General features: G+C 48.9%; 2 protein-coding genes across 5 annotated transcripts in view; both read right to left on the reverse strand.

Annotated features, from left to right (window-relative positions):
• Positions 1-3,889: 3,889 nt before the first annotated feature.
• Positions 3,890-19,306, reverse strand: MLEC (malectin). Of its 2 annotated transcripts, XM_003932177.4 has the most exons (5): positions 18,914-19,302; positions 11,473-11,651; positions 10,735-10,911; positions 10,583-10,640; positions 3,890-9,434 (listed from the first exon to the last, which is right to left on the reverse strand). In XM_003932177.4, exons 1-5 carry the CDS (start codon positions 19,134-19,136, stop codon positions 9,205-9,207), a joined length of 867 nt encoding a protein of 288 aa, XP_003932226.1. In that variant the 5' UTR covers positions 19,137-19,302; the 3' UTR covers positions 3,890-9,204. The 2 variants fall into 2 exon arrangements, with proteins under 2 accessions (XP_003932226.1, XP_074258253.1); XM_074402152.1 differs by lacking the exons at positions 10,583-10,640; positions 10,735-10,911 and having other exon boundaries at positions 18,914-19,306.
• An 18,918-nt stretch (positions 19,307-38,224) lies between these two features.
• The window catches only part of CABP1 (calcium binding protein 1), a 27,300-nt gene continuing 9,059 nt past the window's right edge, over positions 38,225-56,465 (reverse strand). Inside the window, exons 1-7 of one of the 3 annotated variants that reach the window (XM_003932179.4) lie at positions 55,411-56,465; positions 49,587-49,766; positions 46,023-46,053; positions 45,592-45,735; positions 45,093-45,202; positions 44,710-44,857; positions 38,225-38,673 (exon numbers count right to left, since the gene is read on the reverse strand). The exon at positions 55,411-56,465 is cut by the window's right edge and continues 8,242 nt beyond it. In XM_003932179.4, the coding sequence (XP_003932228.1) occupies positions 38,648-38,673; positions 44,710-44,857; positions 45,093-45,202; positions 45,592-45,735; positions 46,023-46,053; positions 49,587-49,766; positions 55,411-55,455 (684 nt within the window). In that variant the 5' untranslated portion in view covers positions 55,456-56,465 and the 3' untranslated portion in view covers positions 38,225-38,647. The remainder of the gene's footprint in view (positions 38,674-44,709; positions 44,858-45,092; positions 45,203-45,591; positions 45,736-46,022; positions 46,054-49,586; positions 49,767-55,410) is intronic. The other 2 variants (XM_010342806.3, XM_039472387.2) reach the window with 2 other exon arrangements.

The following is a 56,465-nucleotide window of genomic DNA, read 5'->3' on the forward strand; positions in this document are numbered from 1 at the left end:
GCCAGGGTGGAGTGCAATGGCATGATCTTGGCTCCCTGCAACCTCCACCTCCTGGGTTCAAGTGATTCTCCAGCCTCAGCCTCCTGAGTAGCTGGGATTAAGGCATGCACCACCATGCCTGGTTAATACTGTACTTTTAGCAGAGATGGGGTTTCACTATGTTTGGCCAGGCTGGTCTTGATCTCCTGACCTCAGGTGATCCACCCACTTCAGCCTTCCAAAGTGCTGGGATTACAGGTGTGAGCTACTGCACTCAGCCAGAGGGCTGTTTTTAAAAAGCATTATTTATTATTTATATCCCATTTGTTTCCAAAAAAGATTTCTGGCATATTCCAAAGTCACAGCACAAGGTTGGTGAGTAAAAATGCATATAGCCTTATGGAGGGCAGTACTCTCAAATTTTTTAATGTATATATTACTTGATCCAGTAATTCCTGAAACGAATTTCCTAAAGAAACACCTGACATATGCACAAAGATATATGTATATACATGTTCACTGCAGCAGTTTGTACTGGCAAAAAAATGAGCAGTATCTTATGGTCATCAACAGGGGATTGGTAAAATAATTAAAATCTAACCATAAAATATTGTGCAGCCATTGAGATTGAGGAAAATCTCTATGTACTGACCTACGTATATGAACAAACTCTCTAAGACATATTAAATAAAAAGGGCACAGAATGATGTGTATAGTGTATTCCCATTTGTTTAAAAAGAATGTGTATGTGTATATATGCGTGTATGTGTGTGTGTGTGTGTGTGTGTGTGTGTATATATATATACATATATATATGTAAAACCATTTAAAATGAAAGCTATACACCAGACTGTCCTCTGTATTATCCTTTAGGGATTAGAGGGATAGGGATGAAAATGATTTTTCAGGCCAGGTGCAGTGGCTCACACCTCTAATCCCAGCACTTTGGGAGGCCAAGGTGGGCAGATCACCTGAGCCCAAGAGATTGAGACCAGCTTGGGCAACATGGCAAAACCCTGTCTCTACAAAAAATGTAAAAATTAGCTGGGTGTGGTGGCTACACACCTGTAGTCCCAGCTACTCAGGAGGGTGGGGTGGGAGGACTGCTTGAGCCTGGGAGGTCAAGGCTGCAGTGAGCCAAGATCTTGCCACTGCACACTAGCCCGGGTGACAGAGCAAAACCCTGTCTCAAAAAAAAGAAAAGAAAATATTTCAAATTTTGCACTCCAAATACTTTTTAAAAAATTTATTTCTGCATATATTTATAGATCTTTACATCAGTCTTAAAAGTTATTTTTCAGCCGGGCGCGGTGGCTCAAGCCTGTAATCCCAGCACTTTGGGAGGCCGAGGCGGGTGGATCACGAGGTCAAGAGATCGAGACCATCCTGGTCAACATGGTGAAACCCCGTCTCTACTAAAAATACAAAAAATTAGCTGGGCGTGGTGGCGCGTGCCTGTAATCCCAGCTACTCAGGAGGCTGAGGCAGGAGAATTGCCTGAACCCAGGAGGCGGAGGTTGCGGTGAGCCGAGATCGCGCCATTGCACTCCAGCCTGGGTAACAAGAGCGAAACTCCGTCTCAAAAAAAAAAAAAAAAAAAAGTTATTTTTCAGAGAAATAATAAAATCTCCATGTAATCATAGATTCATCAGTTATCAATATTTAAAACGTTCCTCTTTAAAACTAGTATATCATGGCACTGAAAGCACAGATTTTGGGGTCACACAGCGTTGGGTTCCAGTCTTTGCTCTGCCACTTACCAGCTACGTGACTCTGGCCAGGTCGTTTCTCCCCCGAGGCCTTTGTGTCTTCATTTACAAGTCAGGCTAGTCACACGTCTTTCCTAGGATTGTTATGAAGAGGAGACGTAAAACGGCAACAAAAGCACTATGCTGGTGGCAGGAAGAGTGTCCCATGGATGGTCGATATGGCAATATATACAAGTGGCCTCTTTCTCCAGGACCCCTCTGTTGAGGGCAGGCACCCGGGGCAGGGAAAAGCCACAGAGCCAGGTGGGAGAGAGCAGGGACAAAGCAAGTGGGTTACTAACGTTAAGTGGTTAGGAACAAACAAAACTGAGACTCTTGGGCCAGAGCGCTGCAGCAAGGTGCCTGTGGCTTTAGGTTGCTGGAAAGCAGAGGCGAGCCTGCTCCAGGACCTCCATGCTCTGCTTCCTTTCTCCCTTGACCCCTCACCACTGCAATAGCAATGAGCTTTTCAGTAAGTACTGGAAAAACTCATCTCTCTTCCTTTATGGGGGATGGGGATACTAAGTATGGAGAAAGGTCTCACTGGCTCCAGCCAACCGGGAGCCTGATTTCCTTAGTAAGATTAAGATCTGGACCCACAGAGTGGTCCAACCCAACCCCCCGACCTTGGCCCAAGATCTTCTGTCAGACAATTTCCCTCCCTGCAACTCCCTAGAGCGGGAGTTCTTTAGGTCTCTTCCCCATTTGGCAGCTCACGCAAAGCTATGTGAAATAGTAACAGCTAAATCTGAATTAGGAAAGAACTTGTTACGGCTGCGCTCAGCCTAGGAAATTCTCTGTGGGCCTCCTGGCTCGTTTGGACTCTGAGAACAGACTCCATCAACACTGGCCTCACTTTTGGAGCTGCACACTGAATTCTGCCCTTCCAGGGATAACTGAGCGAAGTAGGCTAAACTCCTCTCCCTCCACCTCTACCTCACCCCACCCCTGCAAGTCAGCAGCCTCCATTCCCACTTGGAGAAACACAGCAGGTATGCTCTGGAGCCGTGCCACCCAGCACCATGAAGAAATGAATGGCGGTAGAGGGTCATGACTGAGCAAGACTCCTGGTTTCAAATCCCAGCTCTGCCTTTTGTTAGTTGTGCTACCTCGTGCAAGTCACTTCAAGGGTAACATCAACTGGTTTGCTGAAGATAAAAGAGAGATAACATCTGTAAAATGTTGGACATTGTGCTCAGCCCATTTCAAGGGCTCAATAATGGACAGCTGTAATTATCTTTACAGCTTTAAAGAGCTTGGGCTCTGATGGCAAATCGACTGGATTTGAACCCTGGCTTGACCATTTACTAGATTAGTCTGGGGTATGTTAATGAACTTTTCTGAGCTTCAGTGTTTCTTTGTGTGTGAGAGACAGGGTCTCTCTGTCACCCAGGCTGGAGTGCAGTGGTGAAATCTCAGCTCACTGGAGCTTTGATCTTCTGGGCTCAAGTGATTCTCCCACCTCAGCCTCCTGAGCTGCGACTACAGGTGTGCACCACCACGCCTGGCTAATTTTTGTATTTTTAGTAGAGATAGGGTTTTAGCATGTTGTCCAGGCTGGTCTTGAACTCCTGGGCTCAGGCAATCTGTTGGCCTCAGCCTCCCAAAGTGCTAGGATTACAGGCATGAAACACCACACCCGGCTCAACATTCCTCACCTGTAAAATGTGGCTTATAAATTATAAGAAAAAAATCCCTTCAGTGCTCCCCTCCTATCTCACAACTCTGCTCTTCCTAATGTATAGTCAACAATGACAGGGCACCAGAAAAGGAGCAAGCAGAGAAAAATCTCCCATGGCTTAGGTTAGCTTAGCGTGTCCATGCACTATCATAGAAGCTAAGGGAATGGTGAAAAGAGGCAGCAACAGGCCCAGTGTGCCTTAGGAGTGGGCCAGTTAGTGCTTAGCTGTTCCAGTGAAAGTGAAAACAAACTTTATCCTTAAACGAGCTGCCAGTTGAAATGACCAGGAAGGGTTTTACAGATTGATTCTCCTAAGCAAACATCCAGGAGAGAACAGCAAAAACCACACAGCTAAATGGATAACAGTTCCCAGCCTTGTCAGGAGAACTCTTTGGAGCCAAGTGAACCCCTGAGTCTCCTTTATCCCACCCCATCACTTCAACACTTTGTGATCAAGTTCAAACTCAGTCCCAACACAGAGTATCACTGCAAATTGTTTATTAAAACACAAAGCAATGGACAGTGAAAAACATCCTGATTTTGTACTTTTTGGTGGGAGTGGGGTGGGGCATGGAAGGCGTAGGGTCAGATGGAGACAGCCCAGAAGGAAAGCCAGCTCTATCCACCCCTACAGCTTCCCCGGGCAGCCAGGTTCAAAGCCCCTCAATTATATCTCACTGTGCCATCAATGCATATTGTGGCTACTGACGAAGAGTTGGTTTGGCCTCCACAGAGAGAGGACGGGAAACTAGAGTAGAAGCTATAAGGGCTAGAACTTGACACTTTTTCCTCCAGTACTTGGTACAGAATAGAGCAGCCAGGCCTAATGTATAAGGGTGGGGTTGGTTTCCTGACAAGCCAGATCAGGCCAATAATGGTTGAAGAGGCTGCCCTGAGCTCAGAATGGGCAGTTGGTCCTAGCCTGGGAGACCTTCGTGGAAGGAAAAGGTAACATTCCTTAAGTCCAAGGAGAGAACCAATCCAGGGTCAAATGTCTTTTCATTCCCTAGATCGTGACACACCAGGGAAGAGAGGAGTCAAGAATGTCTCTCCCTGCCAGTGCTCCCCTCCTACCTCGAAACTCGGCTCTCCCTTCCCGACAGTTGTCCTTTAAAAGGACGGAAAGCGCACTTCAGTTTGTTGTTGTTTTTCCTCATACTGAAATAAAGCACTGAAGCTCAAAATAGAGGTGAGAAGAGAGTTCTGCTTTCCCCAGTGCTGTGTGCCCCCATCTCACAAGACTGCCTGGATGCAAGAGGTGCCAAGGCCTCTCTGCCAACTCAAACAGACACTACTGTTTCCCTGGCTGCCAGCACAATCCTGGCTCCTTGTGTTTATACTCCTGGGAGAACCCGTCCCAAGAGATCCATCCTGCTTTTTTCCTGCCAACCCAGCTGGACCCCAAATCACCTGCTTTTGTCAAGATGATCTGGCCCCCCATCACAGGCTAGACAAAAGGCAGCTAGAAAGGACAGGCCAGACTGGAAGCAAGCCACACAGGTGCAAAGAAGAAGCCCGCCCTCACTTGGCAGCTGATCTACTGGTACCAATCTAGTCTCATAACAAAATGAGAAAACCTAGCCCTCTTGCCCCAGGGGAGGTCTAAATACAGAGAGTCTTAGCTTGGACTGAAAGAGAAAAATTGCTCTGATCTTCCTAAAGCTTGAACATTAAGGCTTCTTTGCAATTTTCTTGGAGCTCTTTAATCATTAATTATATCTTTCCATCAAAGAGAAGCAGATTTCTTCTGAGATTTCTGAACAGTTCCTGGGTGTTTCTGGTTCTGCTTCAGTGTACTATCTATCACTGTGCCTTGCCTCAGTCTCTCCTTCCTCCAGGGCTACAGGAGGAAGAGGCCCAAACCATACCTCCCCACCCTGCCCTTTAAAACAGACAAACAAAACAGATTCATCTCTCACTTCAGAAAGCTCACTTACTCTCCTACGTCCTTTTGGAGAGGCATGGAGGACAATATTCCATTTGATGCCATCAAGGATCCTCAAGGCAAGAAGACACTTGAATTATGTCAGAGTAAGCCAGCAAAGGGGAGGGAAGGGACAGGGAAGCAGCCCCATGGCAGGGACTATGGGACCTCTGCCCAGACCTGAATCTAGAGGGAATGCCCCACCCTGGCTCAGAGCAGGAGAGGAAAAGGCACTGTGCTGACCGGGGTGGCTCCTTCCCCAATCCCCAGGGAGGGCAGAGAACCTGCTGATTCTTTCCCTGGGTTTCCCAAGGTGAGCCAATTTCTAGGGAAGGGGATGTTAGCACTAGGAAAAGGAAAATACTGTTGCTGTTTTCTGAAGTTCTCAGTTAAGATTCTAGAATCCATAGCTAGGCCTTTCCAGAAGAGGCTAGAGGCAGGATAAGAAGGAAGAGAAATTCCTTAAAACAGAAGCTTCTCCCAAGAGATAAGGAAGTCAAAACCACAATTCTAAAGCTGGACCAAACAGTTCCCAGGCACAGAAAGGGGGAGGTAAACTTAACTCAAACTTTGCCCTCTCATCAAAGCCTAAGTGCCTGCTAATGTGATCCCAGTAGCTCTTAGGCAGTGAAAGCAAGAGAACACGAACATGCTCTTAAACCAACAGGTGGTCCTGTGGGCAAGGCTAGTCTTCCTGGGAGGCTAACACCATTGACAACTGAAGAAAACTATCTTCCCAGTCATGAGAACCTGGGGTGTCCACTAAGAGTAGCCTCTCCTCAACAATGGAGATTTTTCAGAAAAATGAATCTGGGTTAAGGGACATGAATCCCAGAGTTTCTTGGCATGATGTTTCAGTAAGCATGAGTGAGACCCAAAAAAAGTCTGATTAGAGACCAACTGGCCCCTGACCCAAGTCAGAGCTAGCCTGCAGAACTCTCAGCCCATCTCTGCAGCAGACGTCTGCATCATCCTCCCGGAAATTCAACTCAGGCCACACTTCTGGCAAAAAAAGTTTCACCCTGACTGTCTTTGTTTTCAGCCAGCTGGGCTCAGTGGGATCTAAAAACCTAGGACAGAGTACAGATTCAGTAGAAGAGCCTGGGCCTCTCTCCACCCACCCCCTCACTGACACCCCTCACTACCTCCCATGCATTCCCTATGGTGGAGCCTCTCAGTGCTAGCACTAAGCTCAAAATACAGATAGGGAACAAACAGTGCAAAAAGCAAAAGATGAACAACAGCGTAATTCTTGACACATACAATACAAAAACAAAAATAAAGAATCCCACCCTTTTAACCTAAACTTCATGTACCTATATCTTGGAGGAGCCACATACACACACACACACACACACACACACACACACACACACACACACTTTCAAGTTCAGCATCATGAGCCAGCTGTGGCCAGCCCTAGGCAGCTCTTGGTAGCTGGGTGGGCTTGGCTCCAGGGGAGTCGACCCCGCCCCCACCGTGCTTCTTCCTGCTTCCTCGTTTCCCCTTTAGTTGTTGTGAGCCATAGGAAGATGTTCCTTCCTTTTGGATACAACCAGAGAGGAAAGTGCCCATCCCTAACCCTGAGCTCAGGGGAAAGGGTGGGCTTGGAAACAGAGGCAGAAGCAAAGCTGCTTGGCTTACAGTACCATTAGGAAATGGCCCCAGGAGTCAGGGTTTCCTTCTGAGACTCTGAGTCACTGAAAGGGGATGTGTTGAGGTGGAGCTGGGACCCCCTCCTTCCTCAGAGAGACCCAGGCAAACTAACAAACAAGGCAAAACAGAGGCAGCAAGTCCTCCTTCTTCATCTTGTCTAATCCAATGGCAGGTCCCAGAACTTTGGGGAATTTCGATGGGACAGAAACCAAAGCTACTGCCAGAAGCCCATCTAGTTAGGATGTCCACTGCCCCAGGTAGGTGGTCCCCATGACTAAGGCTACAGTACCTCATCCTTTAGAAGCCGGGGAGCCTCATGAAGCACTATGGGAAGTGTTTCTCTGATTGCAGCCTCAGGCCACAGTCTTCCAGCTACCTGACTCAATACCCTAGCACTGAGACCCAAGTTAGCGAAAACAAAAGGCTACAATTCTCAAATGACTAAATGCTGGCCTAGAGTAATCATTAAAGAGCCAAAACCCAAGACATGAGCCCAAGAGCTACCTATTTTGTCACATAAAGAGCAGTTCAAATATATAGGGCTCTTAAAAAAACATATCTAATAAAGGAAACTCAAAATTAAACACATTCTAGAAAGACGGGCCTGGCCTGAGATCCTACACCGACTGCTCCAGCCGAAGCTGAAGCTAACCCTGCTGTCTCCCATCCACAAAATTCCCTCTAGCTTGGCTGGGTCCTCCTTTATTGTTGCCCTAACTGGGAAATGATGGTGACCAGAAAGGAGGGGACCAGGGAAGCTTTACTTCCTATACAAATTTTTCCAGGGAATTCAAGATAGACACTCAGATGCTAAGGTTAGCTTCAGAGCTGCTAAGGCTCTGGCTGACTGGAATTCCTTCAGTCCCATCACACCAAGAACATGACTGCTACTTGGATAGGGACATGAAAGGACAGGGAAGGGAGGGGCATACTATTAAGATCAATAAGCGTCACTGGGCCTATATAGCCAATTAGTCTAGTTCCTTGAAGCACTTCTAGGCATAAACCAAAACTGGCTGAACTGTGACACACAAGAACATGGGAATAAATGAACATCAGATACCAGACACTCTAAACAGTGGTCAGTCACTTAGTAGGGCTCAAGTCTCTGAGGTTGCTCTTAAGCTATGCTAACATCAGCCTTTTCTAATCCAAAGACCAGAAGAGACTTTTAAGGTCAAGTGTTCTGTTGCTGCAGGCTGGAAAGCATCCCTGCCCCCTGGCAGCAAGACCCTACAAAGGGGCCAGTAAAGAACTGCTGGGTCAGGTCCTCCTGGCTGCTGGCTCAGAGATCCAGGGCGGGAGGTACCAACAAGGTGAGGTGGTAAAGGAGAAAACATTCAAGCAGAGAACCCCAAATCCCCATGTCTCCTTCCCTTCTTGGCTATAACTTAGTGGGATGGTTAAGAGGGAGAAGAAATTTCAAATTAGCCAGATTAAGGGGTCCAAAAAAAAAAACTGAGAAGAAATCAAGTCTCCAACAGGCACTGAAATCAAAATGATTTGTTGTGGTAACAAGTCAGAGGCAGTTTGAGGACTTGACACAACCTAGTCGTCTTGAATACCAGACAGTCCTCTAACTGGCACGTCAGGGAGATAAGCAATGACAAAGCTCAAACACTAAAGGTGGGACCATCATTGGATTAATCCAGAAAGGCTTTCAAGTAAGGAAGCATTTTCTTTTCTTTTTTTTTTTTTAATCTCCCTACTTTCTTTATCTTTACCACACAAATTCTACCCCTTCACACACATTTTTTCAATCCCAGGACATCTAAAGTCTTATCTGGACATAACTTCAGACCATACCTAACTCCCAGTGCTGGTCGTCTCAGGTAATAAGATGGCATTTCCCTGTTGTTAATTTCTGACCTAAAAAACAGTGACTCCTCTGAGTTCAGAGTCCTTTCCACTAGGAATACAAATGAGGATCCTTGAGCAGGAAGGATCCAGTTTACCCTAAGTATCCTCAAGAGGAAAGAGACAGCTGGGGGCCAGCCACAAAGAGAGGCTGAGGACTGAAGCAGGTCTGGGACCAGGTGGTGAATGAGGGCTGCTCTCTACTTGCTCTGCCTCTTTTTATCTCCTTTAATGTGTGTGTGTTTTTTTTGTCTTTTTTTTTTCTTTCATTAATCATTGTGAAAAATATGGAAACCAAAACCAATATGGCTGGTTTCTTTCCCACACCCCTCCACCCTGTTCAGGATGGTCTTTTGTTCTCACAACCGGCAGAGGCAGAAGAGGGTTGGAATGAAGACTCCGAAGGCCACCAGGATGGGAAACATGAGGCTGCTGTTGTCTGAGGCATAGGGGTTGGGTGTGCGGGGGCCTGACTGCACCCGGTTCTTGTTGGTCTGTTTTTTGAGATTAGACCCTTCATCATATTCTTCCTCTTCTTCTTCCTCTTCTTTCTTCTCCAATCCCGGATGAGGCTGAAGCTTTGGTACATCTAACACAGGAAGAAAACACTATTAAGACCCACAGCATATAAGTAAGAAGACCCTTAAAAGCAGCAAATGAGCCACAATAGAGATTCCTGTGATTGAACCTGGGTCCAGAGGAAAGACCAGAAGTAACAGAAATAGCCTCTGGCCTATAGAACAGCAGAATGCTGCAAAAACTTTAGATTTAACTAGTAAGTAGAAAAAGCCCTGCTCAGAGAGGTTCACTATCTTACCTTCCTGTTCCACTTTTACAGAGCCCCAAGATGACCAGACTGTACAGGGACAATGACCCAATGCCTAAAATCTAACCTTTTCAAATCCCTCCTCCTCCCATAAGCCCACATTTCCTTTTGATTTCTATAGCAACTGAAGAAAAGCTGACCTGGAGAGTTCTGGGTTCCTAGCACACACTATCCCTCTCTGTCCTCCTTCCTCCTCAGAGACTTAAACACAGGTCTGTTTGGTAGTAAGACAATCATCCTCCAAGATGTCATAATATCAGCATTTGGGGAACATCAAGACAATAGGATGAAATCCTCAGTGCATTCAAGATGAGTTGGGAAAAGGTACAGAGGTAGAACGGGGGAGAAATGTCACAAAGACCCAGCTTTCTCCACAAAAATCAGTCTGAGATGCTGGCAGCCAGGAGAATCTAAGCCCTGAGGAAGAGACAGATATACTCTAAGGCTGGATCCCAAGAATAAGGAGACATAAAGAAGTGAAGTTTTGCCCCAGTGCAGTCCAGCAGTGCCGGCTTCTTTAAGAGCATACCAAAACCCTACAGGACCCCCTCTTTTACCTTTTTCCCCCTAAGAAACAGATGTCAAACAAACAGTATAAGGACAAGTTTTAGGTGATCCCAAATAACTACAAAGGTCAGGGCACACCAATAGGTGCCATTATTATTCCCAATTTATAGGGAAATTAAAAGCATCTGTCCAAGACAAACATCTGATTAAATGGCAGCAACAAGATATACACAGACCTGACTCCAAAGATTGTAGCTAGTACCATGTTATACTTCATCCCCATGCACTGACTCTGAAATCCCTACAATTTAGCTTTAAGTGTTTCCAAAATAGTGATCAGCTTAATTCTCTCCCAAGGGCCTCCTTCCACCTAAGTCAAAAAAGCAGGTCAAAACACAACTTACCATCTACTGTCCCAGCCATGATGTAGAGTGCACAGACTTTGGGATTGTCATAGTACCCCTAGGAAAAGGGAAACACTGGTCAACCCCACACAGCGGCAAACAGCTTCCCCTGTACCCACTCTCTTCAGCAATGGGCAGAATAGGGGTATTACCTTGACAAACTCAATGTAGAGTTTCCCTGTGAAGGTGGATACCTCCCCCTGGACACTCAACTTCCCCTTTCTGATGCTCATAGGAATAATTTCATCGTGAGCTGTGCTATGCCCAACACGATCAAAGATATCCAAGTCCTTCACCACGACATGGCCATTCAATCGCACATCAAATACCTTCCAGGATAAGAAAACGAAACAATGTCAAAATCATCAGCTTCACATCCTTTCAAGCAGATGGGCATCATGTACCTACTTGGGCCTCAAGTTCAAAAATAATTTAAGAAATGATGGGTCTGGATATCCAGGGTGACTAGCATTCTTAACCTGGGTCAAATCAAAGCCATGTTCCTTTGCTGCCAAGGAGGTTTTTTAATACTGGTCTTAAGGACCAAAGAATACAAACAAAAAGCTTAGCATAGAGAGAAGGAAATTCACAGGAAGGGACACATAAAAAATAAGGCTAAAAACCAGGTGAAGGTGCGGCAAACCATGGAGGGAAGTAACCAGGAGGGCCTTCACAGGATCAGTTAGTTGCCAAAACAAGGATTCTGGCATTGCTTTCTGTCACTAACCTCCAAGGCAAATGCAGCCTTGTGGACTATGGAACATGCTTCTCTACAGCTCATCTGTTCTTCCTTTCTGGAGAGGCTCTGACACACTCTAGCCCCATAATAATGGATTGTCCAAGAGCAGCACTGCCCCACTGGTCAAGCAGCAGCCTGACCAGGACCTCACCTTTTGCTGGGACTGTGCAAAGTAGACCTCGGCAAATTTCAAGACCAGCACGTAGTCTCCCTCCTCTTTGATGGGCACTTCGTAGCCAAAGGTCTCCTCATTGTACCGCTCAGTTTGATACAGAATCTGGTCCTCAGGGTTGGAACGCAGGATTGGCAGTTTCATGCCATAGTCTGAGGCTGAGGACAAAAGACAAAGAAAGAGAAAGCACATCCGAGTCAAGACACAAAAGAAGAGCAAAGACCCCAGAACAGCCAGAGGCATTTCCAGGGTAATGTTAATAATAACCCTTTCCTCTGCACCTGGCTAACAGAGCTCCAACAAAGGCAGGAATCAGCCATTACTATGGAAGAGTAAAATCAGGCCAACAGCCCCTATAAACCTCAGAGCAGAACTTTCTAAAAGCATATTAAAATGACCTTTTTCCCCTGACTGTAAGGAAAATGATGAGACGAGTAAAAGTCTAACTCATTACCAGAAGAAAGTGCTATGCTGTAGCTGCCTGGTTCCCCAAGAGGGAAGGCTTCAGAGAAACCTCCTAAAACAAGGGGGATGGCCAGGAACTCCATACAAGATGAAGTTCAAAGAATGTTTTCTCTCATTCAGAAAAGCCCAGAGTCTAAAACAAACAGGATATCTGCTTTGGAAAGTCATCCTTCATTGTCCTTACTACAAGTAAGATTCCAGCTTTAGTTGTTGTGTGTGTGTGTTTTTAAATAACTTTCATTGAAAAAGTTCCAAAGCTGGTAAACAAAAACAGGCTCATAAAAGAAAGGTGTGATCGTTTCTACGTTTCTAATTTCCTTACTTCCCACAGGCTCACAAAACTCTACCTTACCTACTCACTTGAACATTCACTCAGATAAACCAACAGGAGAAAAAAAAGTGACCACTGCACCTCCAGCACCTAGCACAGGACCTGGTACAAAGTCTCCACTCCCACAGTTTGCTGAATGAACAAACAACAATAAAGGAGGTGCCTGCAAAGCAGTGAAGTCATGCCATTCTGTCCACAAGGCTAGAGCATCCTGCAGAGAAAGATAATCCGCCTAAAATGTCCAAGTCCTAGGGGAGTCACCTTTCACATTTCACCAACTAACAAGGAATGAGACAGGGTAAAAGTAAAAAGTTGATTACCAGCCGGGCGCGGTGGCTCACGCCTGTAATCCCAGCACTTTGGGAGGCCGAGGCGGGTGGATCACGAGGTCAAGAGATCGAGACCATCCTGGTCAATATGGTGAAACCCCGTCTCTACTAAAAAAATACAAAAAATTAGCTGGGCATGGTGGCGTGTGCCTGTAATCCCAGCTACTCAGGAGGCTGAGGCAGGAGAATTGCCAGAACCCAGGAGGCGGAGGTTGCGGTGAGCCGAGATCGCGCCATTGCACTCCAGCCTGGGCAACAAGAGCGAAACTCCGTCTCAAAAAAAAAAAAAAAAAAAAAAAGTTGATTACCTTGGGTCAGTATCAGAAGAACAGAAAAACTCTCTTGCCCCCAGGCCTCTCCCAACCTTGGTATGAGATAGTTGTACATATGCTTTTTTCTTTCTCTTGTACAACAAACTAAACTAGGGTCTTTGTGCAAATATAAGATACCCCATTTCAGCCTCAGATACAGTTATGCTTCCTCCAGAGAGTAGCCAGACTCCTTTATCCTATAAACTCAGCAAGGCTTTCTAGTGCTCCACAAATATACTTTCCCAACTACAGATGTAACAGTCATGTAGTCTCTCCTCCCGCATGAAATTGAGATTCCAAGACTGCCTTCCAATTTCACATGGTGACCCTGAAGACATTTGGCACCTAGATCCTTTGGGAGACGGCCAGGGGCTGTCATCCCCAGAGCTTTATCTTCTGAATCACCAACAAGGGAGAGGACATGACAAAAGGTAAAAGATTAACAAAAAGAGCCAGTGGCTGAGGTCAAGACCTCAAAAAAATAAACATAACTGTTAACGGTTCCTGTAAGTGACATTAGCCACGAGATCAGATGGACTGATGAGACAATGGAACAGGAAACTCATTGCAGTTTTGTCTTCAGACTTTTTTTCTTCCCATTTCTCCTCCAGAAATCAAAGAAGAGTAGCTGAGCAATGCTACAAAGGATATACTGCTAATATGCACCCCCCACCCCACCTCCAGCTTCCTTTCCAGGCTCAAAAAACCACTGTGCTGGGATACAAACCTAAAAAGACTGCTATTTCTCTTCCAACTGAGCTCTAAAAATTTCCTTCTTCCATGAGGCCATGATCCTTATAAATCTGGAACATTAACTAGATTTGATTTATAGCTACACAATTTTATGCATGTGTGGGGATTTTTTTTTTTTTTTTTTTTTTTTTTTTATTTTGAGATGGAGTTTCGAGGCCAGGCGCCCACCGCGCCTGTAATCCTAGGGAGGCCGAGGTGGGTGGATCACCTGACGTCAGAAGTTCAAGACCAGCCTGGCCATCATGGTGAAACCCCATCTTTAAAAGAAAAAAAAAATTTTGAAAAATAAAAAAGAGATGGAGTTTCACTCTTCTTGCCCAAGCTAGAATGTGATGGCACGATCTCAGCTCACTGCAACCTCTGCCTCCCAGGTTCAAGCGATTCTCCTGCCTCAGCCTCCCAAGTAGCTGGGATTATAGGTGTGTGCCACCACGCCCAGCTAATTTTTTGTATTTTTAGCAGAGATGGGGTTTCACCATGTTAGCCAAGCTAGTCTCAAACTCCTGACCTCAGGTGATCTGCCTGCCTCAGCCTCCCAAAGTGCTGGGATTACAGGCGTGAGCCACTGAATCTTTTTTTTTTTTTTCTTGACAAATCAGAAACGTGAGAAACTAACAGTAACGTCATCTAGGGCAGTCTCAGCCCCACAGCAAAGAAAACTCAACCATGTGAACAAAACTTACTTAACAACCTTGGAATTACCTTTAAATATTTTCCCTTTAAAGCCCAAGTGGCTTTCCCAAGAGATCTGCCATATGTAAAGTTGAAGCTGACCAAGTCCCAAGAGATGGAGCAGCAAAAAAGATTTTTCTTCCCTCCTTAGCCCTTATACATTCACAGTGAAATATTTCTCTAAAATACAATGAAGGGTACAGTCAGCATACTGCTGAAATTGGCATAATATAACTCAGTCAACCAAAAAGGAAGGGGGCCAAAAGGCCTACATTATGTCTGCTCCTTAGTTTTAGACAATGTAGTAACTAGGCTGCTTGGAAAATTCAGCACAGGGTTCAGGAAAAGACATACACGAAGTGTCACTGAACAAGTTCTTTTTCTCTAGGTCTGTTTTCTCACCTATAAGGATATCACCTATTCCACAACATTGTGTTAAGGGTAGAACAGTCCGTATAAAGAGCTCAATACAATGGCTCACACAGAGAGAGACACAGACGCATAGGTATGCTAGCCAGGCAAGGACATGCACACGATAAGCACTAATGTCTCCACTTGGGGGAATTTAGGGAATGGATCAAAAGAAAAGGAAGTAATAAAACTAACTGGAAAACTGCAAATGGGAACCACAAGAATGAGAAAGCCAGAATGAGCAGACTTCCTCCTTGAGAACACAGCTATAGAACTTCCTGGTGCTCTAGCGTCACTCCCCACCCCACCCCCTCAGGTCTCCTGGTCACTAGACTGTTCTGCTGGATCAGTTCTTTCTCAAGTGAAGCCAGTACCAAAAGAATTGTTCTGAATGGGCTGAGACAGGGATTCAGGGACCTACTTTTTCTTTTTTTTATTTTGATGGGAGTCTCACTCTGTCGCCAGGCTGGACTGCAATGGCATAATCTCAGCTCACTGCAATCTCTGCCTCCCAGGTTCAAATAATTATTTCTTCTGCCTCAGCCTTTGAAGTAGCTGGGACTACAGGCACATGCCATAACACCTGGCTAATTTTTTGTATTTTAGTAGAAATGGGGTTTCACCATGTTAGCCAGGATGGTCTCGAACTCCTGACCTCGTGATCCACCCACCTGAGCCTCCCAAAGTGCTGGGATTACAGGAGCGAGCCACCACGCCTGGTGGGACCTAAATTTTCTACCTGTGAACTTCCACTACTTGGAGGGCCTGCAGATGAAGCCTGCCTGTTAGGTGACAGCAGATACAGAGAATTCTAAACAAATCCCATGGCTCTGAGCAAATCAGAGGCAGCAGTGACTCCTCTCTCATCCCATCTTTCAAGCTCTTACCTCCCCAAAGCCAAATCCTTTCCCAGATAAAAGGAAGGCAGCCCGGAAAAGGGTCTTCCTTACTGTTTACAGCAAGAGCAACCTGATAGGCTCTAGTCCCCAGCCAGCCTCTTTCCTCTCTGGAGCCATGTTCTGCCCTATTTTTAATTCCATGTAAAAGGTCATCAAGGAAAAAAGTGACAGAGACACTTTAACTGCTTTGGACAGGAGAGTTTACAGAGTCTTATCAGAGATTTCTAAAGCATGAGAAGTTTTTTTTTTTGAAAAGTGAAACAAGGCTCAGAGAGGTAAAGCATGTTTCTCAAGATCATAAGACTTTAGCAGGTATCTATGAAGAGGAAATAGCCTTCCCTAAAACCAAGCAAAATTCTATGCCCTCAGGTCAAATAACCAGGTCTTTTCCTAGTCAGAGTGAAGAGGAACTCAGAATGACCAAGTTACATATCTGGAACACGGCCAGGTGCGGTGGTTCATGCCTGTAATAGCAGCACTTTGGGAGGCCAAGGTGGGAGGATCACTTGAGGAAAGGAGTTTGAGACCAGCCTGGGAAACACAGAGAGACCCCTGTGTCTACAATGAAAAACAAAATAAAAATTTTTGAATAAATAAATAAAAACCCTGGAATGTGCCTCATACAAAAACCTCAATGTGAACACTTCTAAACAACCACTTTCTGCAGTGGTGCTCCCATCTGTGGAAGCAAACAGGCCGAAAAAGCCTTTCCCAGGATGTAAGCACTAGCTATTGTCAAGGCAGAAATGAAATCCAATAAATATTCTGAACTGCCTTTGAAAGCCTAAGCCACTAGGTGCCCTGGGCCACTCACAGTTACAAGAATACTGAACTACAAAGAAACTATACAGAAACAGCAAGTTCAAAAGAAGGCCAAACTCTTATCTGAACTAACTTGGTAACAAATACCTGAATTCATTCAACATAAAATCAACTTTTCTCAGCAAGCTGGAAACAACATCACGAGCAAGTGGAAAAAGAAATAAGGCATACAGTTCCTATTACAATCAATGTAAATAGCTGCATGAGGCAAGGGTCTCCAAATACCTGGCACACCCTTATCCAAACAGGCCCAGAGAAGAAACGCAGCGTGAACAGCTGCACTTCCCTTGGTGGGACTGACTCCTTAGCACAGAGAGAGCTACCTCCTGAGAGCGCAAGCTTATGCACATCTCAGCCCTCACCTAAAGCCAGCAAAATGCCTTTCTCAGGAACCTGGTGAAGTGCAATGTTGCAACAAGCTGGTCCAAACTGCAGCTGAGAAGCACCACCTCCCACTCTCCATCCATGCCTTAATACTGCTCCAATTCTTACCCACACTGGTAGACTGGAGAAGGGAACCTTAGTAGGGAACCTTCATTTATATATATGATGCCCCAAGGGCCACTGTCACATGAGCTCTGGTAGGTCTCCTGTAATTTTACCTGCTACAATAAACTTCTCCCAAGGAACTGCAACCATGAGCTAATAACCCAAGGACAGAGATCTTGGCTGACTGCTGACCAGGCCAAAAGAAACACACACACACACACACACACACACACACACACACCCCTCACACACCTGCACCAGCAAATTAAAACCAGAATTTTTGAATAAGGGCAGTATGTGGGAACTAAACCTGTGTGGTCTTACTCAGCTTTATCCTCTGCACAACAGACTTAATGTAAGGCATGGTATCTGCTAAGTGAAAGAAACCATCCGTGCAGTGCCCTTGCCACAGCTATCTCAAGAGGCAAAGTCCACAAACTGTCTAGTTTCCTCAAGGGCTCCTTCCTCCCTGCCCACACTCACGAAGAAAGAGGAAGGGTCCAGGATAGAGATAGTAATGACCTCCTGCTGTAAAGTCTGGCTTTGGCTGCTGTTACCGCTGCTAAAGACTGGAGCCCTGAGTCAGCTGAAGCCAGGCTACTGTGATCTACATGCCAGGACTCAACAAATTCCAAGACAAACATAGAACTTCAGAAAACAGCCCTGTGTCCCAAGACCCTCACATGCGTGAAAAACAATAAACTCCCTAATATAACAAACTCCAGGACCCAGCAATCAACTTGGGAGGAACTCCGTTAAACTCTTTTAGTAAAATCAAGAGCCAAATCTGGGCATCGCGAAAGAGAGTGAGAGAAAGTGAAGAGTGAGTCTGTCTCCTGGTCGTCTGGAGGTGGCATACTGCCAATTTAGCAGCCTCTGAACCCGCCATACAGCATCAATCTCCTTCCAACACATGAAGCAAAGAACTTCCTTCTGAAACCTGTTTTCCAATCCCCCCAACAGAACAAAGATTCTAAAGTAGATCTTCCAAAACAGTGGTCGGGAGGTGGGGGCAACCTACATCACAAGCCTCTGGTGCAGAAACCTGGGTTCCCGCAAAAAAGCTCAATCTGCTAAAAATCGATTTCGAGTGGGGACTAGGAATCTGCATTTTTAACCAGCTGCCCTGGCAATTCTGACACACAGTAACTTTGGGAACTGTGCAGCAATGTTAAAAAAAACCACTGTTACCGAATCGTTAAGTCACATTAAGTCACAATCATTTCCCCCCTAAGCTGGAATTAGAACTGTCAGGATCACCTAGGGAAGGTTGCTAAGCATTCTCTGATAGACCATTCGGATTCTTACACTGGTTGACCCAGTTCACACACAGCCACCAGCCTCACGTGCAGGATGGCTTCGACAGAACCACCTTCTGGGGGCAGCCTGCAGATTCTACTTTTAAGCACACAGAGTCTTCGCTCGAAAAGAGGGCGGGGGAGGAGGCTACAATCAAACTTTCCTGGCCCATCCTCTCCAGAGTCCTTCCTATTCTGGCTAAGAAGCAAGCCCCGCTCCTGCAGAAGGGGAAAGGAAAGCGGCGGATTCCTGGGTCGGCAAGAATCGCCCAAGAACTGTCTCGACAGGAGAAGCAGAAGTACTCATGACCTACAATCCGCGAGGCCTGGAGGTGGCAAGAGGCCGCCCTCATCTTTACTCTCCCAGCTTGGATAGGAGTGAGGGCTTGAGAAAATGCAGGATGCGAACTCCAAATATAACTAACTTCTCGCCAACTCCCTGCCTCTATGACTCTAGGTAGCTTGGAGCCAGTGCCAGGCCCTAAGCTCCGAGCGGGCCCCCGAGGAAGCTGCAGAAGAGAAACTTCGCTCCAGAGACACGGCCCCAGGGTCTAAACGGGCTCGGGGCCCGCAGCCCCCGGCCGGCTGCGCCCCAGCACAGCAGGCCCCGGATCCCACGGCTCGGCACGGGGACTCTCACCTCGGCCCACCCGGCCTTCTAAAGGGTCCTTGCGGAAGTGGATGCCATGCACGTCCACATGCGCCTCTCCGCCCGCGTTGACCGCCCAAATGACGCTCTCAGGCAGCCCGGCCCCCGCCGCGCCGGCCACGCCGAGCCCCGGCCCCCGGATCGCCGGCAGCAGCAGCAGCAGCAGTCGCAGGAGCGCCACAGCGGCTCCCTCAACCACCCAGGCCCCCAGCATGGCGGCCACCACCGCGGGGGCAGTCCCCGCCGACCCTCGTCCTCGGCCGGCTGCCAGGCCGCCCCGGACTCAGAAAAACAGCGCCACGGGCCGCTCCGCCTGAGCCGCCAGAGACATGTCGCTCTCAGGCCTCCTCCTCAGCCACGGGTACCGCCTCCCACTTCAGGAACAACCTACCCCGCCACCCGGCCCCCGGCTACGACCCTGCAGCCAATCAGCGCCCGGCCCTCATTAATTACCCACCACCCCGCTGGGAGACGCCCGCTCATTGGCTGCCAGGCGCGGGAAAGGGCGTGGCTTCTCCCAGGGGCCAGCGCAGCCGTGGGGCATGGGATGGAGCGCGCGCAGAGGGAGTGAGTTCGGTTGAAGCGGCGTTTCGATGCGGAAGTGGCGGGTGCAGCGCCCAGGCGGCCCCGGAATCCCATAGCTGAATGGGAAAGGTGGCATGTGGGGGAAGGTTTAAGGTAGGGCGCACTGACACGTCGCCAGCACTTCCGGTGCTCCTGCTCTTGAGACTAAATAGGCTTTGGAGGGGGCGTGGCCGACTTGCCCGCCCCCTCTTCTTTTCTCAGGGAGAAGCATGAGCATAAATTCTAGTAGGAGAAGCAATGGACACGCTCCAGACCTAAGAGACTCAGGTCTTTTCGCCGCGTGAGGGAGAGGACCCATGCTTTCCCAGAGAGGCCGCGGACACAGGTCTCCAGGGAACGAGTCCCACGAGGATAAGGCCCCGCCCCCTCCCCTTAGCGGGCTCGGGGTGTGTGGTAGCGTCCAGACGGCCGTCCAATCAGGGGGCTCCAGCGCAGCGGAAACGCGTGGCTTTGTGAGCGAGGGGCTCCAGGCTGCCCGCGTCTCCATGGCGACAGCCTCCGGCCGCCTCCGCCGCGTGAGGGCGGGGCCGTGGCGCCCTAGGCGCGAACCGGAGTCGCCGCCCGCCGCGCCGGAGCTGGAGGTCGGGGATGTCTCGCACAGCTACGGCCCGAGCTCGCTCCCTGCTCCTTGGCAGTTTACCCGGCGCTCTTCCACACTGGAGATCCCTGCGCTTCGGTCGCTGCTTAGACTCCCATTTTTCTGATGGGAAAACTGAGGCCTAGAAAGGGACTGAATGTTGCCAAAGGGTCGCACCGCAAGTGTAGGGCAGTCAAAGAAAAAAAAAAAAAAACTGCTTATGCATTTGTTCCATAAATACTGGTCGATTTGGAAATTCTCCCTAAAAGGAAAAAAATGTATCAAGTCCCTACTACTAGGGTTGTCAGATTTGGCAGACAAAATATGAGAAGCCCAGTTATATTTGAATTTCAGATAAGCAAATGGGACCCAGTTATACTAAAAAAAAAAAAAAAAAAAATGCACTGTTTATCTAAAATTCGGACTTAACTGGACTTCTTGTATTTTATCTGACAATCCTACCTACTACTTAGGCAACGAGCTTTGTGCTGCATTAACGAAGAACACACCTGGCGTCCCACGTGAGAATCATAGACCTTGCACAACCCCTAATGCAATTAATTACTTAGAACGGTGATAAGTGCTATACAGGAACAAAACAGGGTACCAAAATAGAGACTGTCAGTGGTGAATCTAAACGCACCCGAATTCCTCCCTGGGCCCCAAATTCAGACCCCATGGGGTAACTTTTGGAAGTGTTCCCTCCCAGTCTCACTTTCCCCACTATTTTGCAGGGCATCCTTGCTTCTCCCATAGACATGCCCGTCCAAGGTGTGTTGGGCCCTGCACTGGGGTTTCTTTTTTTTTTTATGAGACGGAGTCTCGCTTTGTTGCCAGGCTGGAGTGCAGTGGCGCAATCTCAGCTCACTGCAACCTCTGTTTCTCGGGTTCAAACGAGTCTCCTGCCTCAGCCTCCCAAGTAGCTGGGATTACAGTTGCATGCCATCACGCCTGGCTAATTTTTGTATTTTTAGTAGAGACAGGGTTTCACCATGTTGATCAGGCTGGTCTCGAACTCCTGACCTTGTGATCCACCCGCCTTGGCCTCCCAAAGTGCTGGGATTACAGGCAGAGCCACCACGCCTGGTCTCTTGGGGTTTCTAATTCTAGTCTTCTCTCTCTGAAACTGTCATCTTTGAAGGATCTTGACAACTGAGAGGCTTCAGTTACCCTCAAAGGAGGGGTCTGGTGCAAATGGGGAACAGAAACACAAGTAGTAGTGACAGGGCGTCCTCCTTCCCAGGCAGTTGGCCTGCAGAGCCCATGTCCCACTCACATATTGCGCTGCCACCAGGAGCTCATGTTTATTTTATCCTCGAGGCAGTCTAGTCCAGGAGAAACAAACATAAAATGGATTAAACTTTTGGGGAGGCTTCTAAAGGCCTTCTCTCAGTCCTCCAGGCCTTTGGTCACCCCAGAAGGTGAACAGGATACCTGGACAGCTCCTGTTATTGGGCCCTTCCGATGCCATTTGTGGTTGGGCCACCTTTGTACCAAGGAGCCTGGCTCCCTTTCTGAGCTCCAGCTGCTCATGAATTAGGCTGTCTTTTCCGTAAAACAAATTCTCAGACCCTGGAGGCAGGGCACAGGATCTGAGCATGGGATCTGAGATAGGCTGCCTGCATCCCACACCCAGGCCCATTTACCCACTGTGTGGCCTTGGGCAAGTGAGGTCCTTCTCTGAGTTTCAGTTTCCTCAATTGTGAAATAGAGATATAGACATGCGTCACTTAATGACAGGGATGCCTTCCGAAAAATGCATCATTAGGTGATTTTGTCATTTTATAAAAATCACAGAGTGTACCTACACCCACCTAGATGGGGATAGCCTCCTATACACCTAAGGTATATGATATAGCTGATAGCTCCTAGGCTACAAACCGATACAGCATGTTACCTTACTGAATACTGTAAACAGTTAAACACAACGGTAAGTATTTGTGTATCTAAACAAAAATACAGCAAAAACACAGTATTGGCCAGACCAGTGGCTCATGCCTGTAATCCCAGCACTTTGGGAGGCTGAGGTGGGTTGATCACTTGAGGCCAGGAGTTCGAGACCAGCCTGGCCAACAGGACAAAACTGTCTCTACTAAAAATACAAAAATCAGCTAGGCCTGGTGTGTACTGGTAGTCCCAGCTACTCGGGAGGCTGAGGCAGGAGACTCACTTGAACCCAGGAGGCAGAGGTTGCAATGACCCAAGATTCTGCCACTGCACTCCAGCCTGGGCAACAGAGCAAGACATTTTGAGCAACTGAGCGGGTATCAGGAGTCGGACCCCCACCTTATGCTGTAAAAGGTTGCTTTTTTTTTTTTTTTTAGGACAGAGTCTTGCTCTGTTGCCCAGGCTGGAGTGCAGTGGCGCGATCTTAGCTCACTGCAACCTCTGCCTCCTGGGTTCAAGCAATTCTCCTGCCTCAGCCTCCCCAGTAGCTGGGATTATAGGCGCACGCCACCATGCCCGACTAATTTTTGTATTTTTAGTAGAGACAGGGTTTCACCATGTTGGCCAGGCTGGTCTCGAACTCCTGACCTCAGGTGATCCACCTGCCTTGGCCTCCCAGAGTGCTGGGATTACAGGCATGAGCCACTTTGCCGGGTCCTTTTTGTTGTTGTTTTTTTGAAACAGGGTCTTGCTCTGTTGCCCAGGCTGGAGTGCAGTGGCATAATCATGGCTCACTGCAGCCTCTACCTCCTGGGCTCAAGGGATCCTCCCACCTTAGCCTCCCTAGTAACTGGGACTAGAGGCATGTGCCAGCATGCCCCACTAATTTTTCTTTTTCCTTTTTTTGTAGAGATGAGGTCTTTTGCTGTATTGCTCAGGCTGGTGTCGAACTCCTGGGCTCTCCTGCTGCCTTGGCCTTTCAAAGTGCTGGGATTGCAGACATGAGCCTTGATGGGGTGGGGGGCAGAAGACAAAAAGGTCAGAGTCACAGTTGCCAAGCCAGGCTAAAGAACCTGAACCCAGGGCAGGCTTATATCGAAAAGCAGTGACACAGAGGGGTCCCCAGAGAGCCCCAGGTTTGCTCTCAGGATGAACCCTGGAGCAGGCAGGCAGTCTGAGCCCTGGAAAGGCTGAGAAGAATGTGAGTCCCCAGGTGGCCCTGGGCCCAGGCCGTTTCTCCATAGACAGGGAGGACTTTGGGCTCCAGCCGCCTGAGTTCTCCCCTCCCTGCTGTGGAAGGTCATCCCAGTCTAAGAGCCCAGAAACACTGGGGTGGCCGCATTCCCACCTTCAGCTGGGGCTGGTTTGATGCAAACATTTCTTCAAATCCTCCTCTCTCAGGATGGGAGAATTGCCCTCGGTGGAGTGACAGGAACCAAGATCTGGGGGTCAGACAGAGCTGGGTTCAGTTCCTTCCTCAGCAACTTCCCGGACACATCACTTCCTTTCTTGCTGAGTCTCCTTTCTGCTGAAACGCACGTCAACTGGATATAAGGACTAGATTTTTTTTTTTTTTTTTTTTTGAGATGGAATCTTGCTCTGTCACCCATGCTAGAGTGCAGTGGTGCGATCTCAGTTCACTGCAACCTCTGCCTCCCAGATTCAAGTGATTCTCCTGTCTCAGCCTCCCGAGTGGCTGGGAGTACAGGCATGTGCCGCCACGCCAGGCTAATTTGTGTGTGTGTGTGTGTGTGTTTTAATAGAAATGGATTTTCACAGTGTTAGCCAGGATGGTCTCGATCTTCTGGCTTTGTGATCCGCCCGCCTTGGCCTCCCAAATTGCTGGGATTACAGGCTTGAGCCACTGTGTCCGGCCAGGACTAGATAGTTCTTAAATGGGCATTAGTTATTTTTCTCTGTGGAAGAAAGATACACTTTCTGTAGAAAATGCAGATGACATGGAAGAGATTTTTTTTTTTTTTCCATGCAGAGTCTCACTCTGTTGCCCGGGTTGGAGTGCCGTGCTGTAGTTTCTGCTCACTACAGCCTCCACCTGCCTGGTTCAAACGATTCTCCTGCCTCAGCCTCCTGAGTAGCTGGGATTACAGGTATGTGCCACCACACCTGCCTAATTTTTGTACTTCTAGTAGAGATGAGGTTTCACCATGTTGGCCAGGCTGGTCTCGAACTCCTGACCTCAGGTGATCCACTCACCTCAGCCTCCCAGAGTGCTGGGATTTCAGGCAGGAGCCACCACACCTGTCTCGAAGAGATTTTTTTAAAAGATAAAATTCATCATAATTTCATCCAAAACTGAGATAAGCCCCGGCCCTGGCAGAGCAGCTTCTCAATAATTAGCTGGGCATTTGATGGTTCCTACTTATTTGATGCTCTTAATGACCTCAGAAAGTTGGAAACACAGGTCATGTATCCATTTTTGCAGATGAGAAGCCGAAGCTCAGAAGGTTGAGTGATTTGGCTAAAGTCACACAATGAACAGCCAAAATCCAATGTTTTGGCTTCTAATCTTCTTTTCCTTTGAGCCTGACTGCATATCAGACATAGTTTGGTGCAAATCACAGCTCTGCCATTAATCACTGTGTGCCTTTGTGTAAATGAATCCACTGCTCTGAACTTCAGTGTCCTTATCTGTGGGATAGAGAGAATAAATGTGCTCACCTTGTAGGATTGTTAGAAATAAGAAGACATATTTTAAACAAACAAAAACTTAAAGCATGTGTGTTGTCTTTTTTTTTAAGATGGAGTCTCGCTCTGTCACCCAGGCTAAAGTGCAGTGGCGTTATCTTATCTCACTGCAACCTCCACCTCCTCAGTTCAGGTGATTCTCCTGCCTCATCCTCCCGAGTAGCTGAGACTATAGGTGTGTGCCACCATGCCCAGCTAATTTTTGTATTTTTAGTAGAGACAGGGTTTCACCATGTTACCCACGCTGGTCTCGAATTCCTGACTTCAAGTATCCGCCCACCTCAGCCTCCCAAAGTACTGGGATTACAAGCATGTGCCACCACACCCATCCAGGATGTGCTTTGTTTTCTTTTGTTTTGTTTAAGACGGAGTCTTGCTCTGGCTAGAGTGCAGTGGCAGAATTTCAGTTCGCTACAACCTTCACCTCCCGGGTTCAAGTGATTCTCCTGCCTCAGCCTCCCAAGTACCTGGGACTACAGGTGCACACCACCACGCCCAGCTAATTTTTGTATTTATTTATTTATTTTTGAGATGAAGTCTCACTCTTGTTGCCCAGGTTGGAGTGCAGTGGTGCAATCTTGGCTCACTGCAACCTCCGCCTCCTGAGTTCACGCAATTCTCTTGCCTCAGCCTCCCCAGTAGCCGGGATTACAGGCACCCACCACCACGTTTGGCTGATTTTTATATTTTCAGTAGAGACAGAGTTTCACCATGTTGGCCAGGCTTGTCTCAAACTCCTGACCTCAGGTAATTCACCCACCTTAGCTTCCCAAAGTGCTGGAATTACCATGAACCATCGTGCTTGGCCTAATTTTTGTATTTTTAGTAGAGACAGGATTTCACTATGTTGGCCAGTGTGGTCTCGATCTCTTGACTTGGTGATCTGCCCGCCGCGGCCTCCCAAAGTGCTGGGATTACAGGCAGGTGCCACCATGCCCGTCCAGGATGCGTTTTTGTTTGTTTTTTTTGTTTTGTTTTGTTTTTTTCAGACAGGGTTTCACCATGTTGGTCAGACTGGTCTTGAACTCCCGACCTCAGGTGATCCGCCCGCCTTGGCCTCCAAAGTGCTTGGATTACAGGCGTGAGCCACCATGCCTGGCCTTTCTTTTTCTTTCTTTTAAGACGGCAGGATGTGGTTTTTAAAATTAGCATTGTGGGACCGTTGACCACATAGGTAACTAATGAGTAAATCATAGTCATGGGTGTTTGGGGCATAGAGACCTGGATTTAAAGCCACTTCTTAGAGCTATGTGGCCCTTGGAAAGTCATTTGTCCTCTCTGGGCCTCAGTTGTCTCACTTGCACAATGGATATAATTAGAAGACCTATCACGTGGGGCTGTTAGGAGCCATTCACAGAGTGCCTGGCCCGTACAGGTTGTCAGTGCACAGGAGCTATTCATTATATATGAAGAAATCATTATAACATGTGCTGCTGCCAATCTGATAAACAGAAAAGACCTTGAAGTGTTCAGGCTAAGGAGTGAGAAATACCCTTCTCCCCCAGGGAGAAGAAAACCAGAGGGAGCCAGAGTTCAAAAGGGGAGCAGCTGTGTTTGAGCCCCGAGAGGCAATTTCACCTTGACCCATAAAACTGAAAAGGGTTGTGTCTTCCTGCCCAGATAAGGATCAGAAGAACAAAGCGTACTGTTAATTAAGTCCTGCCTATTTTAAGTTTATGGGATATTTTTCCCCCTTAAAAATAAGCTCACAATAAAAGTTCAAAAGGCAAACACAGGGCAGAGGTCGGAGCCAGCTCTGCCAGTCCTGAAACTCTGAGGTGGGTGGTCTGGTCCCAAGACCGTTTGTTCACCTTGGGCCTCTGGGAGTTAGGAGGGACCAGAGCCATTCAGAGAGGCAGGGGGCCAGCACAGCGTGTCTCCTGGTCCTGGCCCCCAGCGTGCAACTCCACCCGAGAAACCTGGCTGGGTCTCCAACTTCACAGGAGGGAGAATGGACTTGGCTTATCTTTGCTTCCCCCAAGAGGATATGAGTCACAGTGGAGAAGCCAGCCAGGCCCAGCGTGGGCATGCTCAAGGCAGAGAACACAAAAACCAAGTGCCTTCCCAGCTGAGTGGACTTGGACAAGTCACTTACCTTCTGCACCTTGGTTTCCTCGTCTGTGAATGAGATGGTGATAATCTTCAGCCTCCTAGAGTTGCAATGAGTACAACAGAAAGCAACTTCAGGCCGGGCACAGTGGCTCACGCCTGTAATTCCAGCATTTTGGGAGGCTGAGGCAGGTGGATCACAAGGTCAGGAGTTTGAGACCAGCCTGGCCAATATGGTGAAAGCCCGTCTCTACTAAAAATACAAAAATTAGCTAGGCATAGTGGTGTGTGCCTGTAGTCCCAGCTACTTGGGAGGCTGAGGCAGAAGAATCGCTTGAACCCAGGAAGGGGAGGTTGCAGTGAGCCGAGATCGTGCCGTTGCACTCCAGCCTGGGCAACAGGGCGAGACTCCATCTCAAAAAAAAAAAAAAAAAAAAAAAAAAAAAACAACAGAAAAAAAGAGAAGAAGCAACTTCAGCTGGGCACTGTGGCTCACACCTGTAATCCCAACACTTTAGGAGGCTAAGTTCGGGGGATCACTTAAGCGCAGGAGTTTGAGACTAGCCTAGGCAACATCATGAGACACTCTCCCTCCACCATCTCTACAAAAAGTAAAAACATTAGCTGGGCATTGTGGCACATGCATGTAAACGCAGCTACTTGGGAGGCTGAGGCGGGAGGATCACTTGAGCCCATGAGTCAGAGGCTGCAGTGAGCCAAGATCGTGCCACTGTACTCAGGCTGGGCAACAGAGTGAGACTCTCTCGAAAAAAGAAAAAAAGTCTGGGCACAGTGTCTCATGCCTGTAATTCTAGTACTTTGGAAGGCCAAGGTGGGTGGATTGTCCGAGGTCAGGAGTTCAAGACCAGCCTGGTCAACATGGTGAAACTTTGTCTCTACTAGAAATATGAAAATTAGCCAGGCATGGTGGCGGGCATCTGTGGTCCCAGCTACTTGGTAAGCTGAGGCAGGAGAATTGCTTGAGTCCAGGAGGTGGAGGTTGCTGTGAGCTGAGATCATACCACTGTACTCTGGCCTGGGCAACAGAGTGAAACTCTGTCTCAGAAAAAAGAAAAAGCAAACAAACCACAAACTTGAAGAGAATGCCTTACAGACTTACAGAGTCTCACTATGTTGCCCAGGCTGCTCTCAAACTCCTGGCCTTAATTGGTCATCCTGCTTTGGTCTCCGAAGTAGCTGGGATTACAGACATGTCCCACTGCACTCGGCTGGTTAGCTGCCTCGATCATCATCTCCCAGACATTTATCATTGCGTTAAGGACACAGTTTGTGGAATCAGTAATGCCAGGCCAGTCTTTACTGTCCACTGTCAGTGTAAGCTTGGCAAGTCACATTCCTTCTGAGCCTGAATTTCCTCACCTGTGAAATGAGGTGTCAAGACAGAGTGAGATGGTGACTGAAAAGGACTGAAGTGCCCATATCCAGAAATAAATAAAGCAGCTGCTTTATTATTTGCGGTTTCTTTCCTAGAGCTGGACATGTTAGGGAGGTAACAAGGAGTTTTACAGCCAGCACTTGTGCATTGGATTATAAATGGTCAGGTTACCTGTCAGTTGCCCTCCAGACAAGAGCATTCTGCCATGATTGGAAGGTAGTGTATCCACACCACACGTGCCTATTGAACAGGTGAAATGTGACTGCTACATCTGTGGAACTAATTCTTTGTTTAATTTTAATTCATTTAAATAGCCACATATAGCTAGTGGCTACCATATGGGACAGTGTAGTCTAGACAATTATCTCCACGAGACCAGGAATCAAGGCTAGTTTTTTTCTTTAGTTTTGTTTTTCTTTTTTTGAGATGGAGTCTCGTTCCTGTCGCGCAGGCTGGAGTGCAGTGGTGCCATCTCGGTTCACTGCAAACTCCACCTCCCGTGTTCAAGCGATTCTCCTTCCTCAGCTTCCCAAGTAGCTGGGATTACAGGCATGCGCCACCACGCCTGGCTAATTTTTGTATTTTTTTTTTTTAGTAGAGACAACGTTTCAACATGTTGGCCAGGCTGGTCTCAAACTCCTGACCTCAGGTGATCTGCCTGCCTCAGCCTCCCAAAGTGCTAGGATTATAGGCATGAGCCACCGTACCTGGCCTTTTTTTTTTTTTTTTTTTTTCCTATATCCCTAACACCCAGCAGAGGACCTAGCAGATAGGTGCTGAGTGTATGTTTGTTGAATGAAAGAATGAACAGAGACAGGGACTGATATGGTTTGGCTCTGTGTCCCCACCCAAATCTCATCTTGTAGCTCCCTTAATTCACATGTGTGTGGGAGGAACCAGGTGGGAGATGATTGAATTATGGGGGCGGGCCTTTTTCATGCTGTTCTTGTGATAGTGAATGGGTCTCATGAAATCTGATGTTTTTAAAAACAGGAGTGTCCCTGCACAAGATCTCTCTTTGCCTGCTGCATCCTTGTAAGATGTGACTTGTTCCTCCTTGCCTTTCACCATGATGTGAGGCCTCCTCAGCCATGTGGAACTGTAAATCCAATAAACCTCTTTATTTTGTGAATTGCCCAGTCTTAGGTATGTCTTTATTAGCAGTGAGAAAACAGACCGATACAGGAGCTAAAAAGAAAACATTTAAATTGTATTTTGTTTTCTGAGACACGGTCTCACTGTCACCCAGGCTGGAGTAGAGTGGCACTATCACTGCTTACTACAGCCTTGACCTCCTGGGCTCAAGTAATCTTCCCACCTCAGCCTCCCAAGAACCTGCGACCACAGGCACGTGCCACAGTGCCCAGCTAATGCCAGCTAAAGCTTTTCTTTTTTGTAGCAACGAGGTCTTGCTGTGTTTCCCAAGCTGGTCTCGAACTCCCGGGCTTAAGCAGTCCTCCCACCTTGGCCTCTCAACGTGCTGGGATAACAGATGTGAGCCATTGTCCCTGGCCTAGAAAACATTTTAAGAACTGTTTCCTGGCTGGGCACGGTGACTCATGCCTCTAATCCCAGCACTTTGGGAGGCCGAGGCGGACAGATCACCTGAAGTTGGAAGTTCAAGACCAGCCTGACCAACATGGAGAAACCACGTCTCTACTAAAAATACAAAAAATGAGCAGGTGTGGTGGCCCATGCCTGTAATCTCAGCTACTCAGGAGGCTGAGGCAGGAGAATCGCTTGAACCTGGCAGGCAGAGGTTGCAGTGAGCCAAGATCACGCCATTGCACTCCAGCCTGGGCAACAAGAATGAAACTCCATCTTGAAAAAACAAACAAACAAAAAAAAGCAAAAACAACAAAAAAAAACCTGTTGACTCTTTCCCAAGAAGTGTCGAAGACTTACCTGTAAAATGGAGGAAATAGGGTTCCTGGCTCATAAAGTGATTGTGATCATCAATGAGTTAATATTTGTAAAGGGCTTAATAGAATGCTTGGCACATAGCTGTTAAGTCTTATGAAGAGTAATTTTGATTCCAAGTGCCAGAAAGATTCAAAGTAATAAGAGCTTAAATGACACAGAAGTTTCTTCTATTTTTCTTGAAAAGGAATCTGAAGGGAGCACTGCAGGGCTTTTAGGGGGGCTTCTGGAAGCTGTCAGGTACCAGGGCTCCTTCTATTTGCTGTTCCCCCATCTTCAACACTGACTTTTTCCTCGTGGTTCAAGATGGCTGCTCAAGCTTCAGGCACCAAAACCATATTTCAGCCAGTAAGGAGGAGGAAGGCAGGCAAAGGAGGCCAGGTGTCTCCTTAAAGAGGATGCTTCCCAGAAGCTGCACACAACTGCTTCTATCCTGCTATACTTTGAATGTGTCCCCTAAAGTTCACGTGTATTGGAAATCTAATCCCCAATGCAACACTGTTGAAAAGTAGGGCCCGATAAGAGGTGATTATGTCATGAGGGCTCTGCCTTTATGATTGGATTAATGTTGTCACTGTGAGAGTGAGTGAGTTGTCATGAGAGTGGCTGTGTCATACGCACAAGTTTGGTCCCCCCACGCTCATGAGTACTCACCCTCTCTTGACTTTCCACCTCTTGCCGTGGGATGATGCAATATGAAGGCCCTTGCCAGATACCAGCACCATGCTCTTGGACTTCCCAGCCTCCAGAATCATGAGCCAAATAAAATTCTACTGTTATTTTCCAGTCATAGGTATTCTTTTATAGCAACACAAAATGAATTAAGACGTATTCCATTAGCCAGAACGTGGACACAAGACCACACCTACCTATACAAGAAGCTGAGAAATATAATCTTGATTCAAAATGTCATAGAAACTGACAGTTGTTGTCACTAAGTGAGATAGGGACAAAAACAGAAGCCTAAGCACTGCCATCTCATAGAGAAGCCCCCTGGGCCCTGGGCAGAGGTGTAATTCTCGAAACTGTTATTGTACTACAGTTCTCAGAGGTGTTAAGGGTAAAAATTTCCACTGCTACCCCCCTCCCCTTGCAGCAAACCGCTAACTTTAGCTTCTGTACAGACAGCTTGCCTTGCACACCCCCCACCCCCAAATAAGGATGTGGTTTTGCAGCTTCAATGCCTTGCTCCCCCTGAGCTCGGGGCCACAGGTTGAAGAGACCTGAGTCCTCCGTGGCTGCCGGCAATAAAGACCCTGCAATCTGGCATACTTTTGTCTTGGTGTTGATTTTCTGCTCACTCCGGTGCTACATCTTTTACCCTTAACACCTCTGAGAACTGCAGTACAATAACAGTTTCGAGAATTACACCTCTGCCCAGGGCCCAGGTGGCTTCTCTATAAAATGGCAGTGCTTAGGCGTCCGTTTTTGCCCCTACCTCATAAGGAGGATGGGAAGAAAAGGCGTTGGGAGACAGCTCATAGTCCTTCACTGAAACGCCAATTTTACCCTAGAATTTGGCTTCCAATGGCTGTTTGAAGAATTAGTAACTACTATACTAAAACATCATGTTGTACACCTTAAACACATATGATTTTCTTTTTTTTTTTTTTTTTTTTTTTTTGAGACGGAGTTTCGCTCTTGTTACCCAGGCTGGAGTGCAATGGCGCGATCTCGGCTCACCGCAACCTCCGCCTCCTGGGTTCAGGCAATTCTCCTGCCTCAGCCTCCTGAGTAGCTGGGATTACAGGCACGCATCACCACGCCCAGCTGGTTTTTTGTATTTTTAGTAGAGACGGGGTTTCACCATGTTGACCAGGATGGTCTCGATCTCTCGACCTCGTGATCCACCCGCCTCGGCCTCCCAAAGTGCTGGGATTACAGGCTTGAGCCACCGCGCCCGGCCACACATATGATTTTCAAAAAGAATTTGTAGCTACTGATAACAGGGACATGAAGACTTTTCAATGTGTGTTGGGATTTCCTGTCACCTGATCTGATCGATGACACCTTATCTGGCAGATATATTGCTGTTGTTACTTTGATTACTATCTCTCTTTGAACAGATAAGGAAACTGAGACTTCAGCAATTGGCTTAAGAGTCTCAGTGACTGTAAATGATTGATCAAGAACTAGACTCTAGGCCAGGTGCTGAAGCTGATGCCTGTAATCCCAGAACTTTGGGAGGCTGAGGCAGGCAGATCACTTGATCCCAGGAGTTCGAGATCAGCCTGGGCAACATGACAAAACCCTGTCCCTACAAAAAATATTTAAAAATTAGCCAGGCATGGTGGCACACGCCTATAGTCCCAACTACTCAGAAGGCTGAGGTGGGAGGATCCTTTGAGCCCAGGAGGTTGAGGCTGCGCTGAGCTGACATCGCACCACTGTACTCCAGCCTGGGCAACAGAGTGAGACCCTGTCTCAAAAAAACAAACAAAAGCCTAATATCTAGGTCTGTCGAGTTCCCAATTCTTTATCTTTTTCCCATTTCATGGCACTACCTGTGACCTGGAGGACCCTGAAGCACAAGGAAATGATTCAGAAAGAGCAGCGTTGGAGCGGAGGGAGACCTGAGGCCAGGAGAGCCACCAGGGATGTGGCCTGGAGCCCTTTCTGTACCTGAGGGCCGTGGTCACAAGTGGCACTGCAAGCCCTCCCTGCACCCCCACCGCACCCTGAGCTTTGTATCCACGTGAGGAGATTTACTGAGTGCATAGTGCGCACCTGGACAGAGCAAAGGCTTCAAGAGACACGGGAGAGAACAAACCAGATGAGATCTGTGCTCTGTGTCCCTCCTAAGTCAGTCCGGGAGATACATGATACAGAAGCGAACAAACTATTTATATGTTCGTGGATTTTCTTCATTTATACAATAAATCCTCCTTTTTTTTGACATGGAGTCTCACTCTTGCCTAGGCTGGAATGCAGTGGCACAACCTCAGCTCACCGCAACCTCTGCCTCCCGGGCTCAAGTGATTTTCCTGCCTTGGCCTCCCAAGTAGCTGGGATTACAGGCGCCCACCACCATGCCCAGCTAATTTTTGTTTTTTGGTTTTTGTGGGTTTTATTTTTTTTGAGACAGAGTCTTGCTCTGTCATTAGACTGGAGGGCAGTGGCATGATCTCAGCTCACTGCAACCTCTGCCTTTCAGGTTCAAGTGATTTTCCTGCCTCAGCCTCCCAAGTAGCTGGGACTACAGGTGCGTGCCATCACACCTAGCTAATTTTTGTATTTTTCATAGAGGGCTTCATCACAGTCATAGCTCTTTCCCTCCTTCCCTCTAAAAGCAACCACTTTCCTGACTTTTATAGTCTTTTATAGTAATAATTCCCTTGAGTTTCTTTTTTTTTTTTTTTTTGAGATGGAGTCTTACTACATAATCCAGGCTGGAGTGCAATGGCAATGATCTCGGCTCACTGAGACCTCTGCCTCCCAGGTTCAAGCTATTCTTGTGCCTCAGCCTCCTGAGTAGCTGGGAATGCAGGCACACACCACCATGCCTGGCTAGTTTTTGTGTTTTTAGTAGAGAGAGGTTTTCTCCATGTTGGCCAGGCTGGTCTCGAACTCCTGATCTCAAGTGATCCACCCACCTCAGTCTTCCAAAGTGCTGGGATTATACGCATGAGCCACCATGCCCAGCCCACCTGCCCACCTCTCCTAACGAAGCACTGCTGATCCTTGAGGTCTTAGTAGATCTGTCCATTCCTCCCCACACCCACCCACCAGATTGAATTGGGTGACTTTTATGTACCTCCAGGGCTCTAGGCTAACCTAGTGGGTACTACTACTAAGTAGCACTTAGGCCACCGGATTACATTTGTCTGGTTTCTGATCTGTTACCCCTACGAGAGTCTGAACTCCTTGAGGACAGGGATTCTTGCATGGAGCCTGGCACATAGGAGGAGTTCAGTAAACATCAAGGGCATGTGTGCATGAATGAGCAAACAAATTGTCCTTTATGAGTCAGTAGGAGGCAAATCCAGGCACAATAGAAGAGCTTTCAGCTGGGCGTGGTGGCTCAAGCCTGTAATCCCAGCACTTTGGGAGGCCGAGGCGGGTGGATCACGAGGTCGAGAAATCTAGACCATCCTGGTCAACATGGTGAAACTCCGTCTCTACTAAAAACACTAAAAATTAGCTGGGCATGGTGGCGTGTGCCTGTAATCCCAGCTACTCAGGAGGCTGAGGCAGGAGAATTGCCTGAACCCAGGAGGCGGAGGTTGCGATGAGCCGAGATCGCGCCATTGCACTCCAGCCTGGGTAACAAGAGCGAAACTCCGTCTCCAAAAAAAAAAAAAAAAAAGAAGAGCTTTCAGACAAAGGGCTTTCCTTTTTGTTTTTGTTTTGAGACAAAGTCTCACTCTCTCATGGAGGCTGGAATGCAGCGGCGCAGTCTCGGCTCACTGCAACCTCTGCCTCCCAGGTTCAAATGACTCTCGTGTCTCAGCCTCCGGAGTAGCTGGGATTACAGCCATGCACCGCCACATCTGGCTAATTTTTGTGTTTTTAGTAGAGATGGAGTTTCACCATGTTGACCAAGCTGGTCTCAAACTCCTGACCTCAAGTGATTCTCCCACTTTGGCCTCCCAAAGTGCTGGGATTACAGGTATGAGCCATCTTGCCCAGTCTTAGACAAAGAACTTTTCTAAGATGACACACCCAGAGTTCCCCACCCAGGATGGTAGTGGTGTGGGTGGCAGAAACAACTTCTGCCTAGGAAAGTGCATCTGTTCTTGAAAAGTCTCAGAGCCCTTTCTTCAAACAATCATACTAGGAGCCCCAAAATATAAGACAACTTGCTGGGCACTGTGGCTCACTCCTATAATCACAGCACTTTGGGAAGCTGAGGTGGAAGGGTTGCTTGAGGCCAGGAGTTCAAGACCAGCCTGGGCAACAGATTGAGACCCTGTCTCTACACAAAAATTTTAAAGTCAGCTGGTATACATCTGTAGTCCTAGTTACACAGGAGGCTGAGGCAAGAGGATCGCTTGAGCCCAAAAGTTCAAGACTGCAGCGAGCTATGAGGTGAGCCTGGGTTCCAGAGTGAGACCCTGTCTCTAAAACAAACATACAAACAAACAACAACAAAAAAGTCATTTCCTGGTGGGAGCCAAAACAAAAGCAAACAAAAATAATTTGAAAATGAACAAACCATCAAAAAGCCAAGCTAAAGGGAAGGAGCCCTAGCTTCAGCATGGGAGGAGGCAGAAGACCTGCCCCTGGGCCCCCTTCTCCTGAGCATTAAGGGGCCTCTGAACAGTAGCCTGGCTACATTCTCCATTTTCTTTGTCACAACTGCTGCCATGTCTATGATTTTATTTTATTATGATTTTTTGAGACAGGGTCTCGCTGTGTCACCCAAGCTGGGGTGCAGTGGCGTGATCTCAGCTCACTGCAACCTCCACCTCCCATATGCAAGCAATTCTCTTGCTTCAGCCTCCCTAATGGCTGGGGTTACCATCATGCACCACTACACCTGACTAATTTTTGTATTTTTAGTAGAGACAGGGTTTCACCATGTCGGTCAGGCTTGCCACATCTTTGATTTTAGGCAGCCACATGCTGGGACAAAGGAGTCCTAGTTTATCACTAAGTCTATCTTGAGTGGTGTTCCTGCGGGCTCACCCTGCCAGCTGATAGAGATGGCCACAGAAGCCCTCTTCGTGCACATTGCCTTCCAAGCCCATTGTGTTTCTGAAACAGTGGAGCTCTGGAGTCTCTGGGCAGAGCCAAGCTAGTACAGCGGCAGGCAGAGCTGCAGGCCTGCCTAGCAGGGCACAGAGCCAAGGGCTTAGTCTCAGAATTGGATTATGAGAGTGAATTTGGAGCTCCCAGCCCCACTGACCTCAGGGACATGAGGATTACCCGGGCTTCTGGCTGGGGCCCACGATGCTTCCACATTCCTGCCAGGTCTGAGAATAAGGATCCTCCCTCTGCGGCAACACAGGGGGCGGGGGATGCTCTGCCCACCTCCCACCCCCAGCCGTCAACCCTGCAGCCTCCCCCAGCCTCCTGGAGGCACACCTGCCTCCCTTGTGTCTGGGATTTACAGCAGTGCTATTCAGGTTGTTGTCCACAGACTGGCAGCATCAGCATCCTCAGGGAACTTGTGAGAGATGCAGATTCATGGATCGCACCCCAGACACAGGATCAGAATCACTGGCGGAGGGGGTGGGGTTGGCCCCGATCTGGGCTTCACAAATCCTCCAGCAATTCTGCTGTACGTAAAGGTTTGAGAACCAGTGGCTTGAATTACACTGTCCACCGCACACAGCTGCCCAAGTACAGCCCAAGCCTGTCCAAGACTCTGGACAACTTCTACCCACAAACTTCTTCTTTGGGCTCCTTTAAGACTTCACCTATAGAAACGAATTACAATGGGTCTTTTCAGTTGCATGATTCCACTGCAGTCTAAATAGCAGTCCCTGGGGTGCGCAGTGCCGTACAATGCCCTGAGAGCACTTGCTGTGCACTGACCCCATCCTTTATCACCCCATGTTACATATGAGTTGACGTGCAGAGAGGGGATGCGACTGGCCCTACGTCACACAGCAAGCAAATCCTGGGCCTATCAGCTACACATCTTCTTCCCACTCAGCAGAGAGGACGGCAGCTATTTTTCTTTTTTTAGACAGAGTCTCACTCCCTCAGCTGGTGGCATGATCTCGGCTCACTGCAGCCTCCCCCTCCTGGGTTCAAGCGATTCTCCTGACTCAGCCTCCCAAGTAGCTGGGACTACAGGCATGTGCCACCAAGCCCTGCTAATTTTTCTATTTTTGTAAAGTTGGGGTTTTGCCATATTAGCCAGGTTGCTCTTGAACTCCTGAACTCAAGTGTCTGCCTGCCTCACCCTCCCAAAGTGCTGGGATTACAGGCAGGAGCCACGGCGCCCGTCCACTGGCAGCTATGCCTATCGATATCTGCCTGTCCACACATACTGCGATTTCCTCCAGGACAAAGTCTTGTCATCACTTCCTTAGGCAAGCCTTTTCTGACCTCCCCAGAGGAGGCCAGGCCTCCTTATTATACCCTGCCAAAGGTCCCTATACTTTTCCTTAACAGCAGTGTCACAATTTGTAATCCTGTTATCATGTTTTTCTCATGTCTGTCTCTCCAATCCCTATGAAAGTTCCAGAAAGTCAGAAGTGATGCAGATCCCGCTGGATGCTTCTTCTTCTTTTTTTTTTTTTTTTTTTGAGAGGGAGTCTTGCTGTGTTGCCCAGGCTGGAGAGCAATGGAGTGATCTCGGCTCACTGCCACCTCCGCCTCCCAGGTTTAAGGAATTCCCCGCCTCAGCCTCCTCAGTGGCTGGGATTATAGGTGCCCACTACCACACCTGACTAATTTTTGTAATTTTGTTTTTAGTAGTGACAGGGTTTCACCATCCTGACCAGACTGGTCTTGAACTCCTGACCTCATGATCTACCCGCCTTAGACTCCCAAAGTGCTGGGATTATAGGCGTGAGCCACCGCACCAGCCACTTCTCTTCTTATAGAACCTGATTTTGTGTGAGGAAGCTGAGTACCCAGCTAAACACATTCTTCAGTCTCCCCTAGCAGTCCCAGGTTCTGGCCCATGGATGAGAATGGAAGTCACTGAGTACATAATAGGTGCTCAACAAATGCACATTGGCCAGGCACGGTGGCTCACACCTATAATCCCAGCATTTTGGGAGGCCAAGGCAGGCAGATCACTTGAGGTCAGGAGTTTGAGACCAGCCTGGCCAACCTGGTGAAACCCTGTCTCTACTAAAAATACAAAAATTAGCCAGATGTGGTGGAGAAGCACCTGTAATCCCAGCTGCTCGGGAGGCTGAGGCAGGAGAATCGCTTGAACCTGGGAAGTGGAGGTTGCAGTGAGCCGAGATCAGGCCACTGCACTCCAGCCTGGGTAACAGAGTAAGACTCCATCTCAAAATAAATAAATTACAGGAGGCTGAGGCAGGAGAATTGCCTGAACTCAGGAGGCGGAGGTTGCGGTGAGCCGAGATCGTGCCATTGCACTCCAGCCTGGGTAACAAGAGCGAAACTCCGTCTCAAAATAAATAAATAAATAAATTAATTAATTAAATAATGCTGAATGCAGAAATGCTCAGCTGGTTCTAGGCATGCAGTTGGTGCTCAGGAAATGTTAGGGTCATCTAACCAAGCCCCAGGAGGAAAGACCGTCATGGCGATCTTGCTCTTGGAAATATTTTTATTGGTTCTGAGATAACAGGGCTGAGGCGAGCTGGGACGGGCGCAGAGCGAAGGAGGGAGGCTTTGCCCTGGGGCAGACATGCTGTGTGGGGTCTGCTGGTAGGCTTCCTGGCCCACCCAGCCAGCAGCAGCTGGGCACATGGCACTTGGCGCCTGGCATGACCTCTGCCGGCTTGGCACGGTGGCCTCCTCGTCGGCGGGCGCCCCCGCTTTCCAGTTGCAGGAGTTAGTCTTTCACAGTGCGGAGGGGTGGGGGTCCGGGGTGGGCGCCTCCCCGGGGTGCAGGCAGGCCCCATCCGACAGTACATCCTGGGCTCTTGGCGGCTACGGTGGGTGAGGCCAGCTCTGGCTCCTCTTCGCCCCGCCTTGGGAGCTTGGCAGTCCTGGAGGGGCCCTCACGGCCTCAACGGGACATCATCCGGACAAACTCTAGAAGACAGAGGAGCAGGTGGGAGCGGACAGCAGCTGAGGCCTCCCCAGGATGCTGCCTTCAGACCTCCCCTCCTGCCACTGCCCCAGCTCTGTGCTGGTCCCCCATCCATTCCACTGGCTCCAATCCATGCACGCAGCAGCGAGTGAGAGTGTTCTAATCTGCGGATCTGACCCCTGCATAAACCTCCCACGGCTCTCCACTGGAAAATGCCCAATATCCTGACACAGCCTCATGGTCCTCCCTGATCTGGCCCAGCTGACATCTCCAGCCGTATCTCTCAGGCTAACTACCAACCTCTGTGCTCCAACTACACAGATCTTCTTTTCAGCCCCTTAAGTGCAGCTGGCGCCCTCGCTCTCACCTCTCAGCATTTTGCTTTTTTCTTTTTTTTTTTTTTTTTGAGATGAACTCTTGCTCCGTTGCCCAGGCTGGAGCGCAGTGGTGCGATCTGGGCTCACTGCACCCTCTGCCTCCTGGGTTCAAGCGATTCTTCTGCCTCAGCCTCCTGAGTAGCTGGGATTACAGGTGTGCACCACCATGTCCAGCTAATTTTTGTATTTTTAGTAGAGACGGTTTCACCATGTTGGCCAGGCTGGTCTCCTCTTAGCTTTTCTGAAAGCAACCTGTACCCACATCCTCCCCCTTTCTCCTCCTCCTCCTCCTCCTTTTTTATTTTTATTTTTTTGAGACAGAGTTTCGCTCTTGTTACCCAGGCTGGAGTGCAATGGTGCGATCTCGGCTCACTGCAACCTCCGCCTCCTGGGTTCAGGCAATTCTTCTGCCTCAGCTTCCTGAGTAGCTGGGATTACAGGCATGTGCCACCATGCCCAGCTACTTTTTTTTTTTTTTTGTATTTTTCGTAGAGACAGGGTTTCACCATGTTGACCAGGATGGTCTCGATCTCTTGACCTCGTGATCCACCCGCTTCGGCCTCCCAAAGTGCTGGGATTACAGGCTTGAGCCACCGCACCCGGCCCCTTCTTTTTTAATGTAGAGACAGAGTCTGGCTCTGTTGTCCAGGCTGGAGTGCAGTGGCATGATTATAACTCATTGTAACGTCCAGCTCCTGGGCTCCAGTGATCCTCCTGCCTTGACTTCCCAAAGTGCTGGGATTACAGATGTGGCCAGCATGCCTAGCCCCTTCTCTCTCACTCTCTTTTTTTTTTTTTTTTTGGTGTGGGGGGGACGGGGTTTCGCTCTTGTTACCCAGGCTGGAGTGCAATGGTGCGATCTCGGCTCACCGCAACCTCCGCCTCCTGGGTTCAGGCAATTCTCCTGCCTCAGCCTCCTGAGTAGCTGGGATTACAGGCACACGCCACCATGCCCAGCTAATTTTTGTATTTTTAGTAGAGACGGGGTTTCACCATGTTGACCAGGATGGTCTCGATCTCTTGACCTCGTGATCCACCCGCCTCAGCCTCCCAAAGTGCTGGGATTACAGGCTTGAGCCACCGCGCCCGGCCTTCTCTCTTTTTAAGGGCAATTTTAGGTTTACAGCAAAATGGAGTAGAAAGTACAGAGATTTTTCTTCTACAACTCTGTCCCCATGTATGCATAGCCTCCTACACCAACAACATTCCACATAGAGTGGTGCGTTTGTTAGAACTGAGAAACCTACACCTATACATCGTTATCACCTGGAGGCCACAGTTTACATCAGGGTTCGTTCTTGGCTATGTACATTCTATGGGTTTGTACAAATGTTTAATGACATGCATCCTCTATTATATCATACAGAATCGTATAATTTTTTTTTTTTTTAAGACGGAGTTTCGCTCTCGTTACCCCAGGTTGGAGTGTAATGGCGCGATCTCGGCTCACCGCAACCTCCGCCTCCTGGGTTCAGGCAATTCTCCTGCCTCAGCCTCCTGAGTAGCTGGGTTTACAAGCACACGCCACCATGCCCAGCTAATTTTTTGTATTTTTAGTAGAGACGGGGTTTCACCATGTTGACCGGGATGGTCTCGATCTCTTGACCTCGTGATCCACCCGCCTCGGCCTCCCAAAGTGCTGGGATTACAGGCTGAGCCACCGCGCCCGGCCCTTTTTTTTTTTTTTTTTTTTTTTTTAAGACGGGGTTTCACCATGATGGCCAGGCTGGTCTTGAACTCCAGACCTCAGGTGATCCACCCACCTCGGCCTCCCAAAGTGCTAGGATTATAGGCGTGAGCTACCGCGCCTGGCCTAATTTAATTTTTTAAAATTTATTTACTTACTTGAGACAGGGTCTCACTTTGTCACGCAGGCTGGAGTATAGTGGCACAAACTTGGCTCACTGCAGCCTCTACCTCATGGGCTCAAACAATCCTCCCACCTCAGCTCTCCAAGTAGCTGGGACTACAGGCATGTGCTACCAGGTCTAGCTAATTTTTTTTTTTTTTTTTTTTTTTTTTTTTTTGGTATTTTTAGTAGAGATGGGGTTTCACCATGTTGCCCAGGCTGGTCTCAAACTCCTGACCTCAAGTGATCCGCCCACCTTGGCCTCCCAAAATGCTAGGATTACAGGCATGAACCACTGTACCTGGCCTCCTACAGAATAGTTTCACTGCCCTACAAATACTCTGTGCTCTGCCTATTCATCCCTCCCTTCCCCTAACCCATGGCAACCACTGATCTTCTTACTGTCTCCATAGTTTTGCCTTTTCCAGAATGTCGCATAGATGAAATCATACGGTCTGCAGCATTTTCAGATTGGCTTTCCACTTAGTAATATGCATTTGCGTCCTCTCTTCACCATGTCTTTTCAAGGCTGGACAGCTCATCTCTCTTTTTTTTGAGGCAGAGTCTCACTATGTGGCCCACACTAGAGTGCAGTGGTGTGATCTCGGCGCACTGCAACCTCCACCTCCCAGGTTCAAGCGATTCTGTGTCTCAGCCTCCCGAGTAGCTGAGATGACAGGTGAACACCACCATACCCGGCTAATTTTTTTGTATTTTTAATAGAGACAGGGTTTCACCATGTTGGCCAGGCTGGTCTTGAACTCCTGGCCTCAAGTGATCCACCCACCTTGGCCTCCCATAGTGCTGGGATTACAGGCATGAGCCACTGCACCCAGCCTAGCTCATCTCTTTTTAGCACTGAGCAATATCCCATTGTCTGGATGTACCACGGTTTATTTATCCATTTGCTTCCTGAAAGGACACCCCGGTTGTTTCCAAGTTTTGACAAGTATGAATAAAGCTGCTATAAGCATCTATGTACAAACTTGTGTGGATGTAAGTTTTCAACTCATTTGGGTAAATACCCCTCCCTTCCCCCTCATCTGTTGGCTCTTCCCATTTTGGGGGGCTCTAATTATTTATAACCACCTCCAGGAAGTCTTCCCTGATCCCTCCCTGCAGCTTGATACAGGTGCCCCCTCTGTCACAGCCCACTGTGCTTCCCTAGCACAGCATGGACCACACTGTTGTTTTCTCTGCTTTTCTTGCTGGTCTTGGGCTCTTCAAGGGAGACCAGATCTTAGCACACAGCATATGGACAATACCTCCTCAGAGGATGAACGGGGGATGCCAGGCTTTCAAGAGCAAGGCTGTCATCTCTGGTGGGCACTACCTGGACTCAGGGAGACCTGAGGTTTTCGGATCTGGTGGTAGCAAAGCCTTCTCGCCAACTATCCACACTCCCCGGCCTTGAAGGCTGACTGCTCCTGAGAGAAAACCTCCCAACCTTTGTGTTCTGGACACTCACAGTCTCCGGCACATGCTTATCTTGTCTTTATGCTCAGAATGCAAGTACCTGGCATGCAGAGTCAACATTTTACCCTTTCCCTGTATCCCGTGGTGCCTCGCATGGCAGAATGCACAAGACTACATACAGTTGTGATTTCAGGCCTGGGGTTATGCCCTAGCTCTACCTCTTAATAGGTAGGCAATCTTGGGCAAGTCATATTACTTCTCTGAGCCTCGGTTTCCTCACGAGTAACATGAAGTTATAATAATGCAATCCACAGAGTCACAGAGAATTAAATGTAATAATATGCATAAAGCTACTTAGTACAATGCCCACACATAAGCGTACAGTAAATGAGAACTATTATGATTATTATTGATTCTTCAAGGTGGCTCATGCCTGTAATCCCAGCACTTTGGGAGGCCAAGGCAGGTGGATCACTTCAGGCCAGGAGTTTAAGACCAGCCTGGCCAACATGACAAAATCCCATCTCTATTAAAATTACAAAAAATTAGCTGGGTGTAGTGGTGCATGCCTGTAGTGCCAGCCCAAGAATCGCTTGAACCTGGGAGGCAGAGGTTGCAGTGAGCCGAGATGGCGCCACTGCATTCCAGCCGGGTGACACAGCAAGACTGTCTTAAAATAATAAATAAAGAAATAGAAAACCTTTCACTGAGCATTAGCTGTGTTATGCAGGAAATGCAGAGATTAAAAAAATAGGGTTCTTCTTCTTTCAAAGTTCAGAGTCAATTGGGAAGACAACTCTAGCCAGCAGTTAGGGGACAGTGTGAGGAACAGGTGAGTCTGGATCGCTGTGAAAACCCAGGAAAGAGGAAGTTCAGTCTGAGGAACCAGGGAAGGGTGCTAGAGGAAGCAGTCCCACTGGGTCCCGTGGGCTAACAGAACTTAGCCCAAGAGAAGAATAAGATAAAAGCCCTCCTGGTGGCCAGGCACAGTGGCTCACACCTGTAATCCCAGCAGTTTGGGAGGCCAAGGCAGGTGGATCATTTGAGTCAGAAGTTCAAGACTAGCCTGGCCAACATAGTAAAACCCCATCTTAATCAAAAATACAAAAATTAGCCAGGCATGGCGGCGGGCACCTGTAATCCCGGGTGAGATTGAGAGGCTGAAGCAGGAGAATTGCTTGAATCCAGGAGGTGGAGGTTGCAGTGAGCCAAGATCCTGCCACTGCACTCCAGCCTGGGCAACTGAATGAGACTCTGCCTCAAAAACAAAACAAAACAAAACAAAACAAAACAAACAAAAACGCCCTCCTGGCAAAAAGATCAGTGTATTCAAAGGACCCTACCAGGTTCCCCGATCACAAGTATCACAAGTATTTTGGTGGAGTGTGAACGAAGGGAGGTGAGCTGTGGTCAGATCTTCAGGAGCCTGAGTGTCAAGTTGAGGAAGGTAATGTTCAGAAAATACCTACCATGGATGGATGCCTGAGTGGGTAGAGAGATAAATGGATAGAGAAGGATGGGTGCAGATGGACACATGGATGGGTGAACGGATGAGCAGATGGATATAGATGGGGAAATGACTGAACAGATAGATGGACAGATCAATGCAAGTATGGGTGATGTATATGCAGACAGAGAGACATAAATATGTAAACGGAAGTAGAGAAGTATGAATGCACAGAGAGGCGTAGATGAATACATGGATAGATTCATGGGTGAATGTAGAGAAGAATGAATAGATGCATGAATGGACAGATAAATGCATGGATAGATGGTTATAGGAATGATTATTTAGAGATGGAGGAATAAATAGACATCTGGACAGATAAGGAGATAAACAGATGAAAAGATGGAGAGATAAACATGGAAAGATGGACAGACGGATAGGGAGATGGATGGATGGATGGAAAGATGAATGGATAGGTAGATGACTGGATGGATGGATGGATGGACAGACGGATGAAGGGATCAATGGATAAATGGATGGATGGATGGATAATGGACAGATGTATATATAGGTAGATGAATGGGTAGATGTGTAAATGGATTGATGGATGGATAGGTAGAGGATAGATTGATGGATGAGTAGAAAAATGGAAGGATAGATGATGAAAAGATGGATAGGTAGGTAGATGAATGGATGGATGGATACATGGACAGATGAATGGGTAGGTAGAGGATGGATAGACAGACGGATGGACAGATGCATGAACAGATGCATGGGGTAGAGGTGGGAGGTGCATTAGAGGGGTGCATGGAGGGAGGGATAGGAGGATAAAAGGGCCGGGCACTGGAAATTTAGGGCAGATTGCTAGTTGCATGGTGGATACACAATTGGAAGGCCCCATGGATGGCCACTGCTGGCTTGTTCTCTCCCACTTTCAAACCCCGCCTACCTTCAAAGTCCACTCGTCCATCTCCATTGAGGTCCACATCTCGGATAATTTCCTCTATGTCTCGGTGTCCCACCTGATGACCCAGGAGCTTCCTCATGGCCTCTCGCAGCTCACTGGTGCTTATTTCCCCATCACCATTCGTGTCAAACTAGAGAGGGCAGGAAGGAACGAGAGGTGGCCCCAACATGGCAACTGGCAGCGGCAGATCCCAAAGTTGAGCTCCTTCTCAGTATCGGGGCCCTCCTTTACCAGAGACCCTTTTCTGTCTAAGCTCCCTCCCCTGACCTGGGACTTGGAGCTCAGGGTTCTTTTGAAGTAGTCATCCTGCAGATAGGATTCCAACAGCCCTCTCACCCCCACACCTGCCTGCCTCTGCCCGTTACCTCTCGGAAAGCATCTCGCAGTTCCTTTACACCAATCATATCTGCTGTCTCTGCCAGGAGTTTCGGCCCCATTAGCTCCACGAAGTCATCAAAATCTACATGGCCACCCACTGGAGAAAGAGGAAAGGGCTAGGTCATCCCCGATCTCGCCATTCCCCGTCTCCAACTAGGCACCTGACAGAACAGGCAACCCCTCCTTGACCTGCTCATCAGACAGAGAAAAACATCATCAGAACAGCAACCCTCTGTTCAGCTCTTCCTGTGAGCCAGTGATTGGACTGTTTTCTGCATATTCCCTAATCTGCTTTCTGGGCTCCAGGCTTCCAATTCAGCCCTCATTTTACAGGTGAGGAAACAGACTCAGAGAGGGTCAGTGGTTGGCCCCAGCTCCCAGAGCTGGAAAGAGGTGGATGCAGAATTTGCAGCCAGTCCTGTCTGACTGCAGAGGACTGCGAAGCGAGGACAGGAAGGGACGCAGGCGGCTGGGAGAGGGACTCACGGTTCATGTTGATCTGCTGGGACAGCTCGATGAGCTCCATCTCGGTGGGCATGTAGCCCATGGTGCGCATGCAGTTGCCCAGGTCCCGACAGTTGATGTAGCCATCCTTGTCCTTGTCGAACTCTCTGAAGGCCTCTCGGAGCTCTGGGGAAGTAAGCACAGGTGGGTGTGGTTGGGGTGGGGACCGCAGAGCCTCTGTGGGCCAAGGCAGCCCAAGGGCCCACCAGCGTGGCAAGAGGGGCCCAGGAGTTTCCCAGGACGCTGGGGCATGTCTCTCGCCTCCTGTGCACACCTCCAGCAGCTGCTTTCACAGAAGATACCCAGCACGGCACCAGGCCCCGTTCCCAGGGGGCCTCTCTTCCCATCAACCTCCCTCCCCACACCTTCCTGGAGGGCTGGGTAGTCCTTTACCACAGGGGGCCAAGTTTTACCTTCAATTTCCTCTGGTCGCAGTGATCTATCCTGAAACAAAAGAACATGTCCTATTAGCTGCAACAAGGGAACTGGAAGTCACAACATATCTAACCTGGGGGCCATCCAAATGGCAGCAGGCACTGGAAACGAGGTGACAAGGACTCAGCAGGGGTGTGCCTGGATCAGGACCTTGAGGGGAAAAGAAAGCCTCACATCTCCCTTAGACATGGAGGCTCCTGGGCCCCTAACAGGAGATGCCTGAGGAACCCACCAGCCCCACCAGCCTGGGAACAGAGCCTCTGTGCCCCCAGCCCCTTGTTCCAGATACAAGAATGGGTCAGCAGGAGTCTGAGGCTGTAGTGAGCTATGATGGTGCCATCATACTCTGTCAGCCTGGGCAACAGAGCGAGACCCTGTCTCAAAAAAGAAGAAGGAGTCAGGGAACAAAGTTGGTCTGGTGGCAAAAACCTGCAAAGTAAACAGGGTCTGGGGAGGTCACAACAGAGAGGAGAGACCACCACCCAGTCAAACAGGAAGAGCAGGGAACAGAGGCTGCAAGACAACAGAAGAGGCCCTGGAGGGGAGAGAAAGCGGGGCCATCCTGAAGTGGGGGAGGAGGGCAGGCAGGAGTCAGGAGGAGACATGGCAGCAGAATGGGGCTGTGCCCGCTTCCTGGGCACTGCCCCACCTTCTCCAATTCGCCCCCTGTCCCTCTTCATTGCCCTGTCACGGGACACCGCAGAGGACCCCAGGGCCACTGGTGCTGTGGCTGCAGCCAGGGTCCAAAAAGCACCCATCTCCAGCCTCAAGTGGCACCCAGGTCTCCTGGGAACTGAGGCAACTCCTGAGTCTAGGCGTCAGAACAGATGGCAGCGATATCTCCAAAGAGCAGGCCTGGTTGGTGAGGTGCCAGTTATCCCGGGCATGCCCAGGAGACAGACTGGCATGAAATGGATATAGGTGCCCAGCTGGACCTAGTTAGTAGACTCCAAACGTGGCCTTCAGCATCCATCCTCGCCCCAAGTTGCAGCTCTCTGCTTTTGGGCAGGGAGAACACGAGGTAGGTGTGCCCATCCTGAAGAGGCTCACACAGGTATGGGCATACCTCTCATGAACACAGACACGCGGGCATGCCACAGTGAGCGTGTGGCATCCCCACTGTGCACACGGGCAGTTCCAGCCAACAGGGCCAGGGTGGGTAGAGACAGCCACTCCCAACTGGCCCCAGGACAAAAGATGACGGCGTCAGAAAATGTGCAGATCATCTAGAAAGGGAAGGGCTGCTGAGTCACATCTCATGGGACAACTGGGTGCACAGGACTGAGAGCTCAGAGGTAGCTCTGTGTGGCAGGACAGTGACGAGAGCAGGTGTGAGCTTGGAGAGGGCAGGCTGCAAGCCCCCAGCTCCGCCAGGGTGGGGGTAGGAGTCACCTGCAGGGAGGCATGTCTCTGAGATGACTGCATGGACATTCACCTAAAAAGCTCACCATGGGCCAGGCCTAGTGGCCCACAGCTGCAATCCCAGCACTTTGTGAGGCAAAGGTGAGAGGATCACTTGAAGCCAGGAGTTCGAGACCAGCCTGGGCAACATAGTGAGACCTCATCTCTACAAAAAAAGAAACTCTTTAAAAATTAGCCAAGCATGGTGGTGCACGCCTGGAGTCCCAGCTACTCGGGAGGCTGAGGCAGGAGGTTTACTTGAGCCTGGGATGGGAGGTGGAGATTGCAGTGAGCCAAGATTGCACCAATGTACTCCAGCCTGGGCAACAGAGAGAGACTGTCTCAAAAACAAACAAACAAACAAAAAACAACAACAAAAAACAACAAGGATAGGTCAGAGCCATTCCAACACGACTCCGTATGTTCCTAGATGTTCTCGAGTGGCCAAAAAGGATGCTTTGTGCAATGGGTCATCCCAGCAGCCAGTGAAAGCGAGTGAGCAAGTACATGTGTGTACACATACATGCACACTCCCTAGGACCAGCTACTGAGACCTAATACATCCTCTCCCATGCATCAGGCCTTAAGCAGCCTCCCACTTCTCCAGGGCCCAGTTCTGCAGGACTCGGGAGGAACCGGCACTCCTGACCCCATGGCAGCCCCTTCCATTCTTCCAGTATGCCCAGAATCCAGGAGGCAGCAAAGCCAGGTGGCCCTTCAGGGGGTGTGCCTGCCACCGGAGCTGGTCTGCTGAGTCCTGAAGGCTGGTCCTTGGACACACTGCCCATGCAGAGCAGTAGCGATGTGTGTTCTCTGCCCTGGAGTAGAGCCAGGGATGCCCACTGATGTGGCAGGGACTCATCAAGTGCAGCAACTCAGGGTCAGGTGGGTATAGGGTACGGGAAACACTCCTTTCTCCCCAGTTCATGTGGTCGGGGAGAAGCACTTGGGCCCTAGAGGCAGATAGACCTGAGCATGAAGCTCAGATCTACCTCCTCAGGCAGCTCACTCTGTTCTTTGAGCCACAGTCTCCTCATCTATAAAATGGGTTAACACCAGTACCCACCTCACAGGGCCTTATCATGCATTCAGTGAGACAAGCTATGTCAAGTGTCTAGCATGTGGCCTTCAATAAATGCAACCTACAAATGTTTACATCTATACCATCCTCATTATTCCTTTCCTCTCTTTATACATATTTTTTGAGACGGAGTCCCGCTCTGTCACCCAGAGTGGAGTGCAGTGGCATACTCTTGGCTCACTGCAACCTCTGCCTCCTGGTTCAAGTGATTGTCCTGCCTTAGCCTCCTGAGTAGCCAGGATTACAGGTGTGTGGCACCACACCTAGCTAATTTTTGTATTTTTAGTAGAGACGGGGTTTCACCATGTTCGTCAGGCTGGTCTCGAACTCCTGACCTCATGATCTGCCCGCCTCGGCCTCCAAAGTGCTAGGATTACAGGTGTGAGCCACCGTGCCCAGCCGTCTCTTTGACTATTTAGCTACTTGTAAAAAGCTGTCCAATTCAGAAGCTTCTAGCCACATGTGGCTATGTAAATTTGAGTTCGAATAACAGAAAACCCATAATTCAGTTCCTTAGTTGCACTAGTTACGTTTCAAGTGGTCAATAGCCACACGTGGCTAGTGGTTACCGTATGGAAGAGCACGGGGTTTAGAATATTTCCAGCATTGTAGAAAGTTCTACCGGATAGTGCCGGTATACAGAGTTGTTGTTAGGAGCACGAGGCTCTTGAGTCCTGCTAACCAAGTGTGAATCCTACCTCTACCACCGACAAGCTGTTACCTTCAGCATGTGACCTCTGCAAGTCAGTTTCCTCATCTGCAAAATGGGGATGATAAAAGCACCCACCTCTTAGGGTTGCTCTGAGGCTTAAATGAGGCAATACGCCGGCACGCTAGGCATAACGCTCACCTATTAAGTGCTCAAAACAATGTATCTAATAGTATTATTATTTTGCTGGTGGCTATGGACTCACACCAGCACTTCGTAGCCATGAATGGAAATCTGGGGATTAGATTCACAAGTTGGGGGCATGAGCTCTGTGTAGACCCCTTCTTCCCAGCACCTCCTTGCGCCCTGTGAAACCGAGTTCAGCAGGCTCCACCGGGCCAACTTACGTACAGGCTGCCTGTTCTCGGCGAAGCCCTTGCGCAGGAAAATGCAGGCAGGGCCCAGCAGGTTGTGCATGACGGCACAGTTCTGGGCCAGCATCAGGAGCGGTCCCGGGAGCTCGGCGTCCGCCGCCAGCCCCTCCTCGCTTGTCTGCACCACCATGTAGCTGGTCTGTTCCTCCTGGCGCATCTTCAGCCAGCACCAAGCAAATACAAAAGAGAGGGAAGGTATCACCTCCCTGCCCAGCCTGGCTCCGGGTCCCAGGAGGGACTTTCTGCAAGAGGGGACCCTGAGATCCCTGAGTGTGCACAGGTACAGGCATCAAATTGGTCCAACAGACGAAGTCTCCAGTCCTTGATGGAAATGCTGGTTCCAGGGAGAGCTTAATGTGATGCCCTCTGTGTGGCACGTGCATACGTGCACACACACATGCACACGCATCACACACATCACAATGCACACGCATGTGCACACACATGCATACATACGCACACATGCACACACATGTGCATACACACACAGGCACATCCGTATGCACAGAATCACACACTCATGTGCATGAAGAGACAGGAGCAGAGGGAGGCTTCCATTCTAACCAACAGGAGGTGTTCACTCAGAGCCTAATGAAACAACATCCTTTCCCAAAATGCTTCCAGCATCCCAGTTCAATCAATCTTCGGGGCTGTCATTCCTCCCAGCTCCCAAATGGGTTTGCCCTACCCCAGCCAGATCCCCGCTGGAAGGCTGTGAGGGCAGTTGGAGCCAACAGTGTGGAGACCAGACTCGGCTGGTCTGCCGGAATGCGGGTTGCAAATACAGGTGCCCTTGATGACACAAATGAGAGGTGGGGGCTGGGGCAAAGTGGAGATGGTGCCCCTGCCCTTTTTTGTGTGTGAGACAGAGTCTCACTCTGTTACCCAGGCTGGACTGCAGTGGCACCATCTTGGCTCATTGCAACCTCTGACTCCTGGATTCAAGCTATTCTCCTGTCTCAACCTTCCAAATAGCTGGGATTAATTACCGGCATCCACCACCACATCCGACTTTTTTGTTTCTGTTGTATTTTCAGTAGAGATGGGGTTTCACCATGTTGGCCAGGCTGGTCTCGAACTCCTGACCTCGGGTGATCCTCCTGCCTCAGGCTCCCAAAGTGCTGGGATTACAGGCGTGAACCCCTGCGCCCGGCCTGAGATGGCACCCCCTCTGAAGAGGTAGCACTGCTTAACTCCAGCCCAGTGTAACCAGATCTGATTTAAAGTACGGGGTAGACCACACAAGGCACATCTGCAGGTAGGATTCTACCCGGCTTGTGATTTCGAGACTAGACACTCTGTCATCCCCCGGTTCTCCTTTTCCTCCCCCCACCCCGCCCCCCTTCTTCCCTGGCTCCCTGCCTGACCCAGAGCGTTGGACCTCTGGAGGCTAAGGCAGGGGCCTTCTCTGCTTACCGAATATAGCTGTGCTCGCAGGCCCTGACCAACCCATCCTCCTCCCTGAAGGTTCCCATGCAGCTATAAAAAGTCAGCACTGCTCACAGACCTTCCTCTTAGGACATCCAGACACAACATTCATTTCTCCCCGGCCCCCCAGGATGCCCAGTGCCTCTCCAGAATCCAGCTCCTGCACTCTGCCTTCAGCCCAGAGCCTGCATGCCCTCCTTCAACATGGGGGGATCTGGCTAGAGTAGGACTTTCCCAAGGAGTGACAGGAGCTGAAACCCTAGGACTGCCTGAAAACTGCAGGTCTGCATAGCTATCCTTCCATCCTACTGCATTCTACTTGCAGCCAGATTCCTACAGGGCAAAGAAGGCCCTGCCTGGCTAGGCGCGATGGCTCATGCCTGTAATCCCAGCACTTTGGGAGGCCAAGGCAGGTGGATCACAAGGTCAGGAGTTCAGGACTAGCCTGGCCAACATGGTGAAACCCTGTCTCTACTAAAAATGCAAAAATTAGCTGCCTGGAATCCCAGTTACTTGGGAGGCTGAGGTAAGAGAATTGCCTGAACCTGGGAGGTGGAGGGTGAAGTGAGCTGAGATCATGCCACTGTACTCCAGTCTGGGTGACAGCAAAACTCCATCTCAAAAAAAAAAAAAAAAAGGTCCTGCCTAGGAGAACATCCCAAGACCCTGGGGCAACCTGTCCTTCCAGGCTGAGAAGCAGAACAACCTCCTGCCCACCTTGTTCTCTCCCCAAACCCCCTCAGGGCTACGGACCAAGACTCCCTTCTAACTTCCCAGGCCTAGAGAGGGTGCTGCAGCATTCTGGTTGCTCAAAGGGGAAGCAGCTACTCAGGTCAGAGGTGAAGGAACTCAGTCCCAGGGTCAAGTTTGATGAGTGCAATAAATGTCCATTTTAGGTGATCTCAGAACTTGAGGGATGTCGGATAGACCAAGGGCCCCTTCTGGTCTAATATCCCAAAGAGGTACGATTCAGAGCCTCAGCTGCACTCGCTCAGACTCCTGGGACCTAGACCAGAGTGAGGCAGAACAAGAGAGACTTTCCCATCTGGGAGAGTGGATCAAAGCATGCCTTAGATGACAGTGACTGGCCTAATCCCAGGAACCAGTCTCAGGAGATGTCTGCAGAGAATCAGTGTTTTTGTTTCTGGCTGAATCTTCTGCACTTGGCTCGGAGACAGCATAACCCAGGAAGGTGGGGAGGCAGCAGGTAGCACAGAACTCGGAGAGGCAGGCCGGGCACCGGGGCTCACGCCTGCTCTCCAGCACTTCGGGAGGCCAAGGCAGGTGGATCACCTGAGGATGGGAGTGTGAAACCAGCCTGGCTAACATGATGAAACCCTACCTCTACTAAAAATACAAAAATTAGCTGGATGTGGTAGTGGGCGCCTGTAGTCCCAGCTACTTGGGAGGCTGAGGCATGAGACTGACTGAACCCAGGAGGCAGAGGTTACAGTGAGCTGAGACTGCGCCACTGCACTCCAGCTTGGGTGACAGACCAAAACTCTGTCAAAATAAATAAATAAACCTAAGAGGCAATTTAGCCTGCTGGCTTTGGGCTCAAACAGTCTTAGGGACAAATTCTGGCTCTGCCACTTGCTTGCTGTGTGACCTTGGGCAGGTCATTTCACCTCTCTGTGCTCCAGTTTCCTTCTCCATACCACGGGAGACGATCATGACTAATCACAGGATTCCCACGACGAGTAAATGAGTTATACACACAAAGTGCTCTGCATGGTGCCTAGGGCATGGCAAGAAGAGGTGAATAAATAGAGTTGCCATAGTGATAGCAATGATGGCGAGGATGATGGTGGTGGTAGTGATGTAATTTAAGAGATGCTGGGTGCCAGAAGGCATTTTCTTCTGGCTGCCGGGGAAGTGGGGGAGCATCTGTCAATCAGGAGAGAAATGAGAAGGATGGAGAGGAATTCGCTCCTATGAAGAATGGAGCAGTGGTAGCTGGGGAGTTTCCACTGCATCTCTTGATCATAATACTGCCTGGCACCAAGTTGCCCCAGAGGCTGCAATTCTTCTCTGGCCAATGATGGCACCTGACAGCATGGTCCTGCCCAGCTCTGAGCCTGGTGCAAGCTGCCTCTCACCATTTCCAGTTCCCCAGATACTGCTCAGGAAGCCAAATGGGAAGTGGCCCATGGACCGACAATTTCTCCTGGCACCCAGGCGACACCCCCTAAGTGTGGCATGGCAACAGGAGGGGCAAGCATGCCTCATGACCTAACAGCTTTCTAATAACACAAGCCGGCCAAGAGAATGCCTGTCAAAGCTTCCCTCTCGCTGAAGGTCTTCAAGGAGAAGTTGAATGAGGGAGCGCCTGGTGAGCGGAGAGGGGACTGATGCATTGAGTGGGAATTTGGGCTAGATGACTTCTAAGGTCAGATCTAGAAATCTATGAATGACATTTCTGACAGCAGGAGAAAGAGAGGGGCGGCCTCTCATAGAGGAAAAAATAAAAATAAAATGCCAGTTCTGATTTTACACAGACCAGGGTTTAAATCCCAGATCTGCTTCCTGTCGACTACGTAAACTTGGGAAGGCTCTATCTCTGAGTCCAGCTTCTTTCTCAAGAAAACAGCCAAAAGAACTACATAGTGGAAAAGAGAAAATGAGATAACAAACATTAGTCACGTTGTAGATACTTAGAAAAAAAAAGCTATTGTTAATACTATGGTAGAAACATGAAATTGACTGCAATAAGTTTTTTATCTTTTCTTTCTTACTCTATGAACTCAGAATGTCTCCTATTTTCTGTTTCTCCTCCATCCTTCTTCTCTAAAAACCCAAAGGGGAAAAATTATGATTATGATGACAATAATACTAACATTTATTAACTATGATATGCCGCGTACTGTGCATGGCACTTTATTTCATTTTCAGAATCACCTTCAGAGGTGAATATTGGTATGCCCAATTGATGGATGGACAAGGGAATCGAGGAACAGAGAGGTTAAGTAAATTGTCTAAGGCCACATAGCCAGAAAGAGGAGACCTGTGTAGTCTGACTCTTAAGCATGCCGTTGTATAAGGGAAGATGGGTGGGACAGAAGGATAATTCTCGTTATTAAGTTCACTTCCTCAAGCTCCTACGGAACCTATCATGAGGGCTAATTCAGATCACTTTCTGCTTCTCTGAAACAGCGCGGAGGCCACTTCCGAAGCAGAAGACTCCCGTAAGAAGATAACAGATTATGGGGGAGGTGTCCATGGAAGAAACAACAAGCCCTTGGAAGGATCCAAGGAACAGCGGAGATTAAAGGAATCTGATGTGAGCAGCTTAGCCAAATGAGGGAGATGACAAGCAGAAAAGCCCAAATGTCCTAAATTGCGAGGCTGTTAAACTGACCCAGAAGAGAGGATGGGGCTGGGGACAGAGACACCTATAGCTCTCCCGAGGCCATAGGTAAGTCACCTAACCCCTCCCTCTGAATGTCAATCAAGTTCCTTGTCTGGAAAATGGAAGAATTGGAGGAAAACATCCCCATAATTCCTTCTTCCTTTAAATAATATCCGAGTCTCTTCTATGGCCTGGCTACAGAGTGCTAGAAAAACAGGCAGAGCCCACCTAACCCAAAGCCCTACAGGTGCAAGCCCAGCCTTGCATGAAAGATGCTTTAGAGATGACTATTTTCTTTCCAAAAGGAATTCTTGCAAAAAAAACAAAACAAAAAACAAACAAACAAAAAAACCCCAAGTGTAGGAGCAATAAAGCCACTAAAGAAAGTGACTTATATACACCCACTGCTCAGCATATCTCCCGGGCAGTCTGCTTCTTAATGGAAAAACTCCTGGGCCCTAAAACGAGTCAGGTCCTATTTGAGATGCTTTGACTTAAAAATGATTGTGGCAGAAGAGGATATACTCTGTTTGGTTCCTTTCAGTAGCAACAGGATCTAGTTCAAATCCACGATCCTGAAGGCTTTGAGGGCATCAGAGAGGGTCACAGACCCGAAAAGAATATGAATGAGCCCCCCGCCTTGCTGCTGAGAAGGATCTTCAGATCCTGCCAGTTTTAAGGGACGTGGCCAGTCCCTTGAATGACAGGGGTGCCAGTCAAGTTCACTCACATCTTAAGGATCCACCCTTTTCATTTTACATCCCAGAAACCCCAAAGCTACTAGTTTCTTTCCTAAGCCTTGTGCAAATTCCCAAACACAGTTTCACCACAACCCCATGCCCAGAGCCTGGAACATAGAACGGTAAAAGGAGGGTGTCTGGGGTAGGAGCAGGGAGGCAGCTCTTGACAGAAACCCTGGTAAAGGTAGTCAGTTCTAGCCACCCCTTCCGTGCCCAACCTCTGGGACAGATGGTGAGATACCCCCAATCCCCAGTCCCAGATCTTGGGAACTCCAGAAACATACCTTCCTTGAGAGATTTCTCAGTGGAGACTTGACACAGTTGCCCATCCTAAGTTGAGGCAGCCCCTCTTTGGATCCCCGGGTCCATGAAGGAGGCTCCTGGGGGGCCGAGGGACCTCCGTCCCAGTCTCTGCCAACCCCAGCCTCCCTCCGTCTGTGCCGTTCTTCCTCCAGGACGGATGTGAGCCCTCTCTTGCGCGTGCTCTCTTACTCGTCTGCCTGCTCCTGCTCTGTGATTTTTTTTTTTTTTTTTTTTTTTTTTGGCGGATTGTGTGTTTGTGTGTGGGTTTAACTTTCTGGGCACTTTCTTAAGGAGATGAAAGCAGAAGGGGCGAGTGCAGGGCACAGGGAAAATCACCTGGAGAGCTGATGGCAGAGAGCAGCCAAGCTGGAGAAGGCTGCCGGATCATCTACATCAGATCAGCGCTCAGTCCTCTCTCTGGTTCTCTCCCTTTCTCTTGGCCCCTCCTTTCCCCGCTGCCAAATCTGCAGGGAGATGGCCTCAGGGAGGGGGGCCCAGAATGGCAGCTGCGGCTGGGAATTAGGCCAGCAGGCCCAGAAAGGGAAGCTGGCTAGTTTGGATCCCCGAAGCCAGGGTGCCTGCCGCAAAGCCCTCAGCCTTGTGTGTGCACACACGCCCATGCACACACACACACACACACACGTGCACACACACGCACATGCATGCACAAGCACCCAGGGAGATGCATGCCCCTTCCAAAGAGCAGTGAGCTGGACAAGCACTCACTGCCCCTGGCAATTCCAGCTGCATTGAGAGCTGCGGCTCCAGTCGAGGGCCTGGGAGGTCTTGTGACGTCTCCATCATGCTCCATTTTTCACACTTGCCTTGTCACTGAAATGGGACGAGGCTCGGGGGCTGGCAGTGCAGATGAGCCAACAGTCAGATCAGATCCTTCTGCTGTGTGCAATCTCTCCGACTCAAAGAAAATCAGGAGACGGCCCTGAGGGGCGCATGACAGAGGCAGCGCAGGCTCTCAGGGCATGAGCAAGGTCTCTTGAACCTCCTCCTCCTCCTCGCCCCATCTCATCCGGAGCGA

Source organism: Saimiri boliviensis, chromosome 7, assembly GCF_048565385.1.
Source record: "Saimiri boliviensis isolate mSaiBol1 chromosome 7, mSaiBol1.pri, whole genome shotgun sequence".
Taxonomy (NCBI): domain Eukaryota; kingdom Metazoa; phylum Chordata; class Mammalia; order Primates; family Cebidae; genus Saimiri; species Saimiri boliviensis.

Bases quoted from the DNA above. Each gene is read 5' to 3' on its own strand.
- MLEC (XM_003932177.4), bottom strand. From the start codon at position 19,136: ATGCTGGGGGCCTGGGTGGTTGAGGGAGCCGCTGTGGCGCTCCTGCGA. The intron at 11,652-18,913 runs GTGAGAGTCCCC...TTTTGTCCTCAG, and splicing joins AGAAGGCCGGGTGGGCCGAG to CCTCAGACTATGGCATGAAA. The intron at 10,912-11,472 runs GTGAGGTCCTGG...TTATCCTGGAAG, and splicing joins TTGCACAGTCCCAGCAAAAG to GTATTTGATGTGCGATTGAA.